The 71,569-nt window shown below is 44.2% G+C and overlaps 5 protein-coding genes and 1 pseudogene across 5 annotated transcripts; 1 reads left to right on the forward strand and 5 right to left on the reverse strand.

Annotated features, from left to right (window-relative positions):
• The first annotated feature begins 3,822 nt into the window (after positions 1-3,822).
• Positions 3,823-6,382, forward strand: LOC117853918 (L-ascorbate oxidase). The gene is made up of 4 exons (XM_034736195.2): positions 3,823-4,164; positions 4,302-4,394; positions 4,494-4,718; positions 4,820-6,382. The coding sequence occupies exons 1-4, from the start codon at positions 3,883-3,885 to the stop codon at positions 6,095-6,097; spliced, it is 1,878 nt and encodes a 625-aa protein (XP_034592086.1). The 5' UTR covers positions 3,823-3,882; the 3' UTR covers positions 6,098-6,382.
• Positions 6,383-17,715: 11,333 nt separating this feature from the next.
• Positions 17,716-22,471, reverse strand: LOC117853211 (L-ascorbate oxidase). The gene is made up of 5 exons (XM_034735592.2): positions 21,987-22,471; positions 21,719-21,811; positions 21,421-21,633; positions 19,059-19,247; positions 17,716-18,967 (listed from the first exon to the last, which is right to left on the reverse strand). Exons 1-5 carry the CDS (start codon positions 22,257-22,259, stop codon positions 18,002-18,004), a joined length of 1,734 nt encoding a protein of 577 aa, XP_034591483.1. The 5' UTR covers positions 22,260-22,471; the 3' UTR covers positions 17,716-18,001.
• A 6,485-nt stretch (positions 22,472-28,956) lies between these two features.
• On the reverse strand, positions 28,957-32,058 carry LOC117852786 (dirigent protein 15). The gene is made up of 2 exons (XM_034735040.1): positions 31,816-32,058; positions 28,957-29,773 (listed from the first exon to the last, which is right to left on the reverse strand). The coding sequence occupies exons 1-2, from the start codon at positions 32,041-32,043 to the stop codon at positions 29,192-29,194; spliced, it is 810 nt and encodes a 269-aa protein (XP_034590931.1). The 5' UTR covers positions 32,044-32,058; the 3' UTR covers positions 28,957-29,191.
• A 5,298-nt stretch (positions 32,059-37,356) lies between these two features.
• Positions 37,357-43,824, reverse strand: LOC117853117 (exocyst complex component SEC6-like; annotated as a pseudogene).
• A 13,227-nt stretch (positions 43,825-57,051) lies between these two features.
• LOC117851256 (uncharacterized) lies at positions 57,052-60,508 on the reverse strand. Its single transcript, XM_034733039.2, has 4 exons — positions 60,357-60,508; positions 60,158-60,258; positions 57,335-57,413; positions 57,052-57,251 (listed from the first exon to the last, which is right to left on the reverse strand). Exons 1-4 carry the CDS (start codon positions 60,483-60,485, stop codon positions 57,204-57,206), a joined length of 357 nt encoding a protein of 118 aa, XP_034588930.1. The 5' UTR covers positions 60,486-60,508; the 3' UTR covers positions 57,052-57,203.
• A 5,243-nt stretch (positions 60,509-65,751) lies between these two features.
• Positions 65,752-67,085, reverse strand: LOC140222527 (uncharacterized). Its single transcript, XM_072293297.1, has one exon. The coding sequence runs from the start codon at positions 66,950-66,952 to the stop codon at positions 66,110-66,112; it is 843 nt and encodes a 280-aa protein (XP_072149398.1). The 5' UTR covers positions 66,953-67,085; the 3' UTR covers positions 65,752-66,109.
• Between the last annotated feature and the right edge of the window lie 4,484 nt (positions 67,086-71,569).

The following is a 71,569-nucleotide window of genomic DNA, read 5'->3' on the forward strand; positions in this document are numbered from 1 at the left end:
CACAATCAGCACCTCACACGCCGCCGGCTGGTGCTTGCCGTCAGAAACTGCAGCGCTCTTTGCTGCCTGGATGCGAACTGTTTTTAGATGGGAACGGTGTGGGAAGAGGGAAGAGAGTAACACGTGTGCTCGACAGGCAGCCCGTTCATCGATCCATCTGATCCGGCCCGGCCCCTCGAGACATCGATTTCTCTCTTTGGCTGCCTCTCCATCGAAAAAACGACGACGATCCGTCTGGCGGGACGAGAACGACGGAGATAGCAACGTATTCCACTAACTAGCGCATGTGCGCGAAAACGAGAGGATTGCCGAGGCGCGGCGACAGCAGCCACATGCGTGGGCTCTCGTGGCTCTCGTCTCCGATTGTCGGGTTGCGGGGAGGGGATGAGGACCGTGGTCCGAGCGGCTTGTGGCGTTTACACCAGATTTTCAACGAAATCACGGGGACCTCAGGACATGCACCAAAAGATCCTCTTGTGAAAACTGTTCAGCATGCAAGTCACGAGGGATCCCATCATCATTTTGGCCAATTGCGTGACCAATGAAAGCACAAATAGGAAGAACTTAATCAATTAAAAATAACTGTCGAATTAGGATCAATGGAGAAGGTTATTACGAAACCAGATCAAGGTGGATAGCATCGTTCCTCTCATCGCTAACCTATGAACGAGCACACTCTTACTCCAATCAGCACCTGTTGGCTACCACCGAAGAAAAAAAACTGTTGTTCATTCATTTCTAGAATAAATCCAGACAAATTATAAGGGTACCTGTGTTGAGCCTATGACTCTGGTGCTCATTTTGCTTTCAACCTGAAAATAACTGTCTGCCGAAGATTTCCTTCAAAAAAAAACTGTCTGCAGAAGAGACAAAGTTGCAGGGCGTGCCATCTTCATCAAACCGACAGGTAGATCTGAATCCATGATAATATCATGTCCGGCTAACTGTGTGGAGGAAATTATTGTAGGCTCTATATGTGTTACATAAGACAATGGCATGACACCTGAGACATGTAACTTATTAGACAATAACCTCTATTTGGACACAAATTCCCTGAAGAACTCATGAGGAGATTTCGTAAGAAAATAACCGTTAATTGTTAGCTACTCTGTTACTTGCGCGTTAAGGATAATGATACTCCCTCCGTCCCCAAAAGAATACAATTCTGGAACAGTGTCATGATTTACTGTATCAAGTTTGACCTATTATAGATGAAAAAGTATAAATATATATAATATCAAATAAACATCATTAGATTAATTACGAAATGTATTTTCATAATAAATTCATTTGGAGCTATAAATTTAATACTATTTACTACAAACCTGGTCAAACGTGAAGCACTTTAAGTGGCACGCATACCATAGTTGCATCCTTTTCAGGACAGAGGGAGTAGCTTTCAGTGTCATAGTCGGCAATGTGACCTTTTGTCGTTTCATTATACGCTTTTCCTCAACTTTGTCATGAATGGTAAGCCTGTAGTTTTCTTCTATTTCTATTTGAGCAGCGTTCCTACAAGGCCTTTTTCGTGGAGAAAATATTTTATATGAAATACCCTTATAAGGTTGGCTGTGAGAAAACCTTCAGAACTTTTACTTGCACAACTATGGGGGTGTTTGGGAGGGGTGCTAAATTTTAGCACCCCCATTTTAGTCACTTTTAGCCCATGGTGCTCCCAAACACCTAGGCTAAAATGGAGGGGCTAAATTTTAGCCCCCCATAATCCATTAGCCTCTCAAGAGGTGCTAAAATGGACTAAAAGTGCTAAAAGTGGTCCCCTTCCTTCAAAATTCCTCCCCTTGCCCCTCTCTCTCTCCTCCCTCACTCCTCCAGTCCTCCTCGCCAGATCCCGCCGCAGGCATCCCGCCGCCTCCGCCTCGCCCGCCGGTCCCGCCGCCTCCCACCGGTCCCGCCACCTCTGGCCAGCCCCGCCGCCTCCACCTCGCCGCCGCCCGGCCCGCCGCCTCCGCACCCCTCTCTCGGCGCCGCCGGGCTTGTCATCCCCGTCGGCGAGGGAGACGAGGAGGACGGTGGCGCTCGTCCCACTTGCTCATCGTCAGCCGCTTGGGCCCGAGTTGGACCGCGCCACCTCCGCCTCGCCGCCGCCGCTGCCGCCTCCGGCCGGCCCCGCCCGCCCCCGTCGCCTCCGCGCCAACCCCCGCCTCCTCCGACCGGATCCGGCGGTGGTCATGTCGGCGCTGGCCATGGCACCGGCGCCTCACCGGAGGGCAAGCAGCAGGCCGGCGCCCTTCTGCAACTGCGGGGAGCGCTTCGGCTTCGGCTTGTCGGCGGCGGCGGACTGGTGCAGCGAGGCAGCGGCGTCGGTGGAGACCGCCAGAGCAGTACGCCTCGCCACCGCCGGATCCTCGCCGCGCTGGCTCATCCCCTGCCCTGCCGCCCGTTCCGCCGCCTCCTCGACACGCTCGCCGGCGCCGCTACTGCCGGCCGCTTGCGCCCCGCGGCCGCCTGAGAAGCCCCTGCTGAACACCGGCTGAGAGGAAAACGGTGGGAGGGGCAGCACAGCAGGGGCAAAAGGGACATTTTACAGAAGATGTGCTAAACTTTAGCTCTCTTCCCAAACACCCAATGTGCTAAAGTTTAGCCCTTTCATTTGAGAGGGCTAAAGTTTAGCCAGGGCTAAATTTTAGCCCCTTCCTCCCAAACAGGGCCTATAACTAGCATGAAAAGAAGTAATCCTAAATACAAATCTTTGAATACCACCTTGACCTATTTCTGCAGGAATTGGCCAATGGTTCAAACAGATACATGAATACAACAAATATAGGAATTAATAGAGGAAACTTTGGTGAAACTTTAGATTGAAAAACACGCAAGATTTTAAGAGGTGAATGTTTGGACATGCACCACTAGTAGAGAATTGACCTTTAGTCCCGGTTGGTAGGGTGCAAATCTCCCGAAAATCCATCCGGGATAAACCAATCGGAACAAAAGGGGGGTCCTTTTGTCCCGGGTCACTCAACCAGGACAAAAGACCCCCTTTTATCCCGGTTGGTAATACCAACCGGGATAAAATGGGTCACCACGCCAGGCGCCGCAAACAAAAAAAAAGAAATCCCATGCTCCCAGGAGGCCCCCACACGCGCACGTCGCAAATCATAAGTCACGCGATTTTTCACGCGAAATATGCGCGTAGCTTCCTTGCCATCCCACCTACATACCACATCTGACTATATAGGGGATGCTATCCTTTTGTATTAACTCGTGGGGGACCCTTTTATCCCGGTTGGAAACACCAACCGGGATTAAAGACCCCCTTTTATCCCGGTTGGTATTACAAACCGGGATAAAAGGGTTCGAGGGATTTAGTCCTCTTCCAGTCACCTCGTTGGGGACCCTTTTATCCCGGTTTGAAACCCCAACCGGGATAAATGATCCCCTTTTATCCCGGTTGGTATTACAAACCGGGATAAAAGGCTCTCGACCCTTTTATCCTGGTTGGTGTTTCAAACTGGGATAAAAGGTCTCTCAGTGTCTTTTTTTCCCACTAGCCTTTGCAACCGGGATAAAATGTCCCGGTTGGTGAGCCCCCCACCAGTGACCGAGCTTTAGTCCCGGTTGGTGAACCTTTTGTCCCGGGCCAACTTTAAACCAGAACAAAAGGGTGCGCATCGAAAGCTAATTCTCTACTAGTGCACCGAGAAGAGAAAAAATGAGGTTCGAGTTTGTGTCCAGCTAAATTCCTATGAAACTTTCGCAAACATCATAACGTTATATATATTGCACTATCTTGTGCATTACGCCACACTATGATACGTCGTCATGTCGTCGTCACTCTTTTCTCTCCTGCCTATAAAAGACAGAAGCCACAAACCAACCATGGCACAGCTCCACAGCTAGCTCTCAAACCTTCTTAGAGCCAAGATGGCCAAGCCCTGTGGCCCTCTAGCAGTGCATCTGCTCATCTGTATCGCTTTGATGCTGTTTGCCCACCAAGTTGCTCCAGCTCCGGTGACTCGACGCTTCAAGTGGGACGTTGAGTACATCATGTGGGCGCCGGACTGCCAGCAGAGCGTGATGATCGGGATCAACGGTAAGTTCCCCGGGCCGACGATCACCGCAAACGCCGGCGACGTGATCAGCGTCGAGGTGACGAACAACCTGCACACTGAGGGGATCGTCATCCACTGGCATGGAATTAAACAGGTGATTGCATCTATAAATTAAAGTCTATAAAACCTTATCATGCAAAACGAACTTACTGTTAAAAGCCATTTAACGAGACAACAACGTGGGTATGTTGGAAGGATAACAACATGTTAGCATGCATCCAAAATGTGCAGATCGGGACACCATGGGCTGATGGGACCGCGTCGATTTCCCAGTGCCCCATCGAGTCAGGGGGGAACTTCACCTACGAGTTCCTAGTTGACAAGGTAATCACAAATCAACCGCTCTCCAAATCGATAAAAAATTTTACCTCCAGCTAGTCTTGACTGATTCGTGGTGAACGGAAACGTTCGTCGTCGTTGCAGCCGGGAACTTTCTTCTACCACGGCCACTTCGGGATGCAGAGGGCGGCGGGGCTCTACGGCTCGCTCATCGTGAACGCCACGGACAAGCAGCCGGAGCCCTTCGCCGCCGATTACGACGGCGAGCACAGCATGCTTCTCAGCGACTGGTACCACGAGAACGTCTACGCGCAGGCGGCCGGGCTCGACGGCAAGGACAAGCACTGGCAGTGGGTCGGCGAGCCCCAGGTGATCCTAGCTATTTAACTATCCTTCCCAGTGATTTCGTAACTCGCCTTCTCACTGAATGCCTGAATAATGTAAGTGCTGACGCCCGTATGCCGCCGCAGACGTTGCTCATCAACGGGAGGGGCCAGTTCGGGTGCTCTCTGGGGATCACCCGTGACCGCAGGGCCTGCGACAGGAGGAAGAAGGACGCGTTCTGCCCGGAGGGCGACAAGAGCGAGCGGTGCGAGATGATCCGGAGAAGCGAGTGCGGGCCCTTCTGCGAGGGCACCAAGTGCTCGCCGGTGGCCTTCGACGTCGAGCCGGGGAAGACGTACAGGCTCAGGATCGCCAGCACCACCTCCCTCTCCGCTCTCAACGTGCAGGTCCAAGGTCACAAGCTCACGGTGGTGGAAGCGGACGGCAACTTCGTGGAGCCGTTCGAGGTCACCGACATCGACATCTACTCCGGCGAGAGCTACTCCGTGCTCCTCAAGACGGACCAGCGACCATCATCCTACTGGATCTCCGTGGGCGTGAGAGGGCGAAGACCCAAGACGCAGCCGGCCCTGGCCATCCTAAACTACACCAACAGCAAACCCGACAGCTGGCCGTCGGGCGTGACCCCGGAGACCCCGGCCTGGGACAACGTGACGCGCAGCAAGGAGTTCACGTACCGGATCAAGGCCCGGGCCGGCACCGCCCGGCCACCGGCGGCCGTGGACCGTCGCATCACCATGCTCAACACGCAGAACAGGTTCAAGGGGCACATCAAGTGGGCCATCAACCACGTGACCCTCTCGCTCCCGGCGACCCCCTACCTGGGCGCCTACTTCTACGGCATCGAGGACGTGGCGTTCGACGCCACCGCCGAGTCGCCGGACACCTACGACCGGAGCTACGACATCGAGAAGCCGCCGGACGCGCAGGCGCCAGAGGCCATGGCCCCGACGACGGCCAGCGATCGGGTGTTCCGGATCGCGAGCGGCGCCGTCGTCGACGTCGTGCTCCAGAACGCGAACGCGCTGGAGGCCGGCGTCAGCGAGGTGCACCCATGGCACCTCCACGGGCACGACTTCTGGGTGCTGGGGTACGGCGACGGCGTGTACGAGCACGAGAGGGACTCGGGGAAGCTGAACACGGCGAACCCGCCGCTGCGGAACACGGTGGTGCTGTTCCCGCACGGGTGGACGGTGCTCCGGTTCGTGGCGGACAACCCCGGGGTGTGGGCGTTCCACTGCCACATCGAGCCGCACCTCCACTTGGGGATGGGCGTCATCTTCGCCGAAGGGATGGAGAAGCTCCGGGAGCTCAACGTGCCCAGGGAGGCCGTCACGTGCGGCGCGGCCAAGAGCGTGGCGGCGCTGCCGCTCGCTCCGGCCGTCGCGCCGTCGCCGCCGTAAACGTGACGTGGAGAGATTTGGTTGTTGCTGGTCTCTCCGATCGATCCTCGCATGCCCGTTCCGGTACACTAGTACAATGCAGTAGTGCACAGAAATGGCAGTACAGTGTGCGCGTATGTATTGTATTAGTGTTGTTGTTGTTGTTGAGAACCTATGCTTTTGGTTGCCGTGGTAAGAAGTGTGCTGTTGGAGTGAACAGTAAAGGCACTCGGTATGTAACGATATAATGTTGTTAAGATTGTTTGACAATATTGTCACATGGGAATCAGGACAGCTTGATGCAGACACCGTGCGTGCAAAGACACGTGAGACGCGAGACTGCCTAGCGTGGGCACTGTAGGAGTGACCACTAGAGCATTTTGGGCAAGTTTTGGAGGCCTCCAGGTTCTCCTAAAATAAGAAGGAACTTATGGAGTCATTTTTTTTTCTCCGCCTTCCTCGTATAAAATGATTCCAGCTCCTCTAGTGTTTCAGGGGTGGAGCTGTTTTTATCAAATTGTTTGGTTTGGTAGGGCTTCAGCTGGAGCTGCAAGAGAAGCCGGAGTTGGAACTCTACCAAACTAAGGGGGTGTTTGGATCCCCGGGCTAAATTTTAGTTCCTGTCATATCAAATATTTAGATACTAATTAGGAGTATTAAATACAGATTATTTACAAAACTCATTGCACAGATTTATTGCCCATAATTTGACAATGTGCTGCTACAGTAATCATTTGCTAATGATGGATTAATTAGGCTTAATAGATTCATCTTGCCGTTTAGCCTCCATCTGTGTAATTAGTTTTATAATTAACTCATATTTAATCCTCCTAATTAGCCTCCAAATATTCAATGTGACAAGTACTAAAAACTTTAGCTCGAGTATCAAACGTCCCCTACCCCTTTCTATGTGCAAGCAGTCGCTATCTTCACACACTACAGCTACAGGACCACACGACGACTCAGATTTCGAGTCAGCCTCAGACGTGAGAGATGCGACCGTCGAGGTGGACGGTTTCGCGCGCGCGTCGTGTTCGGTCGCTCTCGGCGCCTGCGCGTGACTCTGTACGGTTCGCTGGGGACAACCCCGGAAAGCAGGCAGCGCTCAGCCTCGCAGAACAACACGCCGACGCAAACGTGCTGTGTGTTCTCGGCACCGATCATGTGATGCAATTCTGGTATACATGCTGGTTTGTCGGGGGCCGACGACTCATCTGCGGATATAGCGGGGCTGTTCGCTCCGGTTGAAAAGCTGAAACGGCTGATTTATTGTGAGTTGAAAATACTGTTTGGTGGCTGATAAGCTAGCTGAATAAGCTGAAGCGAACAGGCCGAGCGTCTGTTCAGCTGAATTTATAAACCAGCTGAAAAGATGAAACGGCTGATTTATTGTGAGAGAAAAATATTGTTCGTGACTGATAAGCCGGCTAATAAGCTGAAGCGAACAAAGCCATCATCTCTCATCCAATGGTTAGTGTGAGAACACTCGGAGGCGATAACGTCTTGGACCTTTTGAAGCACATGGATTTTGAAGGGGATTCTAGCATTTCCATGTGGACTACCTAGGGGAAAAAACAATCAAACTACCTCTAAGAAATACGAAATTTGAATAGTAGGTTCACAATAACATAGTGAATCTTGTATTCTCTCCTTTTATTTATATAAGACCATAGCCTCCTTGTACTCTCTTGTTTTATTTATATATAACCAGTAGGAGGATCACCCCTCCTGTTCTTTTAAAAAAAATAACATAGTGAATCTTTGCCCTAAAGGTCTTCTTATATCAAGATTTGATTAATAATTTTGTGGGTTTAAGAGGTAAACCAAATACCTTTCGGTTTGAACCCATCCAATTTTTTATCTATGCACCGGATGGACTCGGAGCCTTTACAACTTAGAAGTAAATGTACCGTCAAGATCTCGACACCTTCATGTCTTACATGCTTACCCCAGGTCACCTACTCGTGCTTGCTACTGTTCTCCTCAATAATTTTGTCATGTCTTCCTGCTTCCACCATTTTAGCAATGCGTATCTTGTCCTTTGGCACCAGCTCTCCGCTTGACCTTCACCACCGCATTAATATTATCCGTCGGCACAAAGCCTGTCACCTCTACATGGTACTTTCGCGTCCAAACTAGAGCTTGTTCTTCACCACTGAGGTCTTGTTTAGTTACCCCAAAATCTTAACTTTGGCACTATGCAAAAAGAAGAATCTCTATCACATCAAACTTACGGTACATGCATGGAGTACTGAATTTAGACGAAATCAAAAACTAATTGCACAGTTTGGTTGTACTTTGTGAGACGAATCTTTTGAACCTAATTAGTCAATATTTGGATAATAATTCACAAATACAAATGAAACGCTACAATATGCTACAGTGCTGGTGCAGTAATTTTGGTTGCCTAAAATCAGGCAGCCCTGACTCAGCCATTGAATCCATGTTGCATCCATACTCCTACACATCATGAGCCGGCTCAAGGGACATATTCCTTCCAACAACTTCTGTCAGATTGTGTGCGTTATTTAAGAAAAAGAATGGCTCCGAATCCACGACGAATCCACTCAGGCGCTCAGGACTAATCCGCTCCACGCTGATCAAGCATGTACCAGGATCGGTGAAAGGGAGCGGGCAGGTTGCATAAAGATTAAGGCTACTGGTCCATCAACCGTGCTCCCGCACAAGCTAATATTTTAAAAGACTATTATATTTAAAAATTATTTAGAAATTAAACTTCTAGCTAATAATCAAAATTGTTTACCTACTACTCTCTTTTGAGTACTTCAATATAATACTTACATAGATATGTAATTATCTTTGTCCAATTATGATTGATTTTAATTAGTAATTACTCTTACACTTTTTCATTCACATTCACACTTTTTTCATTTTGCATCGCACCTCCATACATTATGTTTAGCATAAAAATTAATATTTTTCATCAATTCCTCACATACATGTATAAATGGTCTAAATGACGACACTCATCATGTGTATATACTTTAACATAGTATTTTTATATTAACAATGACATAAATAGGTAATTTATAATCATATATTAGTTTACCTTTGGATATTTCTGCACGATTTAGATAAAGATAATTCGATTAAGATTTAGGTTTTACTTTAGATTATTTTTAATAACGACATGTGTGGGTAACTTAGATACAAATTTAGAATGGTATTTTAAGTTACGCTTTATAATGATATGTATGGGTAAATTGGATAAATATTATGGAGTTACTTTAGATTATTTTTTATAATGGCTGAGCTCGGTAAATTAGATATAGGTTTAGAGTTTATTTTTGAATATTTTCATAATGATAGTGATGGGTAACTTTTTTAGAAAATAGAATAGACCAATGTCTCTGATTATTAAAGTTTACAGGACTGTTGTTTGATGTTTTTGAATTTTGTGAGAATTTTTTAGGATTTGTATCTTTTTTTCAAGCTTGTCTCGTGAGAACTAATGCGGAGTCTCCAATGAAAAAAATGAGATCACATTGCTACAAAACTATTACCATAAGCTACCTCTCATTTGTTAAATATTCGAACACAATACTTATATAGATGTATATTTATTACCTTCATCCAATTGTGATAGATTTTAGTTAGTAATTACTCTAATATTTTTATTCATATTTATAATCTTTAACTTTTCACTTTGCATCACAGTTATGCACTTGAATTTGTTTAATGGACCCTAAGTTTGAGCTACAATTTTAACATAGAAATCTATATTCTCATCACTTCTTCTACATCATTATAAATGGTGACACACATCATGCATATATACCTTAATTCTTATATTATATACCAATAGTGTATAAGAAATTTAGAGTTATATATTGTTGTATATTTTTTAACTAAGGTGATTTGGATTTAAATGTAGAGTTACCTCATGTTATTTTTAATAATGGTATATGTAGGTAATACAGATGCAAATTTAAGTAGTTACTTTATGTTTTTTAAAGTATTAGTGGTAGGCAATTTAGTTGCAAATTCAGGGGGTTATTTTAAATATTGTTTATAATGACATAAGTGGGTAATTTTGATGAAGATTAGGGGGTAGTTTAGTTAATTTTATATAATGGCAGAGGTGAGTAATTTAGATATAGATTTAGGGGTTACTTTACGCTATTTTCATAATAGCATAGGTGGGTAATTTTTTAGAAAACATAATAAATCCAATAGCTACGATGATTTGAGTCTACCGATTGATGGCTAGATGTTTTGCTTTTGTGAGAATTTTTAAAATTTCTCTACGAATTTTAGGTGGCTTCACTAAAGTTTTAAAAGGAACTTTCAATTAGTAATAGTAAGATACCCTCGTGTTTCGTGGTTTCAGAAAAAGGTAGACGTGTCTGCATAGTGACAGCAAGCACTCTGTCGTCTCAATCACAATATATAAAGTAAAAGGCACATGTCTTAATCCTTCCAATCTTTTATTACATCGATCGATAAAAAAGGAAGGGTCTCTAGAGCTGCCAGTGAAACAGAATAATCCGCGTTGTCCGTGCGTGTTTCACGACGAGGCGCTGTTGGTGTGCACTGACAGCACAGGCATGATCATGTACCGCGGCGCGACACCTGGTCGCTCTCCGGCCGTGTGCACACCCTGCAATAACGTGTGACGGAAGTCATGACTAATGATACTTCCTCCGTCCAAAATTAGTTATTTTAGTTATTTTAGTTTTTAGATTTATATACTTTATTATGCATTTAGATATACCTTAGACACATATATAATAATACCTATGCATCTAGAAAATTAAAACGATGTATAATTTGGAACGAGAGAATAAGACTCTGAGTACTTTTAATTTGATTCAGGTTCCAGAGCACCTCATGTCTACGTCGACGGCACTGCCCGTGCCTCGACTATACTTTGATTTAAAAGATTTCCGGAGTGTATTTTTTCAAACGGCTGATGGTTACTGTTCTTCTTCACCATCATATATAACAATAGGCTTAGCTTAGTTTTGTGGCTTCGTTTGGTAGCTAGCATCTCTGAGACGTGGGAGGAGGAAACTGTGAAACATTTCTATGTCACGGTGAAGGCGGCATTGCCGGCGCGAGTGGCCGCGCGGCCATAGCGGCAGTCGGAGGTTGTACACTTTCACCATAAGTAGCGTAAAAGTTCAAGACAACTTTAGACCCAACCATGTTGTGCAAAAGTAGACACTTATCACACTACCGAGGTGTGACTGCATAGGGACACTACGAGACATTTATAAAGATTCCCTAGTAGGTAGTAGTCCGCTAAGATTTTGATAGATGCGTGTGCATAACCCTCCCCTAAGGTGAGTATCTACAAAGAAAATACCACTCAAAGTAGTCAAGCTATACCCCATCACAAGACCTCCTCTTCCCCTTTCGGTAAGACCACGACAAACTAGAGTCTCTAATTAATTAGTCAAGATCAGAGCCCGTTGGTCTTATGGTTGTACTGTTTTCTTGGGTGGTCACTCTATGTTCCAATTATGACATGGTGATCTTATAAATAAGCATAGATAGAAGGATGGTTAGGGACACTTAACTTTCTCCAATCAAAAGTTACTCTTATCCTCTTCAGCACTTGCTCTCTTGAAACTTTTAATCTTGGAATCTTTCGAACAGCGATCCTTTTGCTCGAAGTAATCACCGGCACAAACATACAAGCAAACAAACAAGTTCAACTAAGAATAATACACCAAAACAAAAGAAAAGCTTTAAAAGAACGTACTAAAGGATGGGGCTCGATTTTAGGATCGTGAGGATGCATGAAACACTTAAAATGGAACTACGGTCGAAAAGATAAAGCTATCGAGGGATTTGAATTATAAAAGAAAAGACAAGAGGTGCATGCTTTATTTATTTTAGTTGAGAAAAACAATGTAATGATATTTCAGAGGAGTACCCTTAGTTGGAATTAATGAAGTCATATTTACATAAATAAAAAGACGATGTAAAGCTTAGTACAATTTTGTTTATAAATATTTAAGTACAATTTAAACAAATTAAACATTTGATTTTAAAATAAGCATGTAAAAGCATCTAAGCATATTACTTTATATTTTGTGTTGAACTAACCAAATATAATTCAGAAACACATTTCTATTTATATTAGCTAAATTAACATTTAATTATGAAAACTCGAGATATAACCTACATAGCTTTTATTTATAAAACAAATTAAATAAATATTAATCAAATTAAGTTATTATGAAAAGCGGTATATAACACTAAATAGCTTTTAATTAAAGACAACATGTTTAATAGGTATTATCAAATTAATATTAAATTTATTTTTAAAAACATGCAATGATGGAAAACATCACCACTAACATGTAATTTATGCTAACATAACTTGAATGGATAGAAACGGAGCTAAAACGTGAAAGATACTGCCTACAGAAGATAAAGGGCTTAACTGCGAGAAAACTAAACTTCTAGGAGCCTATATGTGAAAACCGAGGGCTTAAACATGTTGAAACTTCAAGATTGGATTGGATCTCGGGATTCTTGTTTTCTTCAGAGGTTAAAACACAAAACACATCTTCTTCTTCGTCCAGATGCATCCCGGCCAATCCACTCCAATCGGTTGGTGGCCGGCTCAACAATTGCGGTGTGCGGGCGGTGGTGGTGCAGGATGGCTGCGGCGGCCGTCGGAGGCGATGCGGCGCAGGCTAGCGGTGGCGGCTGCGCGCAGGAGGCCTTGGGTGCGGCCAGGCGTGCGGGGCCCTAGGCGGCACAGGGGCAGCTCGGGCACGCGGGGCAGAAGGCGCAGGACGTGGGGTGCGGAGCGAGGGGAGCGGGCTCGGGTCGCGTGGAGGAGCAGACCTTGGTCCTGCCATGGCCGGCGATGAAACAAAAAAGAGAGAAAGAGAGCAAAGTTGAGGAACGCTGGAGACAAGGCCCAAACTCACGCTTGAACGGCAAAACGGAACGAGAACAACAATACGAACGTGATGGTGCGCTCACCTTCGGACGAGGACTGACGGTTTCGCTGGATTCTCACGGGATTCAGCGTCGAATTGCAGGAGTTAGTTGTTGAAACAAGGTGGGATCTGCGGCGTTGAAACAAGAACGCCAAGGAGATTACCGGAAAGTATTTATAGGCCGGGTTGGAGTCCGATTTTATTTTCCTCCTTTTTCTAATTTCAAGAATTTATTTCGGATTCAAAAACAATTCTAGAAAAACATGAAATTATAATTAATTCATGAAAAATACTTCAAAAACTCCAAAAAATTCAGAAAAAATCCCGGAGATAGATTGGGACACGATCAATCCAAATAAAGTACTTGGAGCTTGTGAAAAGGATTGTAGAGCCTTCAAAAAATTAGATTTAGCTCTTAGAAAATGAGAATAAATTTCAGGAAATTCATCAGAAGAACCTAATCGTCATGTAAACGCGTTTTTAAAACATTTTTTCACTCAAGAGAGACCAAGATGCATCGGCATGAATGCAACACACAGAACAGCCTTATTTAATTTAGAAAAACAATCAATTATTTTTCCTATACTAAATTTCCTATCAAGAAAAATTAATGTTGGAAAAATTTTAAAATTATAAGAAAATCATTGTTCAATTATTTTTTTTAATCATATCCTGAAATTTAAAAATTTCAGGGTGTAACATAATGTCCCTGATGTTGGCCATGATCTTCGGGTTAGGGAACAAGCCGTTGATCCCGATCATCCCATGTTGCTTGCAGTCTAGTGCCAACAATATGTACTCAACGTTCCATACATGCCGAACCAACTGGTGACCTGAAGCCGGGGTGGTAGGGGTAGTGGGAGCTGATGGAGCGGGAGGAGCAGTGGTAACTGAAGCTGGAGACTGAACAGTGGGTGTAGCTGGAGCAGGAGTGTTTGGGGTTTGAGCAGGGGTCATGGCGCCACGAGAAGACGCCGCAACAGGGTGAGTGAGGACCAGCATCAGTGTGCAACACGTGAGCAGTTGAACTGCATGGGAGTTCCAAGGCTTGACCGGCATGGCTAAGAGCCTAAGAGTCGGGATCAGTTGGCGGTCTCTTGTGGAGGTGTTCTTTGTTGCAAAGAAAGGAGAACCGTGCAGCTGTACATGTGTGGAAGTTGGTAGGGAGCATCATATATGCTTGTATAGGCGCCAATGGTTGATGAGGACAAAAGCGTTTGGAATTCTGGATATGGTTCTCCAAGCTTCGGTTTGCTTTATTCCGATTCCTTCTGTGTGATCTTTGTTTTTAAGTACTCAATTCTAGCTAAAATGAAGTTTTGCAACATTTCTGTTCCAAACATTCAGTGCGCCAGAGTTCCGAAGACATGCATGTTTGGATGTATGCGAAAATTATGGCTAGCTGATACTTTTACAGCTTAGTGTCCTACACTCATAATGACTGCCAAATTTGTTATATGCTTACACTAGAATAATTTTAGTGGGGGAATACTCCATCCGTTGTAAAATGTAGAAAAACGAACCAAGATCATTAGCGACGGCCTATACTGTCAACCAGCACTTCTATTTGTCCATAGTGATGGACATTTAGCCGAAACCTTTTACGTGATATTAGTCTAATGACATCAACTTCGTTGTACACAAAAGTTATGCACAGAGTAACTACACAATGATATACGTGAAAAAAGATTACTTTCGCGTCAGCCAAGATGGATCAAAGCTCTCTTTTCAAAAAAAAAAGATGGATCAAAGCTTTATCCTAAGTAGAATTTACTTTCACATATAAATAGAATATTAAGAAAGTAACTGTGACCAAAGCTTTATCCTAAAAAAATCCCATCAAAATACATTTTATGGTTTGCTGCGGGAGGAATATGCCTGTATGTGGACTCGGGATTGAGTAAAACGAACCGAAGTGATATTCTGACGTTGCATGTGGACTCGGGATCAAAATATTTTTAATGGGGTCATATCGGATGTTCGGATGTTAATTAGAAGGGACTAAATATGAGCTAATTATAAAACTAATTGCACAGATGGAGTCTAATTGGCTAGATGAATCTTAATTAATCCATCATTAGCAAATGGTTACTGTAGCATCACATTATCAAATCATGGACTAATTAGGTTTAATAGATTCGTCTCGCGAATTAGACTCTATCTGTGCAATTAGTTTTATAATGAGATTATGTTTAATACTCCTAATTAGTATCCATGTTTAAAACATGGGATGTGAGAGTATCCAAACATCAGTAATGAGACTATATTTAATACTCCTAATTAGTATCAAACATCGGATGTGAAGGTATCCAAACGTCGGATGTAAGAGGTGCTAAAAGCAGGGTGTATCCGGACGTTTCAATTGTGCGCAGCAAGGCGTTTCAATTGTGCGCAGGGCAGAAGCTGTGCACCAGTATCTGCAATCAGCGTCACCCCGTCGTGAAACACACGCACGCGGCCCGGCGCGTTCTTGCGCAGACACCTTTTGCGGGAAACGCTGACCCTGTACAATTGTTTATACTGGTACGGCATGAGTGCTCTTGATTCCTGAAACACGAAAAGAAGAGAAAGAGAGGAGGTTGGCAGAGCCCTGCTGGTGCCGTCCCGTCCCTTTCCTCCTCGTCGGCTCCACGGGCGTCGTGTTCCTTCGGATTCAGCCTCTGGGAATGTGCGTGTGCGTGGCTCTGCTCGGCCTGGCAAAACTCGGGAGCTCATGGGGCACCCCTTCTTTTTCCTTTTTCTGGAAAGGAGTACCTTTATTTACCTCCTTGCATCGTGTGGTTGAAACTGAACGCCAATGTATAAGACATGCGTCCATCTCCGCCGGCATCGTGAAACACGGCTGCATGTATATTCTGCGCGCCTTAGCTTCCTCTGCAGATTCAGTTCGCTCAGCTATGTTACTACGCCATGTCCATCTTTAATTTGCTGGGAGACATCCACAATTATTAACGAGGAAACCTGTGTTCCCTGTTTTGTTGCAGATTAATTTCACTGAGTTTGAAGCATAACGTTCTCTTGCAAGTCAAAATGGAGGAGTCACAGATTTGCTGCAGATTTCACCGAGTTTGGGGCTCCAAAGATTTCAACATTGATGAGATTGGGGGAAACTGTCGATAGCGTGAGGTTTATTCCCTGTTTTGTTCCTCAACACTGAGTCAGAACAATGATGGGTGCAGTTTCTGTTTCCATGGAAGAGTTTATTTTAGCATGGATTAACCTTTTTGTTTCCTTGTGGTTCATCAATTTGAATTTTTCTATCTATAGGAGTTATTGTTAATTTTCAAACTCATCATTTTTTTATTTTTTTATTAGTTGAACTATTGTTGGATTTAATTAGTACATTTATCACAAACTACCGAGCCCTTTTTTGCCCGGCCTGTCTTCCGATGGAACTTGCTTGGTGCAACTCCACCAACACAGTATAGCTCGGTGCAACCAAAACCCACTTCGGAGCCGGACCAACTCAACCTAGTCAACGGTTAAACCAACCACCAACCATGCTAACCCCTAAGTAACCACTAAACCCGCTCAAACCCACTCAAACGTACTCCCTCCATTTCAAATTATAAGTTGTTTTGACTTTTTTAGATTCATACTATTTAGTAAATATCTAAACATAAGTATATATCTAAGCTATGCCCTTCGAAAAATTAAAACACTTCTAAATTAGGGTGGAGGGAGTACAAGGCTAGGTGCCACACATGGTATCCACCCCGGACCTGGCACGGGCTTGGGACGGCTCCGGGATCCCGCCGTCTTGATACACCTGGCAGGCCGGCACACACTGTCTGGCCGTCCTCCGCCGGCCGCCCGCGGGTTGCAATTTGGGGAAATAGAACACGGGAGAAGGACGCGAGTCGAGAGTACGCTGCGACGTGCCCTATCGGTTTCGATCGAGACGGAGCGATCTTGGATTGGGATGGGCTGTGACTTTTGGTCGGCCTAGTGGGATGAGAGGGATCTCGTTGGGCTGATAAACTGAAAAAATAAAGAGCTCGTTCGGAGGTGGACGGCTACATACTCGAGCCCATCGGTGGTTAGGTGGGCCGGTTGGGCCGTGTCTTCGACTCTTCGTGCACAAAAGTAATAGGCTGGCCGGTAGCATGCCAAAATCGATAAATGAGAGCTAGCAGACACGTGCAATCAATCTACGAGAAACAATGTCATAATAGTGCCATATACGGTCACCACCCGTGCATTATGATAGGAGAAAAAAAATCTTTACACGTCAGTTGTTCAATATATATAGAAAAACCATAGCTAATTCTGTAACCACGAAAGCTGCATCGCCACTAAAATTCTTTGATATGCCGGACCCAAAAGTCAAGCGAGTGCTGCCTGTTCCCTCTCCCCTCGTGGACTACTAGCCATCGTCTGTAGCCTCCACGTCATGTTCGCCTGAGCATATATACGCTCCTAGCTGTGCGCAGCCTTGGAGTCCACTGAGCTCAGTAACATACTGCTCCATCGTATTAATCTGCCGCTACCCAACTCCACATCTCGTTCTTCGAGCGCGTCTCTCGTGACGTGCTCCACGGCGTCGTCTTTGAGCAGACGCACCTCTTGAGTTCGTCGTCTAAACCGACTCTGCGACTCCAGCTCGGCCAACCCAAACTAACGGGTCGGTGTCATCCCAGACCTTCCTCACCTCGAGCAACTTTTTCTCAAATGCGCCTAGCACTAGACTACTAGTAATATCACCGGGATGCGTCGTCCGTCAATGGTCAATCCCCGCACTTTGAGGCTTGAACTGAGCCTTCTTGTCCAACCAAACCATTCTACAATATGCCAATCATCCAATGCAATCAGAGATAAATCTCACTTGCACTAACTAGTAGACTACATTACATGATCCCATCTCAATAACCCTAACAAGGAAAAAACATCAAAGAATTCTAAATAACGGCATGAGATCGAACAACATACACCGATACACGCGTCCATGAGCGAGCGCGACGCATCCTGCGAGCACGCCGCGCACCGTGCTCCCGCACGGTGATCACAGGTGGTCGCCGTTCATGAGCGCGCTGGCCGTGGCGCCGCACGACACGGCCTCCTTAGGCACCTTGCCGACGCGGTCCACGGCCTCGGCGAAGACGACGCCCATGCCCATGTGCAGGTGGGGCTCGATGTGGCAGTGGAACGCCCACACGCCCGGGTTGTCCGCCACGAACCGGATCGCCGTCCAACCGTACGGGAAGATCACCGCCGTGTTCCGCAGCGGCGGGTCGCGCAGGTTGAGCCGCGCCTCGTCGGAGGCGTCCCCGCGGTAGGGCCCCTCGCCGTAGCCGAGCACCCAGAAGTCGTGCCCGTGGAGGTGCCACGGGTGCACCTCGCTGACGTTGCGCGCCAGCGCGTTGGCGTTCTGGAGCACCACGTCCACGGTGGCGTTGTGCGCCAGCACGTACACGTTGCCCCCCACCGTCGTGTTCGGGTTCGCCGGCGGCAGGGTTACGTCGTACCCGCGGCTGAACGTCTCCGGCGGCGGCGCCGCCGTGAGCGTGTTCTTGAGCCCCAGCTTCAGGGAACCCAGGTACGGCGTCGCAGGGAGCACCATGGACACGTTGTTGATGGACCACTTGACGTGCCCGTCCATCTGGTTCTGCGTGTTGAGCAGCTCGATGCGGCGGTCCGCCGTCGCCGGCGGCGGCGGCGTCCCGGCGCGCGCGCGGATGCGGTACGTGAACGCCTTGCTGTGCCCGTAGTCGTTCCACGCCGGGGTGGCCGGCGGCGCGAGCGCCGGCAGCTTGGACGCGGCGTTGGGGCGGTAGTTGAGCACGGCCAGAGCCGGCGCCGTCTTTGGCAGCCGCCCGCGCACGCCGACGCTGACCCAGTAGTTGGACGACGGGTCCTGGTCCGCCGTCAGGAGGACGGAATAGCTGTCGCCGGAGTAGAGGTCGATGTCGTCGACGGCGAACGGGTCCACGTAGTTGCCGTCGGCCTCCACCACCGTCAGCTTGTGATTCTGCCCAAGAAATCATGAAATAATGTTGACCAATCAACGATGCATTATTGAGAAATTATTAGGAAATCGCTGATTTGCGTGGTTCGCTTACACCAACTGCCAAATTGAGAGAAGCCAGCGAGGTGGTGCTGGCCACCCTGAGCCTGTAGGTCTTGTTGGGCTGCACGAGGAGGATCACCGGCGCGCACTGCCGGTTGACGGCAGCGCACTGCGTGGCGCCCGGCGTGTGCGCCGCGGCCATTGAGCAGTTGAACTGTCCTCTGCCATTGATCAGCAGAGACTGCAGCAGAGTTCCAAGAACAAAACAATGCGTGTCAGCATCATCATACAATTCAGAAAAAAGAAACCTAGGCAGAGTAAATTAAATTCTCATAATGCTCGATCAATTTCAGTGTATGCCCTCTGCCGCATGAAGATTACTACAATTTACATCAACCTTAGTCAATAGTCTGAGTATCCAATCAGAATCTAGGATCACAAACCCAAACATTTCGCAGTGCTTTGTTCCAGTTATCTTGTGTTTCAGATTCTGCTAATGTTGCCGCTCAATTACTGGACACTTTGGCATGCTGGTAGTAGCAGAAGTCCTGTTAACCTGTCTAGTGTGTGTAAAAGTAAAATTATGAAAGCTCAAATGGCAAAACCTTGCAACTCACAGGCTGCACCTTCCCTGCCCAAACAGAGGGTGTGAGTCAGCTCCGATACATCATGGTTTCAGACTCGCAGGACTCTCCATGATGCAACACAATACATGTGCACAGGATGGCACAAGACTACAAGAGGAGGGCCCTACTGCCAATGTGATGCGCTCATGTCAGTTTGAGCTTTATCCTGTGCTGGCCCTGCCCACCCATGGCCAAAGAGCTCCCCTATTCTCTGCAGCAAGACTGCATCATGCATCTGCACAGAGACATGTTCCCAAGATGCAGAGAGAAAGTCGCCTGCATGGACGCTCTCGTCTCTCTGCACCACCACGACGTGACAGCATGTGTCATTGTGTCCTCTCCCAAGATCTTGTGACAGGCATGAAGGCATGGTGCCTGCCTTTTGGTTCTCCCCCTCCATGATCTACAATCCCCAACTTTTCTTCAGAAAATTGTGTCTGTGTCAATGTGTGCACACTGCAAACAATGCACAGCATAATAGGGCGATAGGCCATAGGGCTGTGTTGGAACATGATCCACACTGCCATTTTTTGTACACACATGCTGCTGGCATTGTGCCCAAAGTGCCCTACACTTGATGTGCTTTTCTCAAAAGTGGGGGGTAACTTCTTTCCACGAAGTCCAATGGGCTGGGGCTGCTCGGGGCTCCATCTTTTGCCTTTCTGATCGGTGGGACAAGCATGCATGTTCAGCTTTTTGGTTTTCTTGGGAAAGCTAGATTTGTGCACTGATGTGCATTGCCCCAGTTTATCACCATCAGCAGGGATCTTTGGGCCTTTTCAGCGTATGGCCAGGCATGTTTGTGTTTAGCTTTAGGGAGTGGCCCGGCAAGCCCGGCATTTCTGCTAGTATCCAACCAAGAGGATGAAGAAATTTTCAGAGCAAACAAATTCAGGCCATGCCTTGTATGCACTCTCCTAAATATCTGTATGCCATGCCAATAATTGAGCTCCAACTGTACCCATTATTGCATATTATCGAGTAATACGAATACCTTACGCTTTCTAGTAGGAATGTGTCTCCTTCTATGTTGTTCAAACAGGAAAGTGAATGTGTAGAAGTATGCGACAAGTTGATTTAGACCAAACAAGTACATGTACTTGTTTCACTCGACTTGTAATGCTTTACACCAAGTATATGAACATGCTTGGTTTAGCTTTAGTAAACTGTCCCAGAATGCCCGGCATTTGTCCTAAGCTACAGTCCAAGTATCCAACCAGAAAGATGAAGAAATCCTCAGAGCAAACAAATTCAGGCCATGCCTTGTACTGTTCTAAATATCAGTATGTCATGACAATAATTGAGGTCTACTAGTAAGCATCATTGTAAATCATCAAGTAACATGCTATGTTTTCTGAAAGGTAGTTGTCGCCTTGGGATGTGTTGTTCGAAAAGGAAAATGTGTGCACTGGTAAAACAGTAAAAGCACTTGAGAACCTGATTTACTCTGATAAGCTAGTATTAAGCACTTTACTTTTATAAACCTACTTGATGCATTGTTTCACAAAATCGCATAACTGAACTGCATTTGTGTTTTCTCAAAGAGTGCAAAAACTCTGCTCTTCCACAAATCAGCTTTGATGCAATGGTTTCACAAATTGCTGCTGAAACTACCACGGCCAGAACAACAGTAAAGTTAACCATAATCATGGGAAATATACTGTAAAGTTAAAGATGTATCACAAAATGGTCAAGCTAAACACTGCAAAGCCTCTGCAGTTACCATATCAAGAAGCAGAACAGTAGTGCAGTTCATAGTAACCATTGAGATCATGGACTGTGCTGTACCTGCGGCTCGCCGATCCACCTGAAGGGCTTGGAGGAGAGGGCGACCATCTGGGTGTGGATGCTCTCGTGGTACCAGTCGCTGAGCAGCAGGTTCAGCTCGCCGTCGTACTTGAACGGCTCCTCCTCCCCTTCCGCCACGTCGACGATCAGCGACCCGTACAGCCCCGCCGCCCTCTGCATCCCGTAGTGCCCGTGGTAGAAGTACGTCCCCGGCTGCAGCCATGAACAAGATTCTTCAGTTTCAGTTCATCTCTTGGCATGAACAACCAGACGATTGGTGATCAGCAGATGTAATCACCTTGTCGACGACGAAGCGGTAGGTGAAGGTTTCTTCAGGGTTGATGGCGCACTGGGAGATCGCCGCCGTGCCGTCCATCCACGGCGTCCCGATCTGCCATGATCCACGCGTGCCAGCGTTGAGACGTTAGCAAACTCACAAAACACCAAAATTTTCCAGCTAAGTAGCCAGCTCCATCTGAACTCTGAACTTCTCTTTCCGAACAAAAAGAAGTCTAAACATTTGACAGAAAGAGACGCAGTGTGCAAGAGCGCGTGCTGATGGTTACCTGTCGGATGCCGTGCCAGTGGATGACCACACCCTCGGTGTGGAGCGCGTTCTTGAGCTCGACGTGGATGGTGTCGCCGGCGCGGGCGCGTATCGTCGGGCCGGGGAACTGCCCGTTGATGCCGATCACCACCTTCTCCTCGCAGTCCGGGGACCAGAACATGTTGCTGATCTCCCACTTGAAGTGCCGGGCCTTTGCCGCCTCGGCGCATTGCGGCCGGGCGGCGCACGCCAGGAGGGCGCAGCACGCCGCCGCCAGCAGAGGAAGCCTCATGGCTGGCTTAGCTCTGCAGGTTGCAGCGTACCCTACCCCAACAATCGATTCACTCGCTACGCCGGGAGAGATTTTCAGTTTCAGAGGTAGCAGCAATGGAGGAGGCAATGGGATGCAGGGGCAGGTTGGAGATGGCGAGAGCTAGGAGATGACCGGAGCACCGCTTGGGGTTTTGTGAAAGTTGGTGGCAATGATGTTTGTGTCTATGCCTATGCTAGTCAATTTATAATGGCCAAAAAGCTTATCTCATCAGCAGTTTCTGTCCCCATTTGTTTTTCATTTTTTTCCTCATAAAAATGGTGATCAAATTATGGAAAATAAAATAGTTAGTGGAGTTAGGTTGCAGGCAGAGTAGGCTGTTTCGTTCTGTGAACGCCTGCGTTCGTAGGCACTAGGCAGTTTCCTGATCGCTCGCAAAAGGGCTGCAAAAGATAGCTCAGCGTTCGTTGATTTTTTTTTGTTCCATCTTTCTGGCCGAGGAATAAAGAGTTTCATAGCTTGTTCTTGCTTTGGGCATAGAGGTCTGAGGCATGTGACCAGGATTGCTACTTCTGTGCGTCTACCGAAATGGTTTTATGCAAAGGCTACAAGCGAACGTGTCGGTGTTACCATATTTCTGACGGATCACACATGCTCCATGCATCTGTTTGGTAACTGCTTTGATTTGGCAAAGGGGTTTCGCTTCTTTCTCCTTCGATTGAACAACACCACTGCAAAGCTTTTGCCAAACATGTTTCTTTTTTTTTTTTGCTTTTGAAAAGATATGTATGTGTGTGCCTTTTGGTTATAGATTTCCACATATTATTTTTACATTACAAGTACAAATCGAAATTCCATACTAAATTTTGCACGATTTTACTAGGTACTACTCCCGCCGTTTGAAATTATAGGTCATTTTAACTTTTCTAGATCTATACATATACTATATTTAGATGCATACAAACACCTATGAATCTAGAAAAGTCAAAACAACCTATGTGAAATTCAGGAAGTAGAATGTTATGCATTTTATTTGCAGGGAAATACGTACGGTTTTTTTACTTCCATGTCAATTGTTTTTATCAATTCAAATTACGATAATTAATTATGCCTTGTCAAAATCTCTTAATACCAACTTCAATATATTACTGGTACAATTTGAACAGAACTTCAGTTTCTTTTAGTTGTTCCAGCTACAAACAGCTCATGCCTCTTTTAGGTAAAGTTGCTACCTGTAAGGCATTTATATATAACATTACAAATGTGACGCGGCTACACATGTTCATAATCACTTGCACATTGTATTGCTAATATTATTCTAAAATGTAGACGTGCTTGTCGCATTGTTCGAAAAGCTATGCATAGTGGGCAATACAATTATACAGCTTGCACTACGTAGTAGTGCTGCTGTACTTTAATTGCAATTGAACATGTGTTTTTTCCCTGGTGCTCAAATCATGTTGTTTCTTCACTCACGATGCTCTGGTGCTTTGCATCAAGTGAAAACCATCATTGTGGTATTGTTCATAATGATTCTTTAGTGGTCAAATTTTCCATGGATGTGCCACAAGTGTCAATAGGAGTTCCTTGCAGGAAGACACAGTTCCAAAAGAGAGCATAATCCAAGGGAATGAAATAAATACATCACTTTATTCACTTGCCATTTTGATGTTGCTCCGTCACTAACTCGCTGCTATACCTACGTAGTCTTTGACTCGATCAGTGCAACCACCACCTTATCTATTTTTTTTTTAAAAAAAGATCCTGATGCGTTGTCTAGATGCATTATTTCCCTTGCGCGCGCACATAGTTTATATATACACTGCCCACTCTGCAGATTGTATATGTTGTGTTCCATCTTACTCCCTCCGTCCCAAATTATAGGTCGTTTTGACTTTATTAGATTCATAAACTTTGTTATGCACTTAGATATACCCTATGTCTAGATGCATAATAATATCTATGTATCTATAAAAGTCAAAACGACCTATAATTTGGAACGGAGGGAGTATTATTCTACATGATGTGTTATCTTTACAGTAAGCAAGCAAAAGGGTCGCAGCGTAATTTAACCACTATGGTGTTAGTAAGATAATAGGAGTCAATTGCAGGAGGAAATGATTTCAAAAGAAGTCATGCACGCATAGATTCACAGTTTACCTTTGGCTCACAGCCTCACACGAATTGCATTCTCACTGTCAATGTGCACTAATAGTTATAGCTGGAAAAGGTGAATGTCCACTTTGATCATGAGGTTCTTGAAAACAAAAAGGTCCACAATGAACGTATTTCAAGTCGTGAGAGGACGAGGAAGGCGAATCCAGGAAACTGTGCAAAGGGTGGCTGTCTTTTAGCATGACTCCATGACCCATTTGTCAGTGAGACGTCTTAGAGCCATTTCACATGGCAGGGTTCTTGAACACGGGTATATCTCCATAGCCTTTTTTAATAGCAAACCAAGACACTTTTGCATGGTCACGGAGGAAGTCAATGAGAGATCGCAGTCGCAGTGTTTCTAGTTCACATTAACCCATCGTTTCTTTCAGCGAAGGATTAAAGCAATGCCCATGCAAAAGAAGACAAAATCTTGCCAACCTAGGGCAAAAGCAGAACACAGGCAGGACCCAGCTGAGAATCTAGTGTATTGCTTTTATTTATGTGAAACCTCTTTCTGCTCGCATCGCTGTGGGCTGACACTACAAAATTTGGGAACATATCAGACTAAGCGCTTGCTTTGTCGGTAGAGAATGCTGTTGGGCATCATGTTCATCAAGGGTTGAACCCGGATTTGTGCTCCTACTTCTAAACTTTAAGTGAAGGTCAGAGATCGCGGCACATGATATAAATCTTGAGTGACTGCAAACAGAAGTGAGATCCAGCGTTATGATACATTGCCCATGATCACTGACTTAAGGGTCAAGATAAAAAGCACTACAGCCTACAGGAGTTGCAGGCATATCATGAGTCATGGCATATAGCTCCTTTATTTTTCCCTGATTTTTGTCCCTATTGTGCCACGGAAACATTGGCGCCAAGAAAGCAAGGTATATATTTTTTTTTCAATTTTTTAACCAAAGAATTAGATTCGCTTCACACTTGAGGGGTGATTATTAAACCAATTAACTAGAGCATCAGGATAACTTCTTTTGGTGCTTTGCTGCATCAACTTGAAAACGTCCACCCTATGCATATGTTTTTCATGCAGTAACAAATTATGTTGGTGGCAAGATTTCGACCGACGTGCCAAGGATGTCGAGTTGCGAAGTTCCTTGCTGCATTCCACAATGCCTAACGGAGAACAATCCAGGGGAAGTAAAGGCCACGCTTTATGCGGTTGCCGTTTTGGTGCCACTGCTCAGTTAGCTCACTCCTACTGCCCCCGTCACAGATTTTGACTCTTGGTGCAAGCCATCATGCAAAGGATGTCTTTTTTCCTAGCGATTCAGTGTGCACACACCGGTTGTTTTGTGGGCTTGTGATGGCTGCCTTTCCTGCGGAATATATTCTTCTGAATTCTTCCAAGGGCTTATACCCTTTACAGTTTGCATGCACAACAGAGGCAGCGTGACCACAAGGTTTTACTTTTTTTTTTAGTACTGGAGTAAATGGAGTCAACTGGGAGATACAAAAATTCTAAGAGGAGTCATGCGTTCATCCACACATACTTTGCCTTGGGCTCACTTGAGGTGCGCCAATTGTACCTCAAGAAAGGTGACAGCCACCTTTTTTTTTTTTGGAAGGAAGTGACAACCACTTTGGTGGTGTTCATGCACATTGTTCATGGTGTGCTAGCATTAGTCGGAAATGGCTTGTGGAAAAAACAATAGCACATTCAATTCGTTTGGCCGACCAAGTGGTACTGTCTTCAAGAATGATTACACGAAACTATTATGATGGTTACGTCGTAGCAATGATTGTATTTAGCACGACATGGTGACTGGTGATCCGTTTACGAGAACGGGCGGGCGGGCTCGGCGAAGGTAAGCTCCATCCGGAATGGGAAGCGAGTGGAAGACGAATTCTGTTGGCAGTGATGATAGAGAGGACAATTTACCTTGGTAAATTTTCAGAAAAAAAAACAATGTACCTTATGGCGTCTCCAACGGGGTAGCGTGAAGATAGCTGAGAGAGTTTTTTAATCGATGAACAGTGCAAAACAAAGCCGGCTAGCGTGGAGCAAAGTGCTAGTCTCACTCACCGCCCGAGGTACCTGAGGGCTCTTATATATCTACCGGAAGATGGTTAAACGATTGAACTATAAAGCCTAGTAAGGTTCAACTTCATATTTCCGTTCCAAAATCACCGAGACCCAACTCCCGTTCAACATTTTCAACGGATAAAAAATGTTGACCAACATTTTTTCGAAAAAGTTGAACTTAGAAATATTGAACCTCAACATTTTTTAGCAACATCTTTTCCAAAAATATTGAACCTCAACATTATTCATGAAATCTCGGAAAAAGTTGAACCAACGTATAAGAAAAGTTGATCCAACATTTTTTGAAAAATTTGTTTCAATATTTTTTAAATTTTTTTTAACATTTTCTAGAGCTTCTTCTCCGTCTCCGGTGGCGGTCAGCGGCGGGCGCCGGCAAGCTCGCGCGTGGGGGCCACGGCAGCGCGGGGCTACCGCGGCGGTGGCGTGGGTCCCGCTCGAGGACGGTAGCGCAGGAGGCAGGCACACGGTAGGAGTTAGGATTTGATGCAGATCTAGCAGATCTTATTTCTTTCATAAATCTCAAATATCATAAATCTCAAATATGAAAGTTACCAACCTGATAATATGGATAGGATTTCCGGAGGTACCTCCCTCCCTCTCTCACGCACGGTATCCAATGTAATGCGGGTTGATGTGCCTATCTTTTTTTATTGGCTAAGAGCTATTGCTATCTTGGACTTTTGGAGACGCCGAATCGTGTTGGTTCTTGATTTTTCCTATGCCGTGTTTTCTTTTGTACCGATCGAATCGATGGCGTTGCAGAGTTCGCACCAATTATTTCAGCCTCGATCGGGTGATTTTGCCAGCCTCGATCGGGATTCGGGATCAGAGCTCGGCCAGGCCCCAGCAGCTTCTGGGCCTGGCACACTGCCTCTTCGGCTCTTGGCCTACGTGAAGCCTTTTCTGTTGACAACGGAGCGATGAGTCTGCAAAAGCTGGACATGCGTGCTCTTTTCAGCTTTACACGCCAGAATTATCGGGTGGTCCACCAGCGATTTCCGCTAGTTTTCAAGGTGCCACGCTACATGCCTGCACACCTCAGGAACATACCCAGTATGTGAAGAGTTGTTTGGGTCAAGCGAGATTTGATCCATGCCACCCCTGTCCTTGTAGCTCTAGCTCAAATCCACACTTCTCCAACACAGACCTAAACATGTAAAGGGATCCAGCAAATGCTTGCAGCTAAGCTTTGTTTTGAATGCAGTGAACAAACTCTAAAACATGCAGAAAAAAACATTAGTATGTTTTGACAAAGAGAAAGTGTAAAACAGAGTGATACGAATAGAAGTGCTTCAAGATTTAGATGAAGTGCAGAGAAACATATAGTAGTTTAAGGAGAGATTGAGGGAAAATAATCTTTCCATCAAGCTGAACGTCTTGATAAATTCACCAAAAATAATAGGATAGCAATTTCAAAATTCGGTGGACCTGTAGGAGCGTAATTGATTGTTCAAAATGATATCATTGTGTATTTTTACAGGATACAAATAATTTAAATTGCCTCCATTTTTTCTCTGTGCCAAAGGAGACCTTAACTGGAGGTTGAGGTTGTTATTACGATCCTGTATCACACACAACAGATGAGGAATATAGAATGACTAGAATGCATGGAAGGCAAGAAGTGAGTTAAGACAGCTTCTCGTCGCATCCATGCCCTTTGCCTGTGATCTTCTTCCCTCATCCAGTCATCCTGCAATCGGCCAAAGCTTCCCTAAGCTATTCATTCTTATACCATCTTGATTCTTGAACTACAACACTCCACACGAAAAACGAGCTGCTCCAGGACTGATATCCTTACATGTTTGAAATGCCTTGGGCTGACTTTCGGGCTTCACCCTTAATCGGGCTCGATTTGGCTAGAATGTCACTGTTGTCAAATTTAGGCCCAACTTGATCATGCACTTTGCACAGGAAACCTATATGGCTCCCGCAAGTTTTTTCCTACGCAACTTCCATTCCATTGTTCAGCCCCACCACAACCCTAGCTTCGCCCCTATCCACGGCCACCACCCCCGAGCTCGCCGATGCACCCGCGCCTGTGCTGCACCATACTTCCCCCCCCCCCCCCCTCGAGCTCGCCATTATCCCCGACCCCTGGCTGCCGCCCCTGCGGCACACGCCCACCTCTCCGCCACACTCGCAGGCCGACCGTGCCTGGTGGCCTACCGCTTGAGCGCCGGCGCTGGAGAAGAAGGCATGGCTTATTTTTTTCCCCAAAATGTTGATGTTGGTATAGACAAATGTTCAATCCATTTTTCCAAAATGTTGAAATAGATAGTGAAAAATGCTGAAAGTAGTATTTTTTGAAAATGCTGATATGCGTTTTCGAAAAATGTTGAATCTAGTATTTCTAAATGTTGATCTATTTTTAGGAACTGTTGAACGTAGTCTTTAGAAATGTTTATTTTAAGATACCTAATTTGGACCTAATGGGCTTTAAAGCCACAGTGCTTAACCAACTTTCAGAAGTTATATAGGAACCCCCACTTGGCAAGCCAATTGTTCAAATCCCAGACGATATATAGTTTGAACTTTGAAGCAGACAAATAGTATTGGATTCCATGGTCCTCAAGAGCATAAAAGACGAGAGAGGGAGGGACAGTGGAGCAACTGCCAATCTGCCATCCAACGTAGTGCCAAGAGTGCGTAAAAAAAAATCACCTCATCTCCAAATAATGATCACCTCATCTCTCCAAGTAGCATTATTTGCGGTTGAGATGTTTGCGCTAGAGCTCTACTCGATCGCAAGTGATGACCCATTGCTAGGAGCAGCAGCATTCGCCGGTACAGACATGTCCACGATCAGCTCCACCACAATATACACCTCGGACACCACCTTGGCCATCCTCCACAGCACGTAGCCGGCGGCGCGCCGGAGTTGGCCCGTCCCGCCGACGATCGCAAGCTCCGACTTGTCGTCGTAGATCCCGACGCGGCCGGCGATGACGAAGGTGCTGCCGCTGTACGGCCCGTCGGTGAGCGTGACGGTGACGGCGGCCACGAGGACCTCCTCGTGCTGGGAGGACAGCATGTAGGTGCCCTGCGCCCGGCCGACGGAGCCGGAGTCGATGCCGGGGCCATCGGTGACGAGGTCGTCGATGGCCATCGTGTCGCCGAAGTACGCGCCCTTCAGGGACTTGTGCGGCGGCCCGGCGTTCCGGATGAGGTGGATGGCCGTCTGCTCCGGGCCGCCGATGATGTCGTGCATGTATAACCGTAGGTGCACCGGGCGTCGGCGGGCGTCCGCGGAGGGAAGCAAGAGAACGATGACGGCGACGAGTAGTAGCAGTCTAGCAGATGCTGCGGCTTTGCAAAGCTGGCCATTGTGATGAGTTTGTGAGATGCTGGTTGCTGGAATATATCCAGGATTTATTATAGTTGGGCTTAACAAAAGCAATTTCATAACTTATTAGGCCATCTGTAGAAGCAATTCGTCATGGGGAAAACAGAATAGTGATGAAGCATAGTATGAAATGAAAGATCATGTACGACTATAATAAGGTTGTATTCCAGTGCACAGAGTGTTGTCAACAAAGAGCAATGAATTAGGATGCTCATCAGCGGAACCTCAGTTTTTGGGTGCAGCAAACACCACAATATTAGGTTTCCTGTAGCGAAATTTACCAGTAAGACACAACTATTGTAATACCACAGTTGACAACTCAGTAAGTGTTTCAGCCCATGTATTCATGTGGTGGGATTACTCATATGGCCAACTGATCCAAACCATCGCACACATTGGGATGGCTTTCTTCGGCCTATAAGCAGGTTTCGAAAGAGAACGATCATATATGGTTGCCCATCCTTACCTCTTTTCTCTCCTTTTTGTTGGCCTTTTCGCCCAGTCAAGTTTGACGCAGGTCAGACCTGTCTGTAGGCATATTCTTATTTGTTGGCAATCCATTTCTAGCAATTTATAATAACAGAGTAAAAAGGTTTTCAAGTAATCCTTAGTGCAATTTCAATCCAAATCATTGGATCATAACCCTACATTTACCATGTAGGCTGCTAGGGTCATATGTAGGCCTGGACTGTGGGAGAAGATCCAGTTGACACTTGATAGAGAGGAGGCTGCTATGGACATATCTGTCTGCGAGAGATGAAACTAAGTTTTAGATTCTGTCCACTGATTAGTGGACCTCACCACTCCAGATTTAGATATGGGAAACTTAGCTAGACTCAAATATTAGCAAACCATACAGATTTTCTTAGATAGCCTTTTCACCCATCTGCACTAACCTACTTTCTTTCCCAACTCCCTTTCTACTGATTTTGACAAGAACTACTTCTGTGCAAGCTAAGGATGATAGTTTTTTTATCTTAAAATATTGCATTGCAGTTTTGTAACTATATGGAAGATCAGATTCAGCTGCATTAGATTTCACAGACCAAGTATAAATTCTGCATTCCCCAACCAACAAATAAAGCTAGAACAGCACCAGTACACAAAGAGACCTTAAATCCATCAGATTTGCGCTTCAATTCAATCTGCAGAAATGCCTAGTCGCTTCCACAATTAGAGATAACACGATTGGTTATAGAGAAATAAAAGGGGCAGTTAGGACACCCAAGCTACACCCCAAAAGCATCAAAATCACATCTTTATGATTTCTTTTCTTCTGGCGATAAGCACACACAAAGCAGGCAGCTGATTACTTGAATTGAATCAGCCAGGTACACAAACTCACATAGGACCACATTACTAAACGAGGACCATATACCAGAGAAAAGAAATCCGCATGGGCAAAGGCAGGTAGAGGCCAACACCCACGTGAGGACGCAGCCCCAAAAATTTCACCTCACCGATGCTACACGACGGCTGTCGATTCAGCATACACCGAGGCGCATAACGCAAGTGGCAAGCTAGTGGTAGCAAACGACGATACGGATGTGGGGAAGGGGCAGCGCTAAGAGGGCAAAACAGGAAGGACCGCCAAATTCTGAGCAAAAATTAACAAGAAATCCAGAAGCAAGTGCGCCCCAAAATTACAATCTAGGTGGCAGAACTTCAAATGGAAACTACGATAAACCCGTACCTGATTCTATAAACAGGGTAGCTGAAATCGTACAAGAAAACAAGGCTTGAATCTGAAACCAATACTACAATGCACCCAAAACAAGCAAGCTCAGCTAGTGAAAAAAAATTCAAGAAGCGCGGCTTCCTTTGGAACCGCTTACCCTACCACGCAAGGAACTAAATCGAAGCGAAGCTAAACCCCAAGATTACCAACTTGGCTTCTTCCGGCCATCCAATCGAAACCTCTCAACCCGCTGCCCCCCACCGCCCTTCCCCTCCCGGAGAGCAGAAATCAACTGCAGCAGGGAAGAAAGTAACGGGAAACAGGGGGATGCCCGAACCTTGCCTCCGAAGGAGATGCGCTCGACGTCCACCGACACGACGGAGCCGCCGGAGTCGCCCATCCCCGCCGCCGCCGCCGCAGCCGACCGCACGTGCGCTGCTGTCAAGCTGACGTGGCTCCTCCTCTCCTCCCTCCCACTCCTGACGCCTCCGATTTCACCTACCGCCCCTTCTTTCTCTCTCCAAGATGCTCCGGCCGCCGCTGGCTTGCTTCCCCACCTGCGCATCTTGGAGTTCTTGGCCTTCGCTTATAAACCGAGTGTCCTCAGCGGCGCAGCGTTTTGGGTTTTTGGCCCCTGGGAGTTTCCGGTTATTACGATCCAGTCCAGCTTACGCGGAAAGAGGAAACCGACAGGTCAAAGAGTCCATCGAATATCTACGGCCGGTCAAGAGCACAATTCTCGGCGTACACTTCTTTGAGTAGCATACATTTTTTAGGGCCCGGTTTTTAGCATGCCTGCCAATAACGTTTTGATTTTCTTGTATGGCTAAACACTTTTTTAGTGACTTATAATTGCAAACTTATATTGTAAAGATTTATAAACATGAGATTATCAATGTATTTAATCACAACTCTAATTTTACATAGCACAACTACGAGGCAAAGTCTTGTGTTGCAACTTGAGGCACATGGCATAAGATTCTTAGCCCTTTAACCATTGCTTCGATTAGGATACTCGCTACGGTGCCATCCACAAAAGGTTAGACATATGACAAATTTTTTAGCATTTAACAATTTATTATTAGTAACATCTCTGTTACTAGCAACTTTCTCATTCTCACAATTGTCCTATTCTCCTTCTTACCCTATAGCATAGATATCATGGCGCGTCCTTTCAAATATAGTCTTAGCTTCATGGTATAGGCCCTCAAGCTTGGTCTTCCAACCTTTTGGTAGATGTTGGATTTATGTGGGTTTTGCTAGCAGAAAAAATTGAAATTCAAAGACGAAAGCTTGAAAATATGAGTTTGAAGCCTTGTTTCATCAAGTTGAAATATGTGGTTCTATATCAAGAGCTCAAAACTAGAGTCAGAAGACAAAGTCTTACAATGTCAAAAGTGAAGGTAAAGTGTGAGAACGGTAACTATCATATTCATGCTTCTATTCGTAGTCCAGTAATTTAACTTATTGTTCTTTCGAAGTGTACATAGTTTTTAACATTTAGAAACAACAAAAAACCATATATTGTTTAATAAGGAGACATCAAAGTGTTTATTTCTCTTTCGTTTTAGCTTTTGTTTCTTTTCATTGTGGCGAGGCGATGTACGTATGCCAGTTTGCTGCTTCAAGCTTTCTTTTTTCAAAGGGAAAAGATGGGAGAGCCAAACATTGCTTTCATGCCTTTGTCTTGTGTGTTGAGCGTCAAGGATAAAGTGGCGATTCGATACACAAATAGAGTGAAAATAAACTAATGGTTTCTTGAATGATAAAAACTGGCTGTAAGAAAATGTCACCTCTTCTCTGCACTTCCAGATGAGTTGACTGAGCATCTTTTTTCATAATACTTCATTTCTAAAAAAATGGAAGCTAGTATTTTTTGGGTGACAGAGTTTACCATCTGATATTATTTTCTTCAATGATGTGCTTTGATGCTGTCATAATGCATGGGCAAAATTTAGGTCCATGGAAATTAAATAAAATAAATTGTGAGATATCATACTTGACCATGACGATAATTTCATCGGCTCATTCTTGCCGAAAAACAGGGGACAGAAGCAGCTCATGGCTGATTTATCAAATATACACGTATGTCTGCGGCCTTATTTTCAGAATATAACAATTCAGATCAATTAAGTATAACTACAAACGAGATTATTATAACTTGAAACATAGAATTCAAATAGTGACTTCAGAGGAATAAACAATTGCTACAACTCTCTTGAAGACAAGTTTTTTCAAAAAGTTGACTGAATAAACAACGGTTGGTTAAGCAACTTGGAGATTAAGGAACATGAGACATACAAAATATGTTCCAAGCCTCAGAAATATTGTATTCCTCCTTTCTTGAGGACATCAGCAAGCGAGACGAGAAACTTGTAAGCTAGCTAGAGTTCGAGCGAATCACTGTCAACTCATTCTTGATTGCCATTTGACTCATCACTTGCATGATATTTGTTTAATGTGCAACTTTATTAATTGTAATGTAGCTTTCTCACCATGAAGCTTACCCCCAACAACACCCTACCAAACTACCAGGACGTCCTAGAAATATTGCACTAGGCCACAAAAGATCTGTGCTGGCGGCTAAAAGGGGTCAAGCACCCGCCAACAATCTTGAACCAGCACAAATGTTGTCTGTGCTGGCGGGCGACATTAGCCACCCACCAGCACAGATAGGTGGTTATATCACCTGCCAGCACAGATAGTTCCTATGCTGGCGGGTGCTTATGCCACCCGCCAGGATTATGTATTTTCCATCCAATATATTATTTCCCATGAGTTATTTATAATTTCTATTTCCCGTCAGTTGTTAGCCGTCAAATTGAAATATGATCTCCAACCACGTAACAACAAAATTGAATAATAAATAATTCACATTATTCAAAATTGCATCGTACACATTATTAAAAATCCAACATTTGGAATAGAGCTATCTTTGCCACGCTAATATTAAAACTATTACGCCCATCTACGAAGATCTTTGCAGTCGTCCGCCGTCAACACGCCATCTTTATCAAAGAATGCTCCATCGCCATGACAAATCTCATATTGGATGAACCTCGCCATGTCTTGATTTGTTTGTCTTCGAGCTTGGCATCGTGAGTGTCGATCCTAGGCATCTGCAAGTATATAGTAAATGATGCTTAGGATGTATTACCATTAGGAAGTTAGCACATGGCAGTGTATAAGAGACTTACGTATTCAGGGTTCATCTGGTACCTCCCATTATTTCTGAGGAACTCGCACACGTAATATCCGCATAGCACAGAGCCGGGAGGTTACTTGTGGCATTGCAATCAAATAAAAAAATGATGAGTTGTTATTAATGAGAAGTCTACATTATATGAAAAAAACTAAGTTTCTATATTCTTACGAATCTATGATATATTATTTTCATAGCTTTCTTCCTTTTTGAATCATGGTCCCCGCCTTTTAGAATGTACGCACTTTGAGGATATAAAGACAAGAGTTAGTAATACAATTTAGGTGTATAGAATGTCAACATACATTTAAGTACTGCCAAGGAATGTCTTACTTTTGTATAATACTTATGAATTCCTTGTACATATCTGTACTAAATCCGGCTAAGTTGAGGACCATTGCTTCTCCTTACTTGGGTAAAATAATGATGCAAATCCAGTAGTCTCCGTATTATATTAAAATAATTTATATTATAGATGGTATTAAATAGCACCAAGTATATATATAGTAATTAAAACTAGAACTTACTGAAAATTGTATGGAGCCATGATACGATCCTTGTCAGCCTTTTTCCTCATTACTCTTGCAATGTATATGGACACTTTGTGCATTTCATCTTTGTGGACTTTTAATTTTATAGTATTTTTCTCCGCTTGTGTTTGTGCAGCTTCCATTTGTACTTTGATCATTTCTGTCATTTTGAGGTTGTGCTCTGGCTCGCTTATTCGTGTTGGGTCAAGGTATGCTGTCTTGAACCTGTCGTTCGTCAATCCTCCCTCCCTCCATTGCATCCTGCAGAATAGGTCGCTCAGGTACTTGACATATAAAATATATACGTATATATTTAAAACTCGTGTATATGGTACATGTGGACTTACAAGCACCATATGGTAATGAGACTCACGTCGAGGTGTTGTCGACAGTAAAGTCTACGCAAATCCTCGAAATCGATCACAATCTGGTAAACGAGAACGCCAAGGAAAATCTTAGTTGGGACATGCTCGGTGATTGCTCGAATGCCTTGATTCATTGCATTCATGATCCATCCATACAGCTTATTCAGTTCCCATGAGCCCTCCAGCAGATCCCACCGAAACAAGAATACCTTGCCATGTCATAATCGATTGGGATTTCATCTGATGCAAAGAAATTGAGGTTTTAATCCTTTTCTTTTGCCAAGAGGTGCTGCAAGTTACAGATTTTTCACCGGAAGATGAAGCCTTCTTCTTCAATACGTTTAAAAACTTGTCGACTTCTGTTGATGGAGCCTTTTGATCATATGTGCTGACCATACGAGGTACCGCTGGCCTCTAGGGAGGTGGAGATGCCAGTGAAGGCGATGTTGGATCAATAAATTCTAAATCATCTACCCGTTCATCGCTTGGAGTAGTGATGTTCAGTCATCCTTATTGAGAGCTTCTCGGACAGGTGATAGCATTGGCTGCTCGCCCTCATTGGTAGCTCCTTGCACAAACGAGAGGTAGCTTATGGTAATAGTTTTATGGCAATGTAGTCTTATTTTTTTTTCCATTGGAGACTCCGCATTAGTTCCCACGAGATAAGCTAGAAAAAAGAGATAAATTCTCATAAAAATTAAAAAACATCAAACACCAATCCTGTAAACTCTAATAATCATAGCCATTGATCTATTATATTTTCTAAAAAGCTACCCACCACTGTCATGGTGAAATATTCAAAAATAAGCTCTAAACCTATATCTAAATTATCGAGCTCAACTATTATAAAAACTAATCTAAAGTAACCTCATCTTATTCATCCAATTTACTAGCACACATCATTATAAAGTATAGTATAAAATATCATTCTAAAATTTTATCTATGTTACCATTGAATGTCGTTATTAAAATAATCTAAAGTAAACACCTAAATCTTAATCTAATTATCTTCATGTGCATCATACAGAAATATCAAAAAGTAAACTAATATATGATTCTAAATTACATATTTATGTCATTGTTAATATAAAAATACTAAGTTAAAGTATATACACATAATGAGTGCCATCATTTAGACCATTTATACAAGTACGTGAGGAATCGATGAAAAATATTGATTTGTAGGCTAAACATAATGTATGGAGGATTGGAGGTGTGATACAAAATGGAAAAGTATGAATATGGATGAAAAAGTGCATAGAGTAATTATTAATTAAAATCAATCACAACTGGACAAAGATAAGTACGTATCTATATAAGTATTATGTTGAAGTATTGGAAAATAAGGGAGTAGTAATTAAATAATTTTGATTATTAGCTAGGAGTTTAATTTCTAAATAATTTTTAAATATAATAATTTTTAAAAATATTAACCTGTGCGGGAGCATGATCGATGGACTAGTTTCTCCAATTCCTAAGCACCTGTTAAATCACATCACAAAGACAAAATTTACTACGCAAGGAAAAATGTATCAGCAGTTATCTGAAGAAAAGCACTCCGTCCTGTGGCAGAGGGTGGTAATGAAGCATGGTCTAAAGCTAGTGGTTTCTAGCGTCTGTCTTGCCAAAATCGAGAGGCACGACCTCCGGATTGAGCACGAGAAGTTTGCCGCTGCGCGCGCGTGCCACTTCGGCGCCGTTTTACAGCTATGCCTGAATGCCTCGCTTGCAGAACAGAGAGAACCACAAAGCAGTTAGTCGTGCTCGTGCATCAACAGTCGTGGGTGTGGCGTTATTCATTAAATAGGAAGAAACATAGCAATTTTTTATTGCTGATCACAGACAAATCCACATTCTTGCTCTCATCAATTCTCATGCTGCTCCTTACACAACACACGGATATAAAATGCAAACTAGACCCAAATAGTGGTAGACATAAGAAAGAAAGGAGTGGCCAGTGGCCACAAAAGAGGGAAAACATCATTGCCTTGATCAGCATGTGAATCCACTCTTCTCTATGTTGCCAATGCCTCTTCCTAACTGCCCAGTAACCTTCCTCCATATGCCTTTCCCTGCTGTCAGGCACTGAGGCACTTCAATTTACCGTATACAAAACCAGGCCTTCTTGGCTTGCCATCCACAAGAGAGTCCTCGTATACCTCCTTGCATTCCTGCACAACCTAAGAGACGAGTAGAGGGTAATTAAGATTCTATGACCAATTAATCATTGGTAACCTTGACATATGAAGATTAATGACATAACCAAACCACCATCTGAGTCAAGGTGTCCGCTTTTCAGAATCCACACATTGTGCTTACCTCATTGGCTTCCGATCTTGAAATACCTTCTCGCAGTGCAACCAACTTCTTAACGACCTCAGGCTATAAATGGAGATGTCAAAGTGTAGAACAACATAAAAAATGAGCATAAGTTTCCTGTTTAGATAATCAAATACTAGAGAAATTAATATATGTTTAATACCGGGCAATCAGGTTGATGATGCAGAATAATTGTATACGTGAGAACAAAGCTTTCCAGACTCTCAGCAGAAGCAAGCTCCCTCACATCAGCAAGAACTTTCACTCTGCTTTCAACATTCTGAAGCAAAAGTAATGTCAAAATAAATACATGTGATTAATTACTATGCTTTTTCAGTATTGAAACTTATTGCTTGTTTCAACTTCGAATGCGAATCAAAGGAACTGCAGTTGTCTAAGCAGTCGGCAGCAAACAGTTTACTTACTGTCACATTAATGTGCTCTGTGAAGAAATCCTTGAGCACTTCTTCATCTAGCCTCATCCTCTCGATTGTTTCTTCTCTGATGTGGTTTTTCTACAGGCACCAAAGGAAACAGATATTAGCTCATGAATAAACTTATCAATTATATACAACAAATACTATATATAACCTAGATCGCTAGTGATAACATGGCTTAGCCAAAACCTGCAATTGATATTTCCTTTATACTCAAAGAAACGTGTTTTCCAAATAAGCACTAAATGCAAACCTGAATGAGGAAGTGATTAACATACACTACAATTGCTTCCTCTAGGCAAGCCTCCACAAACATACGAAATGATCTTTTTTCAATATATCTACAAAAAGAGTACTAGGATTATAAAGTATATAGCACATAAGCATTAACACTTAACTTCTAATAAAACTATGTGTTCCTCATGCTTAGCTTGGACAAACAAAACTGGCACCAGCTGAAGATACTTGAATCTACATGCAACCTATTATGTGCCACTCATGAGGAAAGTTACTGATGTGATGAAACATATTATAAAAATTAAATATTATATTTGTATTTAGCATCACTTTCTTATGAGTGATACATTATAAGACAAATTAGTGATGATCATAGTATAAATTGAAGACTGAACCAAGCCAAGCCTTATGAAACATTAAATTTGGCGAACTGTGTATGTTTGGGTTTGGGATTTGCGGGTGTTTAGTCAATCTTATCAAGCAATATGAGTAAGAGTTTCCAAAATGGGAAGATAAGTGTGGTGCAATTTTCTCAGAAATATGAATGTCCCAAATAATAATGAATGAACAAGCATACATGTGCAGGTAAATAACAAGAAACATATTCACACAAGATTTTCCATGGAACATACATCCATATATATTATTTCCATAACGTCTATTAAAATTTGTCAAAACTTACTGTTTAACATCTGAAAAGTAATCAGCCAATGTTGCAACAAGATATTCCGTGATGAGTCCATTTAGCCAGTCTGAACAGAAAGAATCAAGATGTGAGAAAATAATCATAATTTCAACTAACAAGCATTGCTAACAAATATTAAAATATTAGGGAGTTGAATAGAAAGGACGCTGCACGCATCATGCGGAACAAAGCCTGGGTATTTTATATGATTGTTGCCACTTTCATGCCGAGCATGATGCCTATGTAATTTGCTTACTGGGGAGCTCTAATTGATGATGTTGGGGTCACTACTGAATCACGTACCATTGGGATATATAGCAATACTATAGGCATTTGTACAAAATAATACGGACAGCCAACCTGGCGAGCAATACCCAGGGATTCTTTTCATCCTACTAGCTGCAAATGAACCTAAACAAATATTTGATCATGATAACTGCCAAGTAGCTGAGTGAGTAAACATATCAAGCAATATCAACATCAAGTTCATCGGATACCAGTAAACATAAAGTCTGAAGACCTAATGAATAATTGTAATATTACAGTTACAAACTCTTACATATGGTGAAAAAATGCAGTCACATCAAATTCCAAAGCTGACCTATTACTGAGAAAAAAAATAACAAGAAGAAAGGAGCAATGGGTGGAAAATCATTACAAAAGTACGTATCACCTTCTCGATAAAGCCTTGCAAGTAGATCTTGCACACCTGGGTCTTCGTAAATAACAGTAACAACTTGAAGGATTGCTTCCTATTGAAAGAATAAATGACACAGTTCAGGCTAAAGTTGTCTAAAGTATTCACTCATGTTTCGAATTGGTAAGGGAGACAGGTCATCTACATCTTCGCTACACCTCATTGATACCCGCCTACAACTTAACAAATTTATATGTAATTGCAAAAAGTTCTCTAAATAGGAATCTTGAATCCTTGTTATGTTACAGGACCGCAACATAGCATTCATTTGGGTGCGAGACATCAAGGGACATCTTTCTATGCCAACCCTTGTACAATATCTCTAATTATGAGATGCACTTCAGAATATTGTGCTCAGCAGCACATTTGGCAACATATATACAACCTTCTCTCAGTTCAACACAAAGTATGTCTTCCTATCTTTCTTTACTGGGAGCACTCTCTTTGAACCATATCAAGGTTTTTCCTCTTTCGGCTTCTGCATGATTTCACACTCAAGTTGAAACCTTAGACCCCTAAGCTATAAATAGATGTCCTCATCGACACCCCCCAAGGACCCAAGATCCGTCTTAAACACAACACACAACACTCGGAGTTGAGAGCCATAAAATGTTGACGCTTCACTTCTCTGACACAATTGAGTCTTCACTTGTCTAGGGTTTACTTTAAACTAGATCCTAGTTGAGTAGTCTACCCATGCGGTTTATTATGCTAGAGTTCTAGATTTGTATACTTGATCAATGAGGTATATATAGGATGGTGATGATTTAATCAGGACATTGAATGACGACCATTGTTTAAATATAGTTTTGAATGAGATAATAAATGTAAGTCACTCTTTGGCTTCAACAACTACTAGGGTTGTTCAGTTAAGTCTTCTAAATTTTATTTGTGCTATATGTATCTATTGTTCTCGTATTTCGTAGTTGTTACATTATATCATTTTTGTATCTATTAAACCATTAGCCCATAAGAAGCCTTATTAGATGCAATAGCATAATCTACATATATTAATTTGCTTGTCCTTGTTGATTTGATATAAATCTCGGAATACAATTAGGAAAATCTACGAGTATCATCGTATGCTTGTGCTTTATAACTTAGTACGTGCTTAAAAGACACAATCAGACATGCATATAGATCTCAGATATCTCAAGAAATGCTTTCACATTGATTAGCATCAACCTTCATTCCTCATCCTTAAGATTAAGGTTATAAAGATGTATAGCTATATCATATATGCATGCAGAACAAACCTTGGCAACCTCAAGAAACCCTACGGAAGCATCTTCAAAATTAACCTGAAAAAGGAACATCTTTCTTAGAATTACAAAAGGTATGAAGCGTGTGAATAGAAGCATAGCATTGGAACATCAACGAACAATCGGCATGGATCTCAACAAGGCAAGTTAGAAGATGAGGACTTTTTTTATGTGACCACATTTAAAAATGATCGCGGATCTAAAAAAATATTAGTTTACCCCAAACAGACTATCACTATGCCGCCAGAAACTATTTTTAGGGCAACCGGGCCTGAATACCACCATTTCTTGTGATGGGTCTGCATAAGTGACCGGCCTTAGAAATGCCCATTCAGAGCCAGTTACTTATGCAGAGCAGCCCTGGAAATGAAGGCATTTCTAGGGCCTGTTGAACTAGGGGTTGCCCCAAAGTGTGACCGGACCTGGTAAAAAACCAAGCATCCCGAAAAATTGTTCCTGGTGTAGTATGTTGACACATTGCCGTGTTCATGAACCTATTTCTTTAAAAAAGAGGACAACGCAAGCAAAGTGCAGAAAAGTGGCTGAAAGAGTGGAACCAAACGGGAAACAGCTTAACTATTGATTTTCGAATTCACCTGTCCAGCATAGTTTTGTGGGAGTGACTCCAATGTACTCTTACTCAGCTCCATAGTAAGTTCGTAGCAACGCAAGTTATTGTTAATCTGTACAAACAATGTCAGGAAGCAGTGAGTTCACATCACATTGAGTTCTGATCATACCCTCATACTAGTCACACTAGCCTCGAATAGTAATCATATGCTAGTGGAGGGAGAAGCACTAGTACGAACTGATCTGGACCACTAGATGAGAATTAAGAATCAAACAGACTATAGGTGAGATCTGATGCATGCTAGTGCCCTCCCGCCCGTAGTATATATAAAGCAATGTAAGAGTCCTCTCGGGTTTCTAAATGGATAAATCAATGTATTTACCAATGCACATAGGGATTCCAAACCAACATCAGAAGCTGGCTCCTCAAGTCTTTGCCTCTCAACTGCTTGAAAATTATGCATGGTCTGCAAATGAACCAAAGTAGAATAAACACATGTCAATTGAAAAATCAAATATGACCTTCGGCACAAGTGCCCGCCATTTTTCCCGTTTTCACATACTGTAGTGACTGATTCTAACAGATGCAAAGCGAAGTGCAACTTCACGATAAAACCAGCAAGTAGACTTAACTGAAAGGAAACTAAACAATACCTGAATTACTGCAAGAGCAATACGACACCGCATGGCATCTGTAGCATTGTCTTTAACTATCTGAACATGCTGTGTCAATATTCTGAATAGCCCGACACCTACAGGTGTATACAGTTTCCCATCTTCCGTACTCTTTGGTGGTTGTGTTTTCTCTGCCTCCAAAATGGTAATGTACCACCTCTAAAGAACAAAACAAGGTACATGATAATCATGACACGAAGTTCTACATGAACTCAATGGATCTGTAGAAATACCTTGGTTGCTTCCTGCACACGCTCAACATACAAATTCATGAGGTAATCAGATGCACTTTCAGAACAAACTTGGGCAAGTGATTCATCCAGACCAAGGCCAATCAGATCGTCTTGTGATTGCGGAGCGTATGGAAGGAGCTCACAGATGCTTGAAGATGCAGACAAATCAGTCTGTCCTGATTCACCCATGTCCTTCGGACTTGATGATGATGACAGATGCTGCAGCTGGACATAAACAACTGTCAACTTCACCTTCTCCACCAGGTTACTTATTTTCTTAATATTCAAGAACAAGTAAGTTATCTGTTGTAATAGTTAGCGAGATGTTCATTAAAGTAGAATGCGTTTATGTACGTTCATAGGGGTGACAGCACATGTGTTTATGAGAACTTCTGTGTACTATATATGTTTCACAAAAGAAAAGTTAAGCACATTTGAAATGTAGTATATCTGTCTAGTCTAACTAAGAAAGATGAGGAGGAAACTAACAATAGTATAATTCTCTTATACTTTCCCTCGCTCCCCCCCCCCCCCCCCCCCCCCCCCCCCCCCCCCCCCCCCATGTATGGCATGTTGCCCTCAGTGATTCGTCAGGGGAAAAAAGTATCTGAGCCCACTAACTTTTAGATCCAAGCATGCTACAAAATTAGAAAGCATGCACATATATGCACAAAGCAGGAGAGTTTTTCAAAACTTTGTAACAAGAAGCAGAGTGATGAAACACTACTTAAACATCATAGAGGAAAATATGACAAACTAACCTGAAGAAGAACTCCTTGTTTGAAGAGGAGATCGATGCACCTGTAAACAAGGGCTAGCCTCCACCACACCAACCGTCTCTCATGAGAAGAGGACCCTTTGTGGAGCAACCAAGGAGAAGAGTTGTTGTTACTTGACCTGCGAGGGAACGCCTTTGTTCCGCCTGCCTTCATGGAAAATGCACCTCCCAAAGTTAGTGAATGTGTGATTTTTGTCCCCCTTGACCAGTCTAAGCGTGTGAAAAGATCACACGTTCACTCCGGTCTACCTAGCAGTTGCTGATCGACCACGTTGCCATGAAAAATATTGTTGAACATTTCAAAAGCCTTTCTCACTGTGAAGCTTTCTAGAAGGACACTGTTGCAGACTCCCGAATGTGTTGATGATGTCAGTAGATTTTCCAGGTAACGACGGCCAAGTGAAAGCTCCAGGCTGTGTAGATTCCGACTAGCATGTTCATAACTTGGGAAACAGGTGTTGCACGTCTATCATCCATTGGTCCAAAACATACTCAGATAACTGCATATTCAGAATTTGACATTTATGCTACTACTATAGATGGAGACCACAAATAGAAGGCTTACATAGCCAATCGTCAGACATAAACAGCACTTGCAAGGAGCACCAACAGAGACCCTAAGCCATGCGTAACAATTAAAGGCAACTTAAAAATGAATCGATCACCCTGAGATATTGCATTAAAAAAAACTCGTTGTAGGGCATACCACCACAAACAAAGAAGCCATGGCATATGTTGCAATCTCCTCTGCAAGCTACAGCTCTGCCTGGATGAAGTTGCTCCATAACTGTAATGGACCAAATTATAAGCAACGAATGAGGGTTATTTCACTGTTTCTTGCTTCATACAATCGAATTTTATTGCTGATTAGACATCTTTTTTTTTGGTGAAATCAACCTGTTTTACCCATCTGTTGGGTGCTTATTGTTACCCTAATCACCACTTGCGTTGAAGATCGTGTGCCTTAGCACTTAGGTAAAGAAGTAGCTGTGGTTTTTATTCATTGACAATTGCTTAAAACCTGTCCATTGGTAGTAACAGATAGGAGAAGCCGACGTACCTGGCAGAGGCAACATTGTTCCTCGTCGGGGCAGCAATCTCGTTTCACTAGCAGTGCGGATTGCTGTGCCGGTGCCCTCTGTGACGTTCTGCCCCGCATGGTTACAGCTTTCGATAGTTTTGCTCACTGTAGACAAAACGATCGACATTTGTGCCTTGTTGCACACTTGCATGGTAGGAGCGCCAGGTGTTTGTCGAAATTGCAAGGTGAAGTTTCTTTTAGCTGAGTGAGCCTTCTAAGATGAGTGCAAGAGTTTTTAAATTGCAGTGAGAAACTGAGAACACCCCCGACTACCAGATGTTGTTAACGGTGTGATTCCGGCATATGCTTCAGAAACTGAGAACAGAGGATTTCATCCAGGTTCAGTGAGCAAGATGACCATAACAGATCAGAAACTCTGTTTCATCAAACATCTACATGTGCGAAGCCAGCGATTGATACAAAGTTAGAATCCGTTTGGTCAGATAGCGACTTTAAAAATCCACTGCCATTCAGAATTCAAGCATCTTGAGTTATCCACGCCACTCATCATACCTAAAGCAGAAGTACTACTGGCCACGCTACTTAAGTGGAGGAACGTGACCGAAACAATACAAGGAACAGCAAGCATAGTTGTCTTTTCCCAACGACGAAAGAGCCAACACATTGGCCAAGGAGAAAACCAGGGGACTCCAGATAGCTAGCATTTTGAGGACAATTAAACAGAAGGTAAACACGTATGATAAGCCCCAGAATGTCACTAGCTCTGACAATGAGGAAAATGAACGGGCCTTCCTGTCAAACTCCTTGTCCACACTGAATGCCTTCTGAAGCACATCTTGCCAATTATAAAACCTCCTCTGTTTCTCTGTATATGTATCTGTTCCAAGGGAAGCCAACTCAGTTTCAGCTTGTAGGTTGTAATTAGCAAAGATCCAAAGAAAAGTTTCCTTAGACATATTGTAAAAATCCTCTTCTTTGGATCTAAACACTGACAACATTAATTTAGAAGAATTTCCTTTTATTTGATTTGCAAACCGCAAGGTTTCTTATGTTAAAGATCTCAGGTATTCAAATTTCGAAGGTAAATTTATCAACCAAGAGAAGGGACTATAGTCCCATTTTTCATCACAAGAGACACATGGTAAAGATAATAGCAGCTGATATCAACTATATGGCATGGTTAAAAAGGCAAGCTGTGTGTCACCTGTTTCTGAAGGACTCTCATCCGAGACAAGTGTTTTTCGTTCATTTTGAAATGAGTATGGTTTAGATCAACAGTTTGTCTGCTGTATCTCAGGACGATTAGCCCTAGAACCAAGGGTAAATTCCAAAATTTCGTCCATTTGAGCAATTTCTATCTCTTTTTCTTACCTCCATGGTAATTGGTAAATAATACCCTCACTAAAAAGCAACTGAATAACATAAAGTTAATAGTGTGAAGATAACTTTCTGTGATATAGAAGTTCAAACTAACGGTTACTTAGTTGTCTATAGATGATTGTGCTCATGCAACAACACCAGCCAACTAGAGATGGTGGGCCAGCCGCCACCCATTTCGCCGTTGTATCGTATTGGGCAAATGCTGTTTTTTGCACTTGTACGGCAAAGCATTTGCTGCCGTTTCGAAAAAGTAAACCGTTTGATCTGAAAAAAAAAAACAGCAATAATACACACTCTGGAAACTGAGTATTACCTTGGTTCCCAAGGTATAGCAACCCCTCATGCGTACTATCTCCTTCCATTGCAAAGAGAAACAAATGTTTTTCCAAGTTTTAGATCCCTTCTTTCATGTTGCTCCAAAATCTCAATACACAACCTATCACTTGGAGAACACGTCCCGAGAGAAGGCTTTCCTTCCTCAGATGAAGACCCGATGTTATTTAAGTCTCCTGGAGATCCTTACTTCTTTTGTATGATCAAATGTGACATCTGATTTATTCCATCATCTGTCAAGACTCTCAATAACTTGTCTTGTTGTAGGCCTTTTGATGCATCAGTTTGCACACAACTTAGTAGACCCATTTCAATGCATATTTTTATTTGCTCACAGTTGTAAGCCTTTCTATTGATGTATGCTTCAGTTGTTTTTTGACAGTCGTGGGCATATAATCATGTTTTGGACATGAACTTAACTATGTAAACCCTATTCCCTACTTCATGTAGCAGGGGCAATATAATGGGAGTGTTCAGATCAAAAATGATGACAACGGTGCAAAGGGGCAAAAAAAAAGAGCAAACAAGCAGTTACAGGTAGATCGAAGTTGGGGCACATATATATATGCATATGGCCCTTGATGACATAATTATAAATTCATGATTCAATAGGCTCCACGTCATGTTACTGTATTGCCTCCTTGCCGACAACTTCGAGTTACATGGCTTTCATTTGATGAACACTGTAGATATGAACCATCTAATTTAATTTGCCCAACTTCAGCTGATCTTTATCAAGTTTTGACGAGCTTCAAACATCAAATGGCAGTACACTTCTATATGGAAATCTTTTTGCTCTGTTGTTGCATCATGCAAAGCGTGTGTACTTTCCTTCGATAGAACAATGGCTAGATAGTTACATGTAACAATCTCCCCTTCCCCTTGTTTATTTCCCTATTTAAATATATAACCAGTAGGGGATGACCCCTCCTGTTTCCCTCAAAAAAATTATGCATGCTATTTCTCCAAAGTTATGGACCATCTTATTACACAATTATTTGCACATGTTTTTACACAAACATGCTGTGTTTGTATAGAAATTATATGTACACATGATTGTGATCGTAAAAAAGTATTATACAGCAGCAGCATAAAATAGATAGATTTGAACTCCTCAAGCGCAGCAAGAAGGCCACGCTCTTGTTTATGCAAGCTAATCCGCAAGTTTCTGGAACGCATGGTTTAGCCCGTGATATCCATTGGGGTTGGGCACCTGCGTACTGTTAGATATATGGGCTTGGCCCATATAAATCATAATTCTAAATAAATCTTAAAGGCCATTAGCGTAAAGAGGGGGTACACCATCTATTAGTCACATATTACTAATAGATGAGGGTGTTGGGGTTTTTCCTCCCTATATATATGGACCACCTCCCTCATGAAAAAGATGCAATATAGACTACTATACGGGCCCCCAGGTTAGGGTATCCCTAAGGTGGTTTGTACTAGTTAGGTTTTTGCCTCCTCTCGCTGCTCCGCCGCCACCGTAGTCTACTCCATCCCGATTATCGGCGTGCACCGGCGATTGGGAGAGCAGGTCTCCGGAACCGTCGTCTTCAGTGATCCTGCACCGGGAGAGGGCGAATAAGGTTTTTGGGAAGCGCTCTGCGCGACTGCTCAATCGCTTCCTCCGCTTCGTCAAGTTATTCGTCGACTCCTTCACCACGACTCGTCTACCTCTTCGTCGCTCAGGCGTCACTCGTCGTCGCGAACAACGTCAGGCTGCTGATCGTCGTCATCTGCTGTACCCGATAGTCGTCCAGGAGCCGGTCTTCATTAAGAAAAAAACGTACGATCTCTTATCTTAAATTATGTCTTCCATACTAACTATTATGATCTGTTGCAGTCTGATAGCATTGGATAGTATGGTAGAATGTGTGATTCTATTTGCAATGATAGACTTGTCTAGATCTTGCGTAGACATGTCTAGTTTAATCTACTATCTGTTCATCGTATTCATGATTTATTTCTAGATTAAATTAAAACTAAAAGTGCTTATATATCCAACAATCCAAAAACCTTATTGTAGGCACTTTAGTTTTATGGCTGGATTTCTTGATGCACTGAGGCCAGCACCGTTTGCTGGCGTGCACTTCAAGAGGTGGCAGGTGAAAGCCACGTTGTGGCTTACTGCCATGAAGGTGTTCTGGGTGTCCAATGGCAAGCCGGAAGGGGTTCTCTCTCCTGAAAAGGAGAAAGAATATTCGGAAGCCAACACAATTTTCTTGGGCGCTGTGATTGGTGCACTTGCAGAACATCTGCAGGATGTGTACATTCATCACACGGTCGCAAAGGAGTTGTGGGACAATCTGACTGCCAACTACGGTGGCTCAAATACTGGCACTGAACTGTACATCATTGAGCAGTATCATGACTACAAGATGGTTGACGAAAAATCTGTAGTCGCTCAGGCTCATGAATTACAGTGCATGGTGAAGGAACTCGATCTGCTAAAGATTGTCGTGTCCAACAAGTTTGTGGCTGGGGGCATTATTGCCAAGTTACCTCCATCCTGGAGGGATTTCGCCACTTCTCTCAAACACAAGAGGACAGAAATTTCTGTTTCAGACTTGATTGCGTCTCTTGATGTTGAGGAGAAAGCTCGGGCTAAAGATGGACAATCTAAAGCTGTTGAGGGTCAGACCAGTGCCAATATGGTGCACCAATCACATCACAATGGCAACGGTGGCAAGGGCAAGGGCAAGAACAATAAGCCTAAGCAGTCCACTACCTTCAAGAAGAAGAAGAACAAGGAGAACGAAGGATGCTTCATGTGCGGTTCTACTGACCATTGGGCAAAGAAGTGCCCAAACTGCAAAGGAAGAAGAACTCCACTGCAGAAGTCTGTGAGCATGGTGACCAGCGCTGGAGACGGAAATAGTGGATATGGTAATTTACCTTCTGTTTTTTCAGTGTTTCAGTCTACTAATACTTGGTGGCTTGATACTGGTGCTAATGTTCATGTGTGTGCTGATGCCTCCTTGTTTTCATCTTACCAGGTCGCTCGGGATTCCTCCGTCCTAACGGGGAATGGGTCACATGCTTCTGTTCATGGTGTTGGTACGGTAGATCTGAAGTTTACTTCGGGAAAGATCGTGGAACTGAAGAACGTGCAGCATGTCCCTTCTATTAGGAAGAATCTAGTTAATGGCTCCCTTTTGTGTAGGGATGGTTTTAAGGTAGTGTTTGAGTCTAATAAAATTGTCGTGTCTAAGAGTGGACAATTTATTGGTAAAGGCTATGAGTGCGGAGGCTTGTTCCGCTTTTCCCTTTCAGATTATTGCAATAAGTCTGTGAACTATATTTGTGATGGTATTAATGAGAGTGATGCTAGTATTTGGCATTCACGTTTATGTCATCTGAATTTTGGTTCTATGTCTCGACTTTCCAGTTTGTGTTTAATTCCGAATTTTTCCATTGTCAAAGGTTCTAAGTGCCATAGTTGTGTGCAATCTAAGAAACCTCGAAAACCTCACAAGGTGGCCGAGGAGAGACACTTGGCACCACTTGAACTAATTCATTCTGATATATGCGAGATGAATGGTGTGTTGACCAAAGGTGGAAAAAGATATTTCATGATTTTGATAGATGATGCGTCTAGATATTGCTATGTATATTTATTGAAAATGAAAGATGAGGCTCTTAACTACTTTAAAATCTATAAGGCTGAAGTTGAGAATCAACATGAGAAAAAAATCAAGAGAATTAGGTCTGATCGTGGTGGCGAGTATTTCTCTATTGATTTCGACTTGTTCTGTGAAGAACATGGTATTATACATGAGGGGACGCCTCCCTATTCGCCCCACTCAAACGGGGTTGCCGAAAGAAAGAAATCGCACCTTGACTGACTTGGTGAACGCCATGTTAGACACCAGTGGATTATCTAAGGCATGGTGGGGGAGACTGTATTGACTTCATGTCATGTCCTGAATAAAGTACCCATGAAGAATAAGGAGAAAACTCCCTATGAAGAATGGATTGGAAGAAAACCATCACTTTCATACTTACGCACTTGGGGTTGCTTGGCCAAAGTTAGTGTGCCAATCAACAAGAAACGTAAGTTGGGACCTAAAACTGTGGATTGTGTCTTTTTGGGATATGCTCATCATAGCATAGCCTATAGATTTTTAGTGGATAAATCAGAGGTGCCTGATGTTCATGTTAATACCTTGATGGAGTCTCGTGATGTTACTTTCTTTGAGAATATATTTCCTATGAAACAATTGCATAGTATGTCTAGACTATCTTCTGATATGATTGCTGAGACAACTCCTGAACCTATTGTGCTTCCTGATCATGCTGAACAAACACTTGAGCCAGTTCATGAGGAGGTTAACAGTGAAGCACCTAAGAGGAGCAAGAGACAAAGAACTGCAAAGTCCTTTGGTGATGATTTCATTGTCTATCTCGTAGACAATACTCCTAAGACTATTTCAGAGGCATTTGCATCTCCAGATGCAGATGATTGGAAAAAAGCTATCCATAGTGAGATGGACTCTATTCTTTCTAATGGAACTTGGGAGGTTGTTGATCGACCGTATGGTTGTAAACCTGTGGGTTGCAAGTGGGTGTTCAAAAAGAAGCTTAGGCCTGATGATACTATTGATAAGTACAAGGCTCGACTTGTGGCTAAGGGTTATACCCAGAAAGAAGGCGAAGATTTCTTCGACACTTACTCACCTGTTGCAAGATTGACCAGTATTCGAGTATTACTTTCCCTTGTTGCCTCACATGGTCTTCTCGTCCATCAGATGGATGTTAAGACAGCTTTCCTTAATGGAGAGTTGGATGAGGAAATTTATATGAATTAGCCTGATGGGTTTGTAATAAAGGGTCAAGAGAACAAGGTATGTAAATTGCTGAAAATCTTTGTATGGCCTGAAACAAGCCCTTAAGCAGTGGCATGAGAAATTTGATACTACACTCATATCAGCAGGCTTTTCTATCAATGAGTCTGATAGATGTGTGTACTACCGCCATGGTGGGGGTAAGGGAGTTGTATTGTGCTTGTATGTCGATGACATACTGATCTTTGGTACAAATCTTGACGTGATTAAAAGGTCAAGTCATTTCTGTGCCAAAATTTCGACATGAAAGATCTGGGAGAGGCTGATGTAATTCTGAATATCAAGTTGATCAAAGGAGAGAATGGGATTACTCTCACACAATCTCATTATGTGGAAAAGGTCTTGAGCCGGTTTGGCTTCAAGGACAGTAAGCCTTCTCCCACACCTTATGATCCGAGCTTGATACTTCGGAAAAACAAGAGAATTGGTAGAGACCAATTAAGATACTCTCAGATTATTGGATCACTTATGTATTTAGCCAGTGCTACTAGGCCTGACATCTCATATGCTGTTTGCAAACTGAGCCGGTTTACCTCTAATCCGGGAGATGATCATTGGCGTGCGCTTGAGCGAGTCATGCGCTATTTAGTTGGTACTATGGATTACGGAATTCACTACTCCCGGGTATCCTGCGGTACTGGAAGGCTATAGTGATTCAAATTGGATATCTGATGCTGATGAACTGTATGCCACAAGTGGATACGTCTTCACTCTTGGTGGTGGTGCTATTTCATGGAGGTCATCCAAACAGACTATCTTAACGAGGTCTACCATGGAAGCAGAACTTGCAGCATTAGATACAGCCACAGTTGAGGCTGATTGGCTACGTGAACTCTTGATGGACTTGCCTATTGTCGAGAAACCTATGCCGGCAATACTTATGAATTGTGACAATCAAACGGTGATAGTCAAAGTGAACAATTCTAAGGACAATATGAAGTTATCAAGACACGTTAAGAGACGTCTGAAATCTGTCAGGAAAATGAGAAACTCCGGAGTAATATCAGTGGATTACATCTCAACTGATAAGAACTTGGCAGATCAGTTCACTAAGGGGCTGTCACGTAATGTGATAGACAGTGCATCAAAGGAGATGGGTATGAGACCCATATGAGCTACACCATGGTGGTAACCCAACCTATGTGATCGGAGATCCCGTGAAGTAGGATCTGTGAAGAACAAGCTATTGGATAGCATGAGAGTATCCTACTAACCCACTTGAGAAATGATGCAACACTCTCAAACCACTGCATGGCAGGGTGGCTACTGCCTTAATATATTTTGTTGGCTTTCATTAGCAAAGATGTTGCCCTGCAGAACATCTTGGAAAAATATACCTATATGAGCCCGACTGTTGTAAGGTCGCAGTCTGTGAGACTTGGGTGATCTCTAGTAAGCTCATGAAGAGACTAGGGAGTATGACGTATATGCTCCACCCGCGGGGTAGGCTACTGGCAGCCAGGTACTAGTTCCGACTTTGAGTGAAACTTGTCCGCACAAAACTTGCAATTCAAGGCTTAGTCCATTGTACAAGTTGTGGATGAATGTAGCTTGAAGCTCTAGGCGAGAGTTCAACTTAACAGTCCTTGCTGAAATACTGGTATATCAAATAGTAGTGAGAAATGTGCAAAACACCTAAATGGGTATTTGAGATCTGGTGGGGGATTGTTAGATATATGGGCTTGGCCCATATAAATGATAATTCTAAATCAATCTCAAAGGCCCATTAGCGTAAAGAGGGGGTACATCACTATTAGTCCCATATTGCTAATAGATGAGGGTGTTGGGGTTTTTCCTCCCTATATATATGGACCACCTCCCTCATGAAAAAGATGCAATATAGACTACTATACGGGAAGGCTTCCAGGTTAGGGTATCCCTAAGGTGGTCTGTACTAGTTAGGTTTTTGCCTCCTCTCGCTGCTGCGCCGCCACCGTAGTCTACTCCATCCCGATTGTCGGCGTGCACCGGCGATTGGGAGAGCAGGTCTCCGGAACCGTCGTCTTCAGCGATCCTGCACCGGGAGAGGGCGAATAAGGTTTTTGGGAAGTGCTCTGCACGACTGCTCGATCGCTTCCTTCGCTTCGTCAAGTTCTTCGTCGATTCCTTCACCACGACTCGTCTACCTCTTCGTCGCTCAGGCGTCACTCGTCGTCGCGAACAACGTCAGGCTGCTGATCGTCGTCGCCTGCTGTACCCGATAGTCGTCCAGGAGCCGGTCTTCATCAAGAAAGAAACGTACGATCTCTTATCTCAAATTATGTCTTCCATACTAGCTATTATGATCTGTTGCAGTCTGATAGCACTGGATAGTATGGTAGAATGTGTGATTCTATTTGCAATGATAGACTTGTCTAGATCTTGCGTAGACATGTCTAGTTTAATCTACTATCTGTTCATCGTATTCATGATTTATTTCTGGATTAAATTAAAACTAAAAGTGCTTGTATATCCAACACGTACAAGCTAATCAAAATAGGTTGAACCAAGTTTGAACATCACTATTGGGTGATGTGTATCACAACCGCAACTTGTCCATTAAAAGGCTCCACATCGGCATTGCCACCTGAATCTCATCATGGCCACAGTGTTCCTTCTTCTCAGCATGCACCAAAGTTGTTTTTTGCAGTGATACTGGCATAAGTACCTTTGCCGGCGGTTAGTGGTTATGAAAGGAACATACGACGTGATTGGGCTGTCCCTTGGGTAAGCGGTCTTGGGAGGAGCGTACGTAGGCGAGTGACGTGGGTGAGCGATCCTGGTACCAGCGTACGTGCAGAGAGCGAGCAACGCAAAAAGGACGAGCATCTTTAGTACCATGGCGTTCACTTTCCTGGTCTTGAGCAATTCCTTTAATCAGAGCAAAGAATTCCAAAGTTGTTTTCTTCTCTTTTTTGACTAACATGAAAAAATTCTTTAGGTAAATTGAGAAAATATAAATACATTTAATATATTCCATCAATTTTACTAATGCAGCGCAGATAAAGATTTTGATTTATGCTGCAGTGTATATTGCACATAGTGAAAAAAGATCAAATTATTTAATTAATAAAACTTTTAGTACTGTGCACATTCAGTGGTCTGACAATACAGGGAGTAGAGTCTACAACACATTTCAATTTTAGAAAATAAATAATTTAAAATACTACAATCAAATGTTTTTTACTATTCATAATTGGAGACTCCTTCTGAAGCATCCACGTTAATATCTTCACGAGATGCATTCGAAAAAGAGATAGATCCACAAAATTCTCACAGAAATCATAAACATTTATCCATCAATCCAGTAGCCTCTATCATCATGGCCACTAGATCTATTATATTTTTCTACAAAAAATTATCCATCTCTATCATGATGAAAATAGTCTGAAATAACCCTCAATTTATATCTAAATTACCCACCTCTGCAATTATAGAAAATAACCTAAAGTAATCATTTAATCTTTATAAAAAATATTCACATATGTCGTTATAGAAATAACTTAAAATAATATTATAAATTTTTATCTAAATTACCCACATTAGCAATTAAAAATAACCTAAACTAACACCTCAATTTGAATATAGATTATCTACGTGTGTTACTAATAAAAATATCTTAAGGTATACCAATATATTAATAATCTAAGATAATTATGTCTCTTATGAGTATTGTGTTAGAATATTTAACAAATGAGAGAGAGTGCAAGGTAAATTAATCTATATGTCCTATTTTTAAAAATAAATTTCTAATTAATGTGACTCAAAATTATTTGGCAGAAGCACATGTCTTGATTTGGTTAATCAAACGGGAAATAACATGAAGTTCTAGATGGATCATACTTGAAATACAGATTGAGACATTTCAGTAGCAAAGGTAATTGAGTGATCTACTTAGTTTTGTTTCTGTTAGGGCATCAAAGTCTGAAAGTGCGGATAGGAGTTTGATCAACCATGATAAAGCAGGAAGTTCTAAGTTTTACCTTGTTTAAGAGATCCTTTATTCTGTCATGAAGCACTTGAATCCCAAAATTAACTTGCTTGAGTGCAGCATGAGCAGCAAGCGCATCATCGTACTGTCAAAAGATGGTAAATTATGTCAAAATGTTATAAAAATCAACAAAATTTTAAATATATGCTAATTTTATCAACTATCTCTATCTGGTTACGATAAGACGCTGTTTAATTTTCATCCAAATTTAAATAAATCTCATGATGTCAAAAGCATGCCCATATATGCAAATTCTATTGAAAGAGTAGAGAGTGGTGTAAAGGTAAAACCGTCTTCTCAGTGGTGACCTATACAATTAAGTGACCTAAATGGAGTATGGACACAACAAGCTTTCAAATTTGGAAACGAGAGGGCAAAGAGATTTTGAGTTTATCATCCTAAATCAAACTATTCTAAGTTTGATCGAGTTTATAGGAAAGAACAATAATATTTACTATATTAATTAATATAATTAGATCTATTATTATGAAATATAATTTTATAGTTTATTTTTTGATATGGTAGATGCTAAAATTTCTCTTATTTAATACCCCTTCTCATAAATTTGGTCAAATTTAAAATAGTTTGATTTTGGGCAAACTCAGAAATTCATGATCCATTATGTTTCATGAAAAAGAGAGTAGCTGTATGTGCACGTTAATTATTTCATCACAACAAAAGGATGGACAGGCAAGAGATTAAGACCGAAAGATGGACAAATAAGGGTATCACCCTGAAACTAGCAAGGGTGTAAAGGTGTCTGTACTGTGCAGCTTTTTCTACATATTCTATAAGCTCATAATAAGCAAATCCACACCACCTGTTCCGCAAGTGATAATATCTTGTCTTCAGGTAGCCCTTCCTCTTCATCGACATAGCAATTTGTGCTTTCCCGGTAACTAAGATTCTCGATAATTTCCCTTGTTGTAGGCCTTTCCATGTGGTTAATTTCTATGTAGCTTAGACCAATTTCTAGGCAATTAAGCTTCTCAATAATTTCCCCTATTGTAGGCCTTTCCATGCGGTTAATTTTTATGCAGCTGAGACCTATGTGCAGGCAACTTTCTATTTGTCGACATTCTGTTTCTACTTTGTATGTTGGTGAGGCTTCCAACCTGATTCTCCAACTTTTTAATGCCTGAAAATTGGGGATTAAAGATCTTGATACTATGCAAATTCAGCTGAATTGATAAGTCAAAAGGACATATATATCTTAAATGATCAAACACTATTTCTTACTGATTCAGTGAAGTCTCTACGGTTTGTTACACCATCAAAAGGGTCCACACGTCTCCCTGTTATTATCTCTATGATTATCACGCCCAAACTGTATATGTCTGCCTTACGTGTTATATGTCGGTACATGGTGCCATGTAACAACTGAATTTATAACATGAATGTGTCAAATTCTGATGTTTTAATAGAACTACCGCTACTGGAAAACTAAGCATTCGTCCAATGCGTCAGTACCGAATGCTTTTTTGTCCGGTACTAACGTGCGGCGTTAGTACTGGTCGTCACGCACAGTGCCACCGGAGCTCCTATACTACCGGTTTGGAGCTCCTGCAATAGTAATTTGGGATAGAGGGAGTACCTAAGGACACACAGTCAGCATATCTATAGGCCTAGTGCTGACCAGTTCGCCAAATTGTTGGCAGTTCACAGCTCTTATGCAGATACTCTGCGACAGAGCAATCTAGAAAAAACGTTCACGCTGAATATCACTCCTGAACAGCACTGATTGGACTCATCCCATTCCAGGCTCCTTGCTTTATGGTGTGCTCCGGTACTGATTGGATTCTTCTTTCGGTGAAATCATCGTGTCATAACTTCGTCTGTTCAGTGCTCATTTACAGGTTCCATCGGACAGCAGATATCCTTGCGGTAACAAGATCGTTCTTTACTCGGACGGTACCGCAGGGCATACGCAAAATACAAAATGATGTCGGTAATCTAAAATCAGCAGCAGTTGAGGCAACAGTGGTTGTAGGTTGATGGTATAATGGAGACCTGAGGGGGGAAATCAGGATCGCTTGAACTCGGTTGCTCTCATACATTGTTCTAAAACAAGTTCAAATGAGTGCATACTAGGACAACACATAATTTCAGAATCTGGCATATCCTACAATTACGGCTGGAGCAAACGACTTGCATAGCCAGTTGTCAGACATAAACGCCACTTGCAAGGAGCACGAACAGAGACCCAAAGCCCTGCAGAACAATCAAAGCTAACTTAGACATGAATTGTTTGCCCTACGGAATTGTACAACAAAAAGGATCTGTATAAGGCTTACCAGGAATACAGAAGCCATAGCAGCTGTTGTGATCTCCTTTGCCAGGCTACGGCTCCGCCTGGATGAAGTTGCTTCATAACTGAAAGACAAAAAATATCATTAGCAAAGCACTGTGGTTATTTTTATCTCCTTATTTAAGCTCTACAAATCTACCATCTATCTTGAAAATTTGAAGCATACGGCTTGGCTCATCATTCAACTCACAGTATTAATAATTCATGTAATTGTTTTTATTTTGAACAATTAGTTATGTCCTGGAAGATAATCAGATTCTGTTTGCTGGTAAGCAATTTCCACATAAAACAATGACAAGTTTACTGCTAGCAGTTAATTATGCGATTCCTATAATCTGCTCCTGGTCAATTTCATTTATTGCACACAAGACACAACTGGTAGATATTTGAGCAGACAATTTGATAGAAAATACATTGCAACAAAAATGAAATGCTCACACAAGAATTATACGTTTGCTAATCAAGATTAAGACTGAAAATCAACACAACACATATGTGTGTGCCAGCATGCGATATTTAACCAAAGAAAACAACCATAAGGTTGAATTTGTGATTTTAGACAAGTACCAGAATATATGAAGAAAATATAGTTTTAACTGAAGTGCTGGACATTGTTTTTCATAATTTGATAGGACCAGTTAGCCTCACAATGATAATTAGGATAGGCATAGATTCACACACAAAAAGGAAGAAAACAGTAGTAAGTTGCACTCACGACGAGTGAGTTGCACTAGTTGGTCCGGGTCAGGGCGTAGGTTAACCACGGCCCCTAAAACCAACAATCACCAGTCCAATTACCCCCCCCCCCAGCTTGTCGAAATCGTGTAGGCCTAACCAGCCAAGGTTTGTGTACTATTGTAGAGCAAATAATTTCAAGTTACAAAACAACATGGTGCATGTTCTATTCCAGAAACCAACCTTCAAGCTCAGGGTACAAAATTCAACAAGACAAAAAGAAAATCCCTTCTCATTATTCAGCATAGAGTTATTAAATGTTAATAGACTCCAAAACAAACTAAGCAACTACCAAGGATATCCATCGCATTCCACTGGTTGCTGCTGCCACTTCAGAATCACACTAAAATCCCAGACAAGAATTCTCATCAAACCAGTGTTTTAAATAGCGGGCTAAGGGGTTTAGCGGTGGAACTCTAAAGCAGAGCTAAATCGGGCTATAGCGGCTAAATTGCACATGAACTCAAATAGTGGTAACATGCCTCAAATGGGTATAGCGGGCTATAGCGGAAGCTACAGTGGGAGATTTAAAACCTTGCATCAAACCTAAACCCACAGCCCCAGTTCAAGATACAAAGGTAAGCACCAACCCCTGTGTTCTGTCATCCAACATCAAAATCTACAGGGGTTAAACTCTGCACAGCACCTACCAACAAGGCAACAAGACATCATTCAGGATCCACCTACACTCATCTCGACTGAGGTTATCCTAACCCTGATAGCGCCATGATGGTATCACCAAACGGATCAAGCCAACGAACACAACACAGCAATACATGAAATGAAGGAAAAAAAAACTCAAATTAAAATGCATGGATGGATTCAATTTAATAGACTCCAAGGTAAACTACACAGCTACAAAACACTGGCCCGGTTCACAACATCAAGGTAAGCACAACCCCTGTGCAACTGTCATCCAACATCCTAGAAACCTCTATGGCACCTACAAACAATCCATTGGTCGGGATACTGTCTCTGCCGTGATTGGAGTTTTCCCCAAGCGGCATAGCACAGGACAGGGATGCTAACACGGTAACACCTATGGATAAAGCCAACAAACACAAGGCAGCAATGCATGAGATCTCCAATCCGAAAAGTCAGACAGGTGAATTCAAGAACCGATTAAGAAAAACTCGGCATGCAAAACACATGGCATGAGGCCAGCATGCGATGCTTGAGCCAAGAAAACAATCATAAGATTAAATTTGGGTTTTAAACAAGTTTTGGCTTTCTGAAACTACAAGCACTAGACATTATTTTTATATAAATTTGTTAGGACCAGTTAGAATGGAAATGATAATTTGGATAGGCCGTTCACACACATAAAAACAAAGAAGAAACTACCAAGCCTGTGTTACTGCCATCCCAACATCAAACTCTACAAGGTTTAAAATCTACAAAAAAACCTACTAAAAGGCGACTAGTAGTACATCAGTAAGGATCCACCTAAACCCATCCCGAAAGGGTTTATACATCAGCTCATTTTTCGCTTCAATCCACATATATTGGAAGGGAATTATTGGATCCAAACAAGCCCTTATAGTGCATAAGGGTAGCACAAACAGATCGAGCTAACGAACACAACATAGCAACACATGTAATGGTAAGATCTTAAATTGAAATACATGTATGGGATCAACTCAACATACAGCAAAAGAGCTAATAGACTCCAAAGCAGGAAGAACCCAATTCCATCAAAATTCACTGGATCCTGCTACTACAGTCACACCCCAGACACGAAAAATTCCACGATCAATGCTAAACCCACTGGCCCAATTATGACATCAAGGTCAGCACAACCCCCGTGTAAATGCCATCCAACATCTTAATAAAAACCTATATGGCGCCTACAAGACAGTCCATCGGCCAACAAGCACATCAAGTCAACACACACATGATAGCAACATATGAGATCTCCAATCCGAATGGTCAGAGAGGTCAATTCAAGATCTGATAAAAAAAAATAGGCGTGCTAAACACATCAGATCCGAACAGATCGGGGTCATCAGGCAACCGACGCGCGAAATCGCAAGGTATACGGGGCCAGTAAGAGATGGCGGGGAAGTCGACTCACATGAAGAAGGATGCGGTGAGCATGAGTCCGACGGAGACCATGAGGGCGGCCAGCGACGGGTACCACTCCACCGGCACGGGGCTCGAGATCGCCTTCGCCGCCTGCGACAACCAATCACACGATCCCACACGCGTCAGCACAGCGGGCTAGCGAGCAGAACCCCAGATCCACGCGAGAGAGTAGGCAGCGGAGGGCTTACCATTACGCCGGATCTGCTGCCTGCCGTTGCGGTCGCCGCCTGGTCTGCCTGCCTCGTCGTCTCTTTGTTGCCCCCGGATGAAACTACTAGCGAGCAGGAAACCAGATCCGGGGTGGGAAGGGTTTTCATGGGCCGTGAGTTTGTTTGGGGGATCCGCGCGCGATGACGATCGCGGAGATTGGATGGCCCGGCCCATGAGGCCATGAGTTCGGGCAAAAGGATACGGCTTGTTCCTTTCGTGGCCCAGCCCAACGGGAACCAAACATCTCATACAATACCACCAACAGGGAAATTTGGGATTTTCGAGTTTGCGAATGGCCTGAACCGTAATATGATACTCCTATGATTAAGAATCTAATCATTCCGTTTCAAAAATAAAATCTAATCATTCGAATGGATGGATGGATGGACCTTGTCACAGATGGTGATCACCGATGACGGAGTCGCGGGGGACCAAGCGGAAGCGGCAACCAGAAATGCGCCAGCAGTGACCGGAATACGGTAACTAGAATGTGGATAAGTACTAGTGGATGACGTGTGGGTCCTCCCAGGTCCGGTGCGGCGCCTTACAAGTTACAAGCCGCCCCTGTAACGGAGACGAACAATTCATTATCGTTACTCGTTAGTACCTCCAACAGTTGCCAGAGTTAGTGATCTTTTAACTCGATGATTCATACTCGTGCTCCAACAGTCTTGGTAGGATATTTTTCCTGTTTCAAATTGCTGGTCATTTTAATTTTTCTATACCTCTAAATATATATTTTATTTAGATAAAAAAAATATATATCTAGAAAAGTGAAAACGAACAATATTTCACGGCAAAAGGTTGAAGCACGCACGGTTGCACGAAGGCTAGAACTAGAATAGTGGACGTGCAAGACAAAACGGAGGATGTCGAACGCTGCTGCCCACACCACACCGCGACACCGCGCAGAGACCGCCGGCCGACCCGGCGGTCCGCCGCGACCCAAGCCGAAGGCATGCGGACAAGCAACTCTGCCGTGCTCCCACCGAAACCCAAGCGCGAGCGCTCGTGCAGCTTTCCTTTCCTCCGGTCGCGACCCGGCAGTCTCCCGTGTTCTGCCGTCGATAATAGGCCACCGCCCGGCCCCGGCGCCGAGCTCGTCGTTGTGTGCTTGCGCTCCAGCTCACCTCATTCTCATCCGCTGCCCACACCCAGAGAGCACGTGCTCGCAGGTCGCCCGGTCGCCCCCCGGTCGCGCGGATGAACTGGAGCCCGGCCCCGGCGTATCGTGAGCCGCAAATATGCTGCGGCTCCGCACTCCGCACTACGGCGAACAACAAGCTGAGGCCTGAGGATCGAGAAATCCCCATAAAATAGTTTTGCAGTACAGAATTGAGATCTTCCGTCCTGCTGGTTCAGACCAACCACACGGCATGTGTACCGAATCCGCGTGCGTGCTCGGTTGGCACGCACGTGCCCATCACTTTTGGCTTCGACAAGCTGTTGCTGCGCAGGAAGGGAGTGGTGGTCTGCGTTTCAGACACCGGCAGGCAGAGGGAGGGGAGGGGCAGTCGGCAGTCGCCTGCACTGCAACTCCTCGGAGCGACGTAGCCCCACCTCGCACGTGCTGCACAACAGCACAAGAGCCCTATGGCTCTATCCAAACGCGCTGCTGGTGGTGGCCGCCTAGTCGGACTGTGATTCTGCGAGGCGCGAGCCATGCCGGATTCACACAGAAAATTAAAGAGCTCACCTCTGAAGTTTTGCAGAAGAGACACGAAATGCTTTGTAGGATGTGAGTTGGGGCTCTGTCTGTTTTGGCCGAAATGGAGCTTGTGAGAACTCACCGATGACATTGTGGTTAGTAGACTCTCCAGTTCAAAGGCCACTATCATTGGAACTCAAACTAGTACACCTTCTAAAGGATTTGATATTACGTTGGACCATTAGACACGTTCTTTCTATTGTGGAAAATTCAGGACTTCAAGGATCAAGTAGAACTTAGCCTCAATAAAAAATTCTCACCTAATAGCATGGGACCGCAACTTTAAACATAATTGTCATTTTTTTAAAATAATTGACAACTTTTTCGAAGTCAAAGTATATTATGACATTGCTTGGTTTCCTTTCTTCTTCTTTCTTGACATCAGGAGCGGCACAGGAGTTTGCCATCGGAAAGCCTTAGCACCTATCAATGGATGGATCGTCTTAGTTTATGTATTCCGGAAATCTTTCTAAACATTTCAGAAGCGAGGTGACAACAACCACAGGCATCAACGCATTAGCAAAGCTATAAAAAGGTACATGCTGCCTTTAATGAAAAGTTTATGTGATAACGCTGAGTTGACATTATGCATGGAAAAGGTCCATATGGTTCATACTAATAATACTATTTATTATTCACTTCTCATGTACTTGGAGGATCTTATCGTGTACGATCTTCTAAAATAAAAAAAAGAAATGCTATGTTATTCCTTGTTGCCCTTTCTAATAAAATGTCAGGTGGCACCGAAGATTGCTTTTGTGGGTACGTGTTGATTCAAAGATTTTACTATATTTTATTAAAGTGAAAGACAGCAACGGAACCACACATGAGCACGCATGAACAAAATTTCTTTAATATACGTGTATGCAGCATCACATCATACAGATTATGGTACTGATAAACAGGGGTGGACCCGGGGCGTGGCCCTAGTTGTGGTCCAAAATGCTTCCGTTTATGGGTCGGACGACAGTAATGATCACAAATTCATGATCTTGATTTGTTAATCATGGAACGGATTTGTTGCTGGGGGAATGAGTGGATCCGGCTGTGTCACTCGATTCTGAAGGGTTTCGTTCCGGAGGTCAAAACATGGGGATTGATTCCGAGTCACTAAGAGGTCGGAATAATCAAAACGAGCTGGAATAGAATCAAGGCCGACTCTATTTCGATCCGAACCGAATGGTTATTTTGTGTTATGCCAAATTTTAAACCAAATCAAATCAATCTGTGCGGAATAGATCTCGTTCCGAGTGGTTCCGAGAGAACGCCTAATTAGGAAATGGACCGGGTAAGGCTCGAGAGAGAAGGTGCCTATGGACATTATCGTACATGGACGTGGCCTTTGAGGAACATCTTCATGATCTTGATCAATTGATTATTTATTCTCTGAGACTGTTACTTCTTCCGTTCTTAATATGACGTCCGATACAAGCTAATTAATTACATTATTTTTTGGCTAATTAGCTTGTCATGTGTTTATCTGAAGCAGCAAAATTGGATGCACGGTTCAAATTCCAACTTACGAGTTACGAAGTTGCTCAAATTCCTTTATTGGAGGACAATGATCAATCTTGACGACTCTGGGCATTTTTGTCATTCCGGCGGGCGCAAATCTTGGCGGTAGGTCATGATGACGTGGATCTAGGGCAATGATGGTGCACCGCCAAAAATCCACAATGTAACGATGCCAACAGGCATCTTTTTTACATCCTCTTTCTGAACAAACATGAGGAACTTTTGTCAAAAAAAAAAAGAATGTTAGATTTGTTGTGTTCTTATAATTAATATATGATGTACACCATTATAAGCTTCGTCTGTTTGGATCCATAGCTAATAGGTAAAAGTGCTAAAGTTTAACACATTTATGCATTAGCCCATCTAAACGAGAGAGCTAATGGAAGGGCTAAACTTTAGCCCACCAAAAAGGTGCAAAAGCATTAGCTAGTGAGGAGGAGCTAATAGGTGCTAATGAATTGTAAAAAGATAAAAAAAGGGAGAGAAAGGGAGGAGGTGATGAGATAAAAAGGCAAAAGTGATATTCCATGAACTTTAACTCTATACATCGGCCATATCTCCAAATAGGAGTGTTAATAGGTGGAAGTGCTAGAAGAGCAACGGAGAAAAATAAGAAATTGATAGCCGAGTCTTATCATATGCAAACCATGCGGTCATGGTCATCCTCCAGTAGACCAGTACTAAGGTGGACAAATATCCCCTCTCCCTCTCCCTCTCGCTCTCGCGAAACAAATATCCCCTCTTGCGCTGAGAGAATTGAACGTTCCAATCCTAGAAGGAACGTTCATGATATAGATCCCATCCGAATGACTAGCACGTCATGGAAAAGCGCCGCTTTATTATCAGAAAATGCAACTGTCTCAGGCACTATTTGTTTGAGATTATAATCCACCTAGATTATATAAATTAGATTATAGGTTATGAGCACTCTAGTAAAAGATCACCTTGGACCATATTAGGATCACAAATAATCTGAAATAAGTTAGTCTTAAACAGCTCATTTCAAATTATTTATAATCCAAAATGATATTTTACCCTACCACTCTTAGACCATAATCCAGCTTACGTTATCTAGGAGACGAGACCTTAGTCAAAATAAGACCCTCCTCCCTCTCATCCCATCCCATTTCGCGCGCTCTCGCAAACAGAGAATCCGATGCCATTGCTCGCATGTGCGCCGCACATCGCCGAGGGCAACAAAGATCAGCGTCCACATCTAACGAACGCACAAACACGAGCGCAACACGGCCAGGCGACAGAACGCGAGAACCTCCACCCGGCAAGGCAACAAAACGCCTTTCGTTCTCTAAATTCTGAAAGCCGGAGACGCAGCAACAGATAAACCCGAGCTTTGACGGATGCAGGGTAACAGCTGCCGAAACCCAAAGCTTCTGAAGAAAATTGTTAGACGTGGAGATCGACGGACGCACAACATAAGTGACGGCAATACAATAGTGAGCTGCTGGCAGGATCACAAATTTTATACGGCATTACGGCGCTGCAAGCGCCGCCCAGCTGTGGTCCCGATTGATGATTAAGCGTAAACGTAGCCAAGCTGAGAGCAGGTGTCGTGTCACCACCACCATGGAAGCCGGTGGGGGATGCGGCCAAGCCCGTGCGGCCGGTGGGCATGTGAGGGCGCCGAGGCGAGGGGGAGTAAACAAAGCGGCGGAACACGACGGGGCAGCAGGGGGACAGCTCCAGATGCGCCCGCAGTAAACAACAGCTTCGGCGACCGGCGATTCGACGAACAGGGCAACCAGAGCGACGCTTGTCCATGCTCTGTGCGTCCGGACATGCGGCGATCTTGATTCTTCAGAGACCGCCGCGTAGGCGTGTTCTCCTGCTTGCTGAGTGGGCAGTGATCGTCCGTGCCCTATCTTTAATCGCCACTAGCGCGGACGCAATCAAACAGTGCCACCAACAGCTTTATAAATCTTCATCAGTAGGTGAGTAGGATTTGATATTACAGCCCGGTGACTAGGCACTGTTCATATCTTTAATCCGAATTCGTTCTACCAAACGGTTTCCAAACGCCATTGCTCTAGCATGCCTATGCTCCAGGCACAGCGGTGCGCGTGGATTGGTGACGCGGAGTCGCCGTGCTCAGCCGCAAGCGTCGCGATCGCTATACTCAAATCTCACTCGAATTCAGCCAAAAATAATAAAGAATTTGCATATGCTTAAGCCACATTTGCAAAAACAGGCATAATTTACAGCAACTTAGCTACGGGTTGTTCCTTTATCGATTCACATGATGCGATGGCGCATTGCGCAAGGGTTCTATCCAAAACTCATGGAGCTACGATGTACTAGCACCAGGAAACGCGAAAAAAAAACCCCAAATCAGATGGGGAACAAGGAGCGGAGTTACCATCCATCTCCTCCGTCCAATCCCCCCAACACGCCTTCTCTTCTTCATCTTCTTCGCTCACCATCTCCGTTATTGCAGTCTTGCAGAGCTTGCGGTCTTGGCAACTCGGCCGGCTCGGATTGGCGCGCGCCCACCTAGACGCCCGCGGCCGTCGCCTGGCCGCGGCGGACGGTCTCCCTGTGGCGGATGAAGGACTCGATGCGCTGCAGCTTCAGCTGGTGGTGGAACTTGTTGATGAAGGCGTCCGCCGCCGCGTCCACCTCGCCGCCGCCGGCGGTGGCGCTGGCCTCCTCCGCCTCGGCCTCCGAGTCCGAGTCCGACGACTCCGGCTCCGCCACGGGGACCCGCCGCCCGCGGCGCGCCCCCTCCCTCGTCGTCGCCGGGCGCCGCGCCTCCACCGCACGCACGGCCTCCTCCACCTCCTCGGCCTCGAAGTGCGCGAACGCCGACCTGTCGCTGGCCGACTTGTGCAGCCGCGCCGGGAGCCGCGGCAGCTCCGCCTCCGCCTTCGCCTCCGACCGGCTCCGCTCCATGTGCGCCGCCGCGTGCTCGTTCACCGGCTCCTGCTCCGGCTCCGGCTCCGGCTCGACCTCGCGCTCGCGCTCACCCACGGGCTCCTCCTCCTTCTCCACCGCCGGCGCGGGGGGCTGCTCCTCGTACCCCAGATCCACCTCCCCCGCCACGGCGGGCTCGGGCCCGGGCGCGGCGAAGCGGTTGAGGTTGAACGACCGGAGCCGCTCGAACGCCATGGAGGGCACGCGGGACAGCTTCCGGTACGGCTCCTCTCCGCCACCCGCACCCGCACCCGCACCCGAGGCGGCGCCTTCTCCCTCGGCGGCAGCGCCGTCCGCCGGCGCGGCGGCCTTGGAGGTGACGGCGATGGTGCCGATGACGATGTTGAGCACGACGAAGAGCACGGCGGGGGTGAACCACCCGTGGACGGCGCTCCACAGCGCGGGGATCGCCTCCACCAGCATCGCGACGCCCTGATCCGGTTGGGGGGTGGGGTTTCGGCGAGGAGTGAGAGGAAGGCGAGGAGGCGAGGATGGCAGAGGAGGTGGTGGTGGGGAAGACGGAAGAGGGGGCGGGGAGAGTGGGGCTTATTAGGAAGGGGAGTGAGGTGGGGGCGTTTCGCGCACATGGCCACGGAGGAAACGGACAAATGGAAGGTGGGTTTTTGGATTGCTCTCTTTTCTTTTTTCTTTTTCTTTTCTTTTTTTCAAAGTGTTCCATCAGATTTTTCTTTTCCTTTTTTTTTCAAAGTGTTCCTTCGGATTCTATCCAGGGTTTTACAAAGCCTGTATAGTATATACATCTATAGGTCCACCAGAAGATTTGGACAGTCCTAAATATGGAGCTGGATACCGAGATGCATTTGACATGGAGATCATAGCGCAAGATGGCGTAGTCTACATGGAAAGACAGGAACTAGTCGAGAATTAGTAAAGTTCTCGTTGTAATAAGAGTAGAACTCCTTTAGTCGTATCCGACTAGTTGCAAGGTATTGCGCAATCTAGCGGTCTGAACCTGTCTAAATCGTGTGTTTGCGTTTACTTTCGAATTCCTGATCTCGACGAGCCCCACTAACCAAAACACTACATCGAGCACCCCCTCAGTAGGTTGCTAGGTTTAAACACCGACAGCTGGCGTGCCAGGTAGGGGCACTCATCGAGAATCCACCAGCGAACTCGCTGGCACAAGTCATCATCAAGCTATTCGTCACGTTCAAAACTGGCGCGATATTTGTCTTCGGCTCATGGGTTTGCATCGCAGACGACGCTAGAAATTTCCACCGCCACATTGCGTCGACCCCGGAGAAGAAGCAGCAAATGAAGCTCCAGCGTCAAGCTTTGGAGAATCTCATTGAGAGTTTCGGCGAATTTTCAATTTCTGACCTAGTCAGAGGCTTTGGGGACGAGTCCAAGTTCAACTCGACTTCTCCCGCCCATTGGATTGACTTTCACGAGCCGGCACATAAGCCATCATGCGAGTTGGACTACCACCCGAGTCGATTCCCGTTCGAACTCCGCAACGCGACCACTATTTATCAGGCTGCCCTGTCCAAATCACAATCCGTTACGGATATGATCGAGGATCTCGACTACTACTTGGATCCGGATGAGGAGACTTCTTTATGAGGTCTGTAGTAGGGCCTGGTAATCACATCAACTCCCCAAGGCAGATTCGTCTATTGGCCCAACATGAAGCCACCCGCTCTTGCCAAAGATGACGATTCGCGCCTCAACACCTATCTCGACACTCTCCCGTACCAGGAGGAGCTCCTCTATCGCCCATCTACGAGGAAGGTGGCACCACGGAGGTCATCACTTCAAGCTTGGGAAGCCACTCTCCAGAGCGAGAACTCTTCGCTGTCATTACTGGAGAAGAAGATGACGAAGAAGAGCAACAGGATATAAACCCACGATATGAGCGTCACCCGAATGACGTCTCACAGGATGAACTCACCGCCAACGTTGTCAGAGAACAGACCGAAGCTCAAAAAATTCGACGATGAGCAAGAAACGCCGCAAAAGAAGAGCGCCGCTGCCGTCGCCTTACAGCGGACCTACCAATCTAGAATATGGATAACGCCTTTGAAGCAGTTTAAACGTGTCACCATCGTACTCCCCTAGCTACCATCGCGTCTATTAATCTCATCAGCCACGCGATGCCTCAGAACAAGTACACCAGTCAGTTGGCTGAACTAGCGGAACTCGCGTATAAACAACTCGATCAGCAGAATCCGATATAGTCAATCCAACACTCCCCATCCCAGCAAAGTTAACATGGCAGCAGCCATAGAGGCCCTCCGTCCAGACCAAGTCAACTCGGAGATGCCAGACCAATCCAAGCTGGAGCTGAAGGTAGTCGGGCAGGACCCTCGGGAGGCCGTGGCCACCGTGGGGCTAACCCAAAGCCTGAATGCCTAGTAGAAGACCTCCGCAACAAGATCAACGCCAGCCGTGACGCCCGTACCATCATTGACGGACAGCGCCGCAAGTGCGAGCAAGAAATTGAACACCAAGAGATGATACTAACGAAATCCCCATGTTCTCAAGACGTGTGAGAAGGACAACTCTACCCTAAAAGTTCAAACGCCCGGGTATCACCAAGTACGATGGTAAGGAGGACCCAGTCCAATGGCTCTGGTGCTACTCGCTATCAGTACAAGCAGTTGGGGAAAACTACGACACCAAAGTCATCTACTTCCCCATCTGCATGGAGGCGGTCCACTCACATGGCTTGAATCATTGGATAAGAACTACATCGACTCATGGAAAGACCTTAAGGTAGCATTCACCAACAACTACGCAAGGGCAATGTAGCGTCCTGGCAACAGGATCGACTTGTCTTAAGTTAAACAATAAGTAGGCGAGACCCTGCAGAACTACTTACGTTGCTTCTTTGACAAGAAGGTCACAATCGTGGATGTCATGGAGCACGACGTTATAGACTGCTTCCAGAATGGCCTCCACAACCACCGGATGTTCCAGGACTTCGACAGCAGACGCCCCACTGATGTCAAATCTCTCAAGATTATGTTATAGATGTGGGAAAATGAAGAACACAGGGAGATTGAAAGGTTCGAATCCAATCGCAACAAGGGCCAAAACAACAACAATCAGAACAATGGCCAACGCAACGACAAGAACCACAACGATCGCCCCAACAATGACAACCGAAATAATTACTCGGGAGGTCACAACCGCAAGCGCAAGGCAGATAATACTGTCACGGCAATCTCACGGCCGTCCAAGAAAGGTGGCTGCAAGAACCAAGACAGGCTCTCGTTCAACGAGCTCTTGAAGAAATAGTGCCCATGGCACCCATACCACAAGCATTATGCATTAGATTGTTTCAGTCTACACAGAGTCATGAAGGACCTGCCAGATCCATCTGGCACCAAAGACAAGGGCAAGGCCAAGGAAAACGAAGATGATGGTGAGAATGGCAAGTTCCAAACCCATCCAACACTATCAACGTCTTCTTCAGTGGAACTCCGGGTATTGGTACTAAGCGGTCCCAGAAGCTCACTCTTCGAGAGATGATGTCCATTGAACCTGCGACGCCAACGTTCCTCAAATGGTCTGAGGTGCCAATTACCTTCTCTAGGAAGGACCAATGAACTAGTTTCTTAGACCCAGGACGGTATCCTCTTGTCATGGACCCGGTTGTCGCTGGCTCTAGACTTACTAACATACTCATCGACGGCAGTAGCGGTCTTAATGTCGTGTTCACCAAGACACTGAAGAATATGGGTCTCGACATCGCCGATATGCTCACCCCAACGAACTTTCCATTTTATGGGATCATCTCGAGCAACGCGACTGTACGCCTCGGATAGGTGGTTTTGCCCGTTATCTTTAGGATCAAAGAATACTATCAGACAGAATACATCTGGTTCGAGGTAGTGGACTTTGAAACATCATACCACGCCATCCTCGGAAGACCAGCATTGGCCAAATTTATGACCATTCTACACTACGTGTACTTAGTACTCAAGATGCCGGGACCAAAGGGAGTACTCTCCCTGCACTGAGACTTGAAGAGGTCGTATGACTGCGACACAGAAGTCATGGAGCTAGCAGCAACTACCCAAGTACCAAACTCAATGATGCAAGTCTTCGCCGCATCCAAGAAGCTGTCCCCCTTAGAGCTCGAGATTCCAGAAAAGAAGTCGGGGAAAACCAAGGTCAAGCCGGCAAGTGAAGTAGACATCAAAGTCATTGACCTTGAGACTGGTGATAGCTCCAAAACAGCCCTGATTGGCACAGGGCTAGATCCTAAATAGGAAAGCGTGCTCGTTAGCTTCCTCCGAACCAACCGAGTCATCTTCGCGTGGAAACCAGCGGACATGCCGGGGGTACCTAGGGAGTTGATCGAGCACTCACTCAAAGTGAATCCAAAAGCTACACAAAAAAGGCAACGCCTACGATGATTCGCCCAAGACAGAAGGGAAGCCATAAAAAAAGAGCTGCCCAAACTACTCGTGACGGGTTTCATAAAAGAAGTCTATCATCCAGAGTGGCTCACCAATCCCGTCTTGGTGCGAAAGAAAACAACAATGAATGGAGGATGTGTGTTGACTACACAAACCTCAACAAGGACTATCCAAAGGAAACCTTCGGGCTCCCTAAGATTGATCAAGTCATCGACTCCACAGCTGGATGTGCCTTCCTCTGTTTTCTCAATTGCTAATCAAGGTATCACCAGATAGCTCTCAAGGAGGAAGATCAGATCAAGACCGCGTTCATCATCCCATACAGAGCTTTCTGCTACACAACAATGTCTTTCGAATTGAAGAACGCATGCGCTACTTATCAATGGGCAATCCAGGAGTGCTTCAAGAAGCAGCTACACTGCAACCTTGAGGCGTACATGGACGACGTGGTTGTAAAGAGTAGAAATCCTGACGACCTGATTGCAGATCTAGAAGAAATTTTTGCAAGTTTGCAAGAGTTTCGGTTAAAGCTTAACCCGACAAAGTGCATCTTTGGCATGCCCTCCGGGAAACTATTCGGGTTCATCATTAGTCACCGAGGCATTAAAGCTAACCGTGAGAATATCTCCGCCATCACTGACATGCATTGCCT

The sequence above is a fragment of the Setaria viridis genome, chromosome 4 (assembly GCF_005286985.2).
Source record: "Setaria viridis chromosome 4, Setaria_viridis_v4.0, whole genome shotgun sequence".
In the NCBI taxonomy this organism is placed as follows: domain Eukaryota; kingdom Viridiplantae; phylum Streptophyta; class Magnoliopsida; order Poales; family Poaceae; genus Setaria; species Setaria viridis.

Bases quoted from the DNA above. Each gene is read 5' to 3' on its own strand.
- LOC117853918 (XM_034736195.2), top strand. From the start codon at position 3,883: ATGGCCAAGCCCTGTGGCCCTCTAGCAGTGCATCTGCTCATCTGTATC. The intron at 4,395-4,493 runs GTAATCACAAAT...TCGTCGTTGCAG, and splicing joins ACGAGTTCCTAGTTGACAAG to CCGGGAACTTTCTTCTACCA. The intron at 4,719-4,819 runs GTGATCCTAGCT...ATGCCGCCGCAG, and splicing joins AGTGGGTCGGCGAGCCCCAG to ACGTTGCTCATCAACGGGAG.
- LOC140222527 (XM_072293297.1), bottom strand. From the start codon at position 66,952: ATGCTGGTGGAGGCGATCCCCGCGCTGTGGAGCGCCGTCCACGGGTGG.
- LOC117851256 (XM_034733039.2), bottom strand. From the start codon at position 60,485: ATGAAAACCCTTCCCACCCCGGATCTGGTTTCCTGCTCGCTAGTAGTT. The intron at 60,259-60,356 runs GTAAGCCCTCCG...TGGTTGTCGCAG, and splicing joins GCAGCAGATCCGGCGTAATG to GCGGCGAAGGCGATCTCGAG. The intron at 57,252-57,334 runs GTAAGCCTTATA...ATTGTTCTGCAG, and splicing joins CTATGGCTTCTGTATTCCTG to GGCTTTGGGTCTCTGTTCGT.
- LOC117852786 (XM_034735040.1), bottom strand. From the start codon at position 32,043: ATGCGCAGGTGGGGAAGCAAGCCAGCGGCGGCCGGAGCATCTTGGAGA. The intron at 29,774-31,815 runs GTTCGGGCATCC...CACAATGGCCAG, and splicing joins GCATCTCCTTCGGAGGCAAG to CTTTGCAAAGCCGCAGCATC.
- LOC117853211 (XM_034735592.2), bottom strand. From the start codon at position 22,259: ATGAGGCTTCCTCTGCTGGCGGCGGCGTGCTGCGCCCTCCTGGCGTGC. The intron at 21,634-21,718 runs GTGATTACATCT...TCATGGCTGCAG, and splicing joins ACCGCTTCGTCGTCGACAAG to CCGGGGACGTACTTCTACCA. The intron at 19,248-21,420 runs GTACAGCACAGT...ACTCTGCTGCAG, and splicing joins GGTGGATCGGCGAGCCGCAG to TCTCTGCTGATCAATGGCAG.